At 37.1% G+C, this 72089-nt stretch overlaps 4 protein-coding genes across 4 annotated transcripts; all 4 read left to right on the forward strand.

The window, feature by feature from the left end:
- Nucleotides 1-10935: 10935 nt before the first annotated feature.
- PUM23 (pumilio 23) lies at nt 10936-14477 on the forward strand. Its single transcript, XM_079053417.1, has 8 exons — nt 10936-11199; nt 11586-12671; nt 12789-12932; nt 13040-13159; nt 13246-13431; nt 13508-13656; nt 13753-13935; nt 14016-14477. Exons 2-8 carry the CDS (start codon nt 11604-11606, stop codon nt 14356-14358), a joined length of 2193 nt encoding a protein of 730 aa, XP_078909543.1. The 5' UTR covers nt 10936-11199; nt 11586-11603; the 3' UTR covers nt 14359-14477.
- A 5282-nt stretch (nt 14478-19759) lies between these two features.
- LOC145117110 (muscle M-line assembly protein) lies at nt 19760-22327 on the forward strand. The gene is made up of 7 exons (XM_079053418.1): nt 19760-19978; nt 20085-20441; nt 20518-20570; nt 20727-20764; nt 20854-21202; nt 21286-21629; nt 21713-22327. Exons 1-7 carry the CDS (start codon nt 19966-19968, stop codon nt 22176-22178), a joined length of 1620 nt encoding a protein of 539 aa, XP_078909544.1. The 5' UTR covers nt 19760-19965; the 3' UTR covers nt 22179-22327.
- Nucleotides 22328-26758: 4431 nt separating this feature from the next.
- LOC145112676 (K+-H+ exchange-like protein) lies at nt 26759-29248 on the forward strand. Its single transcript, XM_079048811.1, has 8 exons — nt 26759-27291; nt 27373-27437; nt 27552-27650; nt 28283-28330; nt 28427-28496; nt 28583-28654; nt 28756-28854; nt 28949-29248. The coding sequence occupies exons 1-8, from the start codon at nt 27094-27096 to the stop codon at nt 29087-29089; spliced, it is 792 nt and encodes a 263-aa protein (XP_078904937.1). The 5' UTR covers nt 26759-27093; the 3' UTR covers nt 29090-29248.
- A 2469-nt stretch (nt 29249-31717) lies between these two features.
- Nucleotides 31718-34554, forward strand: LOC145117111 (26S proteasome regulatory subunit 7 homolog A-like). The gene is made up of 9 exons (XM_079053419.1): nt 31718-31903; nt 32568-32649; nt 32788-32879; nt 32982-33059; nt 33151-33212; nt 33293-33437; nt 33514-33914; nt 33990-34165; nt 34262-34554. The coding sequence occupies exons 1-9, from the start codon at nt 31817-31819 to the stop codon at nt 34417-34419; spliced, it is 1281 nt and encodes a 426-aa protein (XP_078909545.1). The 5' UTR covers nt 31718-31816; the 3' UTR covers nt 34420-34554.
- Nucleotides 34555-72089: the final 37535 nt, after the last annotated feature.

A 72089-nucleotide genomic window follows, 5' to 3' on the forward strand; every position in this document is an offset into this window, starting at 1 on the left:
GTTTAATCACAATTACAAATTACAAAATTAATATTTTTCTTTCAATATTTGTTTGCTCTAAAACTACAACCGTTAAGAGTAATTATTTGTCTTTGTTTTATTGTTTACCCTAAACAAACGTTAAAAATAAACAAAAAGTCAAAAGAAAATCTTAAAAATAGAAAGTTATTCTCCATATATATATATATATATATATATATATATATATATATATATATATATATATATATATATATATATATATATATATATAATTTAATTTGGTTGATTCTCATTGTCATTTTTCTTTTACTGGGTGATTCACTAATTTGGGTTCAAACACATAGCAAACATAAAATATTGACCAATTTATGATTTTTATATATAACTATTTCAGAATCGTTACATGTGAAAAAACAATTATTTATTCTCATCCTTCTAATATGAAAAAAAATATATTTTTATATATAGAATATAGGCCAATAAAGGGGTTGTAAAAGTTTAATGGTATATATATAAGGGTTGTGTGCCACTGTACTTGTAGTAAGTGGCAAAAATCGACCGGGAAGAAGTCGAACCAGGAACGTTTTGGTATGCAAAGGCACGCCCGCTACCTTCCAGCCAACTAGGACAAATACAACTTATGTTACATTTCGATGAATATCCAATACTTATATTTAAAAACTTTATATATATATATATATATATATATATATATATATATATATATATATATATATATATATTAATTATAACAATTTTGACTTAGAGGCCCCAAGGTTTCGTGAGGCCCAAGGCGGTCGCCCAACTTGCCCGGGCCTTAGGGCCGGCCCTGCGAGGTAGTTAGGAGGCGTTCTATTTATTTATTTATTTTTTGTCTTCTAATATTTCCAACTTTTAACCGGGAAATATTTTCAAAACAACACTTGATAAAAATGTTTTTGAAAAACACCATTTTTGTAAAAGAAAAAGGTAAATTACACCAATCATCTCTTGTGCATATGCTAAAACGCACGTTTAGTCCATATTTTCAAAAATTAACTCGAACTGTCCTTCGTTTGATTTAATCTTGCACGTTTCTACCCTAAAAGACAACTTTGTTGTGAAGTTAGTCTGTGTCATAACTGAAATGACCATAATACCCTTGTCTTTTTATTTTTCAGCTTTTTAATGTTTTTATTGTTTATTTCAATTAAAAAAGTAGAGGGTGGCTACCACCATTCCCCCTTCACTTTACCCAACCCATCTACCCCCTTTAACGTACTGGTCGGAGAGTACAAGATGCACAAAACATATAAACACAAATACACAAACTCGATGAAAGGGCAAAAGAAGACCAAGAACTCGGTGGTCATGTTGGATTATGTGTGTAATCTCATAACTATAATTGGTATATACTTGAATTGATAGTAGCACAGTCCTTTTGGATTGCCTCCACTCTAGCAACTTGACAGGATGACTTTTGGAGAGAAGTTGGATTTATTATTTGGAATAATAAATTGATATAGATGATTTATTAATATATTATGAAAACAATATATTAATTAGAAATCATGTTGTTTAATTAATATTTAATCAGAAATTAATTTGGAATTAATTTTGGGATTAAAGGAATTAATTTAAAAGTATAAGGGGTTGTTTTGCAATTTATTGATAATTGTGAAATTGGGCTAATGGACTCCATGGAAGGAGTAGATGAAAATTATAGGGAGACCCTATAAGTTTTCGTCCAAGGCCTTATGAATGGGAGTGCATGGGCTGCTTAGGCCTTAAGCTGGAAATTAGGGTTTCCTCCAGTAAACCCTAGCTTTGGCTCTAAGCAACCAACAACTATATAAAGACCTCAATCCCTTAGGATTTCGGCTACATGCTTCCTAACCCTAGTAGAGCTGAAATTCCGGTGCTATCTCTTCCTCTCCCCTCTCATCCTATTGCAAAGAGTGTTTGTAAGCCATTGGAGGTGTCACATGTGAGGCACTTGCTCTCAATAGTTCAAGATCATCAAGGTTTCATTGTTATTACCACATAACAATAAAAGTATGCATCTAAACCCTAGTATTGTATAGATTTCAAAACTTGTATTAGCTTCCTAGGGTTTCTCTTTTGTATTCAAGTTTGCATGTTCAGCTAGTGAAAACCTAGATCCAAAGCATTAGGGTTACATGAACACATAGGATTTGTTATTATGCTCAAAACCCATCAGGTCACCCCTACCACCACTTACCACAACAGCACCATCGAAAATCGTTTGTACACTAAAAACCATCACCCATCATTGCTCTATCTCTGCCTCACACCCACCACGGTTTGTCTCCCTTTTTTTCCATTTAAACTCGTCAGATAATCTACCCTATTTCTGAAGAGTATATCTGAGTGGTTAGGTAGAAGGTTGGAGATGAGAAGACAACTAGTGTGTAGATTCGCTACTTTCTCTCCGGAAAAATGTTAGAATTTTGGGGTCTTAGAATATCAATTAATTTGGATAATTTCTATGATCGTGATTGCAATCACTTTCCCAAAATTTGTGATTTCGACCCTTATGCCTGGGATATCACGCAATCTAATTTGGGATAATCCAAGAGATGCAATTTGGAAATCAGTCTACTTCCAAATTCGAAACACATGCAATATATATATATATATATATATATATATATATATATATATTGCTCTTTTGTGTTCTTTAGAGATAGAGAAACTATAATGTAATTTCGAGTGTATGAATGTTCCAACCCTTTTCTGAAACTAGAGAAGAGTTCTTATACCATGGGGAAAAGTAGTTGGTGGTAGTTACATGCAATTTTGGCGCCAAAACAAGTGGTTGGATATATGGTTATAAGACATAACTGATTCCGACATCATAATGATGTCACCACTTTATAACTGGCGGGAAATGCATGGTTAGATCTTAACTCGTTATAGAAATCCGTTTAGGTTTCGGGGCGTTGCCTCGAGCCCCGCCAGGGGCGCTGCCTCTTGGAACCCCGTTCGCTGACCAGTCAGCAAAACCACCGCCAGGGGCTCTGTAACACCCATAAAATTCAAGCCAATTTAATAACTTTTTAATACGTTTAAAAACCATTAAGTGATTACAGATTGTTTTCAAAATAGTTTAAACATCAGAGTATCCCCATAATCAAATCATAAAACCATGAAATATGAGGAGCTGTACGATCACGCCTTCGCCTTCCCGCGATCATCAGAAGTACCTGAAACAATATTTGATAAATGTAAGCTCGAAGGCTTAGTGAGTTACCCCCAAAATACCAACCCATCCTAACCAGAACAAATATCATATCAATACAAATACAGAACAGCATGCATAATGAGCCTTCATCCTGACTGGACCGCCTCGCAGGCCTTCAGTCTATCTGGACCGCTCTCCGAGCCTTCGGCACGTCTGGACCGCCTCGTTGGGCCTTCAGCCTATCCGGACCGCTCGTCGGGCCTTCGGTTTGACTATCATACCCTCCTGGGTCTGTAGTCTATCCGGACCGCCCTGGGTATGTTGGCCTTCAGCACAAAGCAGGACCGCCTCAACCCAAACCCCCAATCAAACAAACATGTGCACATACATATCATACGCTAGCATATATAACAGCCAACCGATCTAACAGATCAAATAACATAGCAACATCCTATAACCAGGATACCGACCTAACCGGTCACTAATATAGCATCATCCTATACCCAGGATACTGACTAACCAGGTCACTAACATATGTACAGATAATTATACGGATCTAACAGATCAAATAGCATAGCAACATCCTATAACCAAGATATCGACCTAACCAGGTCACTAACATATATACAGATAATCATACGGATCTAACAGATCACATAGCATAGCAACATCCTAAAACCAGGATGCAATCATAAAGGGTCGGCCTTGGTGCCGTAGACCCTGTTGATATAGTGATGAGAACTCACCTGACACTGCTGAAGTCCCGCAGAATAAACTCCAGTTGCTGGTTGACAGCTTCCCGAACTGTCAACATCAAACAATACCCAATTAATAATTAGGTCCCAAGCCCAAGGTCCAACTCACACTACAAAAGCCCAAAAGTCAAATGATGGCCAAAGCCTAACATATGGTCCAATCTTCCAAATTGGGCCCAGACCTCTACATGGTCTTTCCTTAAGGCCTATCCAATTATTCCAATCCAATTCTCATGGCCCATTATCACATAATCATAAAGGCCCAATTATGGCCCATCTATGGCCCAATTTTCCAAATTGGGCCCATGTCCTCACATGGGCCTTATCCTAAAGCCCATCTAATTACTTCGGTCAATTAACTTGTTCTTGGATGGCCTATCAATAGTCCAATCGCCAAAGCCCAATAGGAAGGCCCAATTTAAGGCCCGAGTGAGATTAGGGCTTTCACATGAAATGATGATTAGGGTTAAGTGTTTCTTACTTAACCCCTTAAGGACTTAATCCATTAAGGACTTAATCCATTAAGTCCATTATTGCCTTAAGTTAGTTTTCCAATGATTATTAATTATTATTTTAAGTTTAATAATTAATTAATATCTTAGGTTTACTAAGTAATTCCCGCGCGGTCTTGATAAATCCCAAAATTAGGGTTTCATGGCATTAGGGTTTTCCAAACCCAAATATTAGCCCAATTATCAAATGGTTGGGCTTTTAGGTCCATTAGGGCTTCATTGGGCTCATTAGTGTTTAGTAGTCCCTTGCCCAAACGTCCAAACGAGTCACAACCCAAACAAGGCACACCGCCACCCGACACGGCGGCCGGTGGCGGCAGCCACCACCTCACAGTGGTGGTGACGAATTTTTTCTACTATTCCAAATGGTTACAATTTACAATACGATCCAAATAACACACATGCTAATAAACACACACACCTAAAGTACACAAAATCACACACACACACAGAGCCACCTTTCCATGGTGGCTGGTGGCGACGGAACACGGCAGCAAGCGGTGGCCACCATGGCTGGCGGCCATGGTGGGTCTTTCTCCAATCTCCGGCAGCAGCAACTCGCACAACAGTAAACACACACAGACCCCAGGAACCATTACACCACCACCCATCTAGTGGCTCACGGTGGCGGCATAGGAAAACGGCAGCAACAGCGACTATCGGTGACACAGCTCCGATCTCGACTTCACACCTCCCGACAGGCGCGACTTCAGTCTTGGTGCTCACTTCACCGGCCGAGTAAAGTGTGGTGGTTCACGGCTAAAAGGAGCTATTCACGAGCGACCTCAGCAGCAACCCACGCGACAATGGGTTCTCCAAGATCCAACCGGCGCAACTTCATCCGACTGCTCTCGGTGGGTCTTCGTTCTTCGTCGGCGGAAGATATGCGTGAGACTGGCTTCGCCCATGGAGGATACAGCAGCGAACGTAGCGATGGTGATCGACAAGGCACCCAAAACAGCCGAGTGCAGCTGTGAACAATGACATAAAGGAGAAGAAGGAGAGGAGAACAACGGAGGGTGGCAACGGCGCAATCGAGCGGGCCCGTTCACAGCGTCATTGTCTACGGCAATGGTTCCGGCGACCTAGGTTGATCAGAACAGGAAGAAGGAGGTCGGCTGGGCAATGGAGGAAGAGAGGTGGCGGCTGAAGTGAGTGTCACCGATTTTGTTAGGGTTTCGGGAATGAAAGGGTTATCAACCTCGTCCATATTCAAACCCTTTTGCCATAAATACGCTTCCAGTCCCTCCTTCCATTCTTCTTTCAAATTAAACCCTTAATTTACAATCTAAACCCTCCCTTCTGAAAATCATTACATATCAAGTCCGAATACTTACCATATGGCCCCTCAATGACCAATTATTTTCAACTTAGGCACATAACTTACCCATTTAGCCCCAGCCATCCAAGATCCTTTCAAATTAAGCCCGATATTTATTCTTTAACCCCCGAAAGTAACATTTTGATATTTTTTAAATGGGATGTTATAGGCTCTGCCCCTTGGAACCCTGCACCCAGGGGCGTTGCCCTCAGACCCCCGTATTCCCGAGTTCATATTTATCATACCGAATGTGCACCCCACACCTCCAAGCTCGGTTAGTAAATGAAGCTCTGCCTATCTCACTATTAATAATAATTACACCAAGATATGTTGATAACACTAAAATCACCAACATTCCTCCCCTATTTTTGTGTAGTCCTTAATTAACTAAAAGCAAACACAAATCAAACTTATGCATAAATGAAAATATCTTGAAGATTGAATTTTCACATTAGTATAATATACATGTCAAATACTCAAGAATCAGGGTGTCCTAAGGATTGAACCCATCAACTCATTTGAGTAACTCACGATACTATACACATAAGTTAAACACAATATCTAATGTTTCATTCTTAACATTATTACAACCATGTGTCATATCGATTCATGAGTGCATAAAAGCCTAGCCCAAGCTTTCTGAAGCGGCATCACTTCACACTCACATAGGTAATCCTTCTTTATCATGCACTTGTTAATGCACTTTTTCAAAAGAACTACTAAGAACTTAATCAACCTACTTTATTTAAATTGTATATAAGTTTGGTTTAAAAAGATGAATCAATAGGAGGTTATCCTCCTGATATGTGTATCAAGCTACGACGACGAGGAGAAAAAAAAGATTTTCGATGGTCCCTATGGTTCTCGGCAATGCACAGTCAATTCACGAGAAGTGAAGTGGACTTACGAGGGAGAAGTAGCAGCATCACAGGTGGTGATTGATGTTAACGGCGCACAATGGTGGTGATGGTGATTGAAGTACGGCAGCCTCCTGCTGCCGGATCTTTCTTGTCTCTCCGACGATTATGAAGACAGAGGAGGGTGGAGGAGAGTTTCTTCAAGTTTACAGCAGGTGGTGGTGAGGTTTTGAAGGTGGAATAACGAGGTGGCAATGGGTGGCGGGTGGTGGCAGTGGGGTGATCGGGGGTGGTTCCGGGGGTCGTTTTGCCTCTGCTTCTTCCTCTTTTTGAGCTAACTGTCGACAGAGGGAATGCCTGGGGTGATGCATGTGTTTAATTTAGTTATAAGGGTGGTGTAAGGTGGTGGTTTTGTGGTGGTGTTAAGATGGTGTTGTGGTGGTGTTTCAATCCAAGGGAGGTATAGAGAGGTATAGAGGGGGAGAAGGATCAAGATTATAGAGATAGAGAAGAGAATGGTTGGTGTTGTGAGGATTGAGGTTCTAAGCCTCTCTATTTATATCAAGAAGGTAGTAGAGGGATTAGTGAGTGTGTCATGCCTTAATGAAGTGGTTGTACTCCTTTAGGTAATCTTGCACACAAAGGAAGGAAAGGATATGGGGGTACCCAGGTGGGCAAGTCCAAGGGAATGGATCAAAATCTGATTTTTTTTGTCTCTTGAGTCACATGTGGGCCCCATATGGAGACAGCTATAAAAACTTTTACGGTTTGTTTATGTAGTTTCAATGTCTTATAGGTGTTGTTTGTTTTTTGTCTGCAAATCTTCTTAGCCCCTTCTTTCTGCGCCGCGCAGACCACGTGCAGACATTAGCTTTCACAGACTATTTGTTTTTTTTTTGAATACTGCAGACATAAAAATGTCTGTGCGCCCTCTTCTTGGTGCAGATGTGGACCATAGTCTTCTAACATCTTCTAGCCTAAAAAAACACATATATCTTTATTTTTTTAGTTTTTTTTTAATTTATATTTATTCAAACTTTATTAATGATAAAAAATTTGAAAAAAAAAATTAAATTACTTTAAAAAAAAGGTTCGAAGACACAAACTTGACATTTTTGACAAATTTATAAATAAAGATTTATTATAATAATGGTCGTTGAACTTGTTTGTATAAATATGAAAAAAGTCATAATATATTCTTATATTTTTGGGTAAATTACACGGATGGTCCCTGTGGTTTAGGGTAATCTGCGTGGTTGGTCCCTAACAACTTTTTTTAACTCGGACTGTCCCTACTTTATATTTTTGTTGCACGCTTAGTCCCAATCCATTCTAAAAAGACTAATTTATCATTATCCATTTTTTTATTAATTAAATTTTTATTTATTTATTTATTTAATATCTTATTTAAATAAAAAATACATGTGGGCCCCTCCCTCCTTCCCCTTCAGCCTTCTTCTTCCCTCGACCATTCTCCCATCTCCGATTCCTTCGTCCCAACTCCGGCGATTTCATTAAATCTCCGGCATACACCAACCAATCAAACCCTCTCTTCACCAATCAAACCTTCTCTTCACCGGAGAAACGATGTTTACCTCAAAAAACAAATGGCAACGAAAATCAACAAGAATTTGGTCATCGGAGGAACGTACAATGTATAATACATCTCGTCATCGCCGTTGCTCTAGGTATTTCCGACGAACGGAAATCATAAACCAAAAACCCTATCCTCTCCCTCTCTCAACTCCGGTGAACTAACCCTAACCCTTGAAGTCGGAACATCGTCGATGCCGCTAACATCTCCGCCATCTTCACCAGCATCTTCAATTTGCTCTGCCAGAAAAAACCACACTATCTGCAACATCTTATACAGACTCTATCACATTTTTTCTTGTTTAATCCAGTTCGATTTTGATTTCTGGGTTCTGGTTTGATTTTTTTTTCTCAAGTTTGATTTTGCCTTCATTTGATGTTCGTCTGATTCTGCATCAGTTTGATTTGGTGTTTCTTCTGATTTTGGTTTGGGGATTCATTTATGGAGGGGGAGCCACCACCACCATCGATGGATTCCTCTGATTTCAGTTTTTCAAGATCGATTTTTCAAGATCGATTGTTTTAGGGAAGTTCATAACAACAAAAAAATGCATATATTTTTAGGTAAACATTGTTTCTTCGGTGAAGAGAGGGTATGATTGATTGGTGTTTGCCGGAGATTTAATGAAGTCGCCAGAGTTGGGATGAAGGAATCGGAGATGGGAGAATGGTCGAGGGAAGAAGAAGGCTGAAGGGGAAGGAGGGTGGGGCCCATATGTATTTTTTTATTTAAATACAATAATAAATAAATAATTAATTAAAAATTTAATTAATAAAGAAATGGATAAGGGTAAATTAGTCTTTTTAGAACGGACAGGGACTAAGCGTGCAACAAAAATATAAAGTAGGGACGGTCCGAGTTAAAAAAAGTTGTTAGGGACCAACCACGCAGATTACCCTAAACCACAGGGACCATCCGTGTAATTTACCCTATATTTTTTGTGCCAAATTTTATAAAACATTATTTAATATAATATCGTCAATTTCTTGAGAAAATATTTATGATACGTTTTTAATTGATAGTTTATTTCGTACCATTTTTTTATGGTACGCCAATTTCGTGAGAAAATTTTATAAAACATTATTTAATCAATATCGTCAGTTTATCAAATATATACGTTAATTCGTACCATTTTATTTTCACTTTTTATACAATAATACATAAAAGTTGATCTAGATTTGTTTATTATTTATAACAAAGTCATAAAAATATTAAAAAATCACTTCGAAGTTTTAAAAAATAAATTTATTTAGATTTTAGTTTATTTTAGTAGTTTTCAGATGTTAAAAAAACACACAGTCTTTTTTTTTCAGACAGCAGACGTTTGGTCCACCTCTTCTACTGCAGAGGTCTACAGATATGGTCCGCAGATTATAGACATTTTGTCTCAGAAAAAAACAAACGACACCATAGTGTCTTATGTGCTTAGTTCCTGGGTCATATATATATATATATATATATATATATATATATATATATATATATATATATATATATATATATATATCATGGTTGCAGAAATCGGGATTAATCGTCGATTAATCGATTGACGTTCTCCAACCGTCGAGGATTAGGGTATTAATCGGAAATTTAGGATTAATCGGGTTTGGCGGGATTAATCGGTCAACAAAAGTCAACAAAAGTAAAAAAAAAAAGTCAAAAAACGACAAAAAAATTTAAAAAAATAAAATAAAAAAATCAACTTTTTTTTTACTCCAAAATTTTCAAATTTTCAAAATTTCAAATATTATACCAAAATGTTCATATTTTCGTATTTTCAAATTTTCAAATTACAAATTTTCTTATTTTCTAATTTTGAAGTACTTGTTTTTCTTAAGATATATTAATATTTGATTAATTTTAATATTTTTATTAATAATTTATGGCCCGATTAATCTCCGCCAAGAGCGATTAATCCTTTAACACCAGTCGACCGTATAGCGATTTTTACAACCTTGATATATATATATATATATATATATATATATATATATATATATATATATATATAATTTTATTTTAGGTTTTTAATTTTTATATACAAATAATTAATTTTGTAATTAAAAAATCAACCGTTATGTTAATCTATGTACATAAACGGGTTAAATCTGTTGATTTTATTATATTTGTTAACTAGTTGTGAGACTCATGTATTACATGAGTTAATTTAAAATATATATATATATATATATATATATATATATATATATATATATATATATATATATATATATATATATATAAATGTCTAAATATTTAAGAACTTTGAATTTATAAGAAAATAAGAAAAATAATGAAATGTTATTTATCTTTTAAATTTAAACAAATAATTTAAATAAATAAACAAAAAAACTAATGAGCTTTAATTTTAAGAAATTTGAAATTAAAATGTAAGTTTATTAATGACATTGATATTCATTTATTAGTACATTTATTGCAACTATTATATTAAAATATTATGTGGAATTTAAAAAAATAGAAAAACTTATAAAATGATATGTGGAAAAAAAATAATTCAAAATGACCTGAAAATAACATTTTAAAAATTAATTGAGAGTATGAGAGTAGATTTGTATAATTTTAGAGTATGAGAGTAGATTTGTATAATTTTAGAAAATTAGTCTATCTTTCTTTCAAGATATCCGTAATCCGTTCTTATTAACGGGTCACAAGCCCAATTGTCTGCAAGTATGAGCATTGGGCCGCTTCAAAACACCTTCCGGCTTCCCCCTCACTCAGCCCTCAAGCCTACTCTTTCTGAGTTCTGACCTTCTCCTTCTTCTTCATCGTGCACTTCCTTCCTCTTGTAGGTTGTACGTAGCCGCACCAGAACAAGGCTGTGAAAAAAAGTCCGTCCAATTAACTTATAGAGAGTTGGGGCCTTTAACTTTTTTCAAATTCATACTCTTGTGTTTTACGCTTTCACCGTCATATCATCGGCGAAATCCTCAAATCGTTGCAAGTTTCATCTAAGTTCCTCTCTTACATTATTTTGTAAGAACGCCACTAATTTTTCATGTTTTACGCCTTTACCTGTTACTCCTTAAATCGTTGTAAGATGACTATACTGCATATGGTATCTGAAATGCTATGAACCAGCAAATCATCAACTTTTGGTAGAGATTGTGAATTGCAGATGATATGAAATTAATCTCATATTGAACCACCATCACCATCATATTTGTTGAGCAGCACCGCAACACTAATGTTTGTTAAATTAACAATTTTTTCTTGGAATTGATGCTTGTTGAACATTAAGCAGCCATTGTCGGTATCCGCATCTCTTTAGTTTTAAATCATGCAAGGGCGTGTAAACTTCATATGGTTCACACCCATCTTTTGCTTACATAATGTGGTTTCTTCCATTGTTGTCAATGCAGGTTGTCAAGGACTTGCTTATGGTTGCTATTGGTTCAAAAGCTCTGCCACTGAGAATAGCTGAAATTTGTGATTTGATAGCTGAGTGCAGTGTGGCTGGGGAAGATAATACTTACAACCAGGGTGGGAGAAGAAGAAACATGAGCAGGAAGTCAATGAAGAAAACCAAAGGTGTTGATGGGGACAATTCTGGTAAAAATACGTCTGGTGGTAATTACAACTCAAACCATCAAGATCAAGAAGCTTCTGTGCCACATACATCATTTTTAAGGCAACAGGTTGATCCAGAAACAGCAAAATACTTTACAGAGATTTCAAATGTCATTGAAGGAACTGAAATTGATCTTGAAGAACGTTCATCTATATGTGGAAATGCTTTGGAAGAAACAAGAGGAAAAGAAGTAGAACTTGCAACCGATTATATCATAAGTCACACTTTGCAAACACTTCTTCAAGGGTGTGATTTAAACCAACTTTGTACCTTTCTCCAAAACTGTTCAAAAGACTTCCCACGTATTGCCATGGATAGATCTGGATCTCATGTAGCAGAAACAGCTCTCAAGTCATTAGCTTCACATCTTCAAGAAAGTGACACCCAAGATCTTGTTGAAGTGACTTTAAATGATATATGTAGGTCAATTGTTGTCAATCCTGTTGAAGTGATGACCAATTGTCATGGGTCTCATGTTCTTAGAAGTCTGCTATGTCTCTGTAAAGGGGTTCCATTAGATTCATCAGACTTTCATTCCAAGAAATCATCTCAAGTTCTTGCACAACGGTTGAATTTCAAGGCTTCTCGGGTAGATGAAAGTGGGACCCACGGATTGCAGATGGGGTTTCCTGATATGCTAAAGTTTCTTGTATCAGAGATACTTAAAGCAGCTAGAAAAGATATTGAAATCTTGCAAGTTGATCAATATGGCAGCTTGGTTTTGCAAACTGCTTTGAAGTTATTGGCTGGATATGAGGAGGAGTTATTGCATGCCATTCCAATCATTCTTGGATGCAAAGGGAATTTCATAGATAAGAATGTTGTCAAAAGGCTTTTGAGTTTAATGAAAGAAACTGCTTTCAGCCATCTGATGGAGGTTTGATCAACTTCATGTTTTATGTTCTTTTCCCCTTTGCAACTTTTCACTGACATATAAATTTATATTCTTTTTTTATTAGTTTTGAATCTTTTATGTTTGTAAATTGTAATGCAGGCCATCTTGGAAGTTGCTCCTGAAACATTGTACAACGAATTAATAACAACTGTTTTCAAAAATTCATTATTTGAAATGTCCTCTCATCACTGTGGGAATTTTGTTGTTCAAGCATTAATTTCTCATGCTAGAAATGAAGATCATGTAAGTGAGGCAATAGCTTAGAGTATCAAATACATTTTCCTGGTTATAACATTTTATATATTTTTTTCTTATTCAATATTTAATGGCTATCTTTTCTCCTTTTCCAGGTGGAGCTGATGTGGAAAGAACTTGGTACAAGATTTAAAGATCTTTTTGGAATGGGGAAGTTTGGAGTTGTTGCTTCTTTTCTTGCTGCATGTCATAGGCTCAATAGCCATGAACAAAAGGTATAAATATATTATATATAACTCCAGGAAATATCAACATACTTTACATGCTTTATTTATTCATTTTTTTTAAAATGGTTTTGCAGTGTTGTCAAGCTCTGATTGGTTCTGTATGCATGGAAAATGAGCCACCTAGATGCATTGTTCCTCGAATACTATTTCTTGATAATTACTTTTACTGCAAGGATAAATCCAATTGGGATTGGCCAAGTGGTGCTAGAATGCATGTCATTGGGACATTGATTCTTCAATCAGTTTTTAGACTTCCAATTGTACGCCTCTTTTTCCATCTTCATTAAAACTTTCTCCTAATTCACATTTCAATAACATTTGCTAATTCACATATAGGAGTTTATTCATGCCTTTATCTCAAGTATGACATCTTTGGAAGAAGATCATCTTCTTGACACCACAAAGGACAATGGAGGGGCAAGGGTGATTGAAGCTTTTCTCACTTCAAATGCTTCCACAAAACAAAAGCGTAAATTAATCGTCAAGTATGCAACTTTTTATAAAATCCATTATGTAACACATTTGTTTTATTCATGTTTGACTCTATTAACATAAGTCTTTTACTTTGTGCTTTTATGTAGACTTAAAGGGCATTTTGGGGAGCTTGCTGTGCTTCAGTCAGGTGCCTTTACAGTTGACAAATGCTTTGATGTCAGCAATGTGTCTTTGAAAGAAATGATTGTATCAGAAATGGTAGCACTTCAGGGAGAGATCTCAAAGACAAGACAGGGTCCTCATCTTTTAAGGAAACTTGACATTGAGGGGTAATTTCTTTTTTCTTTTTTTCTTTTTTCTTTTTATAACTTTTTCATAGTTTATTTAAAAGTTGATGATGTTTTAATAGGTATGCAAAACGGCCTGATCAATGGAAGGCGAGACAGACTTCAAAAGAAACTGTGTACAATGATTTTATATCTACATTTGGTTCAAAGGAAACAAAATATAATGAATCGTTTACAGAAAATCGACCAAAAACACAGAAAGAGAAGATCAAGGACATGAGGAAAGAGATTGACACTCAGCTAACTCCATTCCTGGCTCATAACAAGAAAAAGTCGGGCCAAAAACGTCAATCAGATGGAACTGAAAGGGGCGATGTGAAATTTACCAAACATGCCACTGAAGATGATGTAGGAAAAAGCAAACGAAAAGCTCATAGAAAAAGAAAGCACACTGAGAAAATGTAGTAAGGTAATAGTAATAGATGACTCTTGTATTCACATTTCTAAACTGTTTGTTACATGTAAGTTTAATATAAAATTTTGCTTGAACTAAAATTACAAAACTCAAAATCATTACTTGTTCCCGATTGGATTTGATCTGCTTGGTGGCATCTTTCGAAAGCTTGATTTCATCTTCTTGAATGGCTCCTTTGTTGTTCTTGTCTGCAAATCTTTGAGAGTATGTGAAGTCGAAGTTTGTGATAGGAATCTTCCTTGAACTCCAGCAAGAATTAGTATGAACATGAATGCAAGAAAGATAAGAAACATTTTTTTGTAATTAGGATTCATGATTAGTTTTGATGTGTGTGTGTGTGTGTATTAATGATTAGAGGCAAAAGGCTCTTTATATGTGGGTGTGGTGTTGTGGATGGGATCTTTGACTGTAGATTTTCAAGATTAGTTGTTACTGTTTCAAAAGGTGTCACGTGATGAGGCATGTGATGGTATTATATATATATATATATATATATATATATATATATATATATATATATATATATATATATGGGCTGTTGATACAACTGGGAGGTGATTCAGACATTGGTAATGGGTGTTGTGGTGGCTTTGCGGCCTCTATTTGCTCCATTTGTCAAGATGTTTGTTCTCATGTGGTAAGTTAAGTAGGAGTGGGAATTTTATAATTTAAAAAATAGGAATGTGGAGTTGCATTGGTAAATGGGCCTGTTTGATCCCAATGTGTTTTTTTTTCCTAAGTTGTATATTGTTTATAATTTATATACAGTGTCGGCTACAAAAGCGTGAGATGTGATTGTTGAATAAACGGTGTATAAAATTCAAAGGTAAAAAGGTCATCCTCATTTGGTATCAAACACATATGGCATACCACTTAATAAACATACAAATTCAGTGACTTTTTTTTTTCTTTCTAAAAAGGTCCTTGCGTATGTCTTTTAAGATGTTAAATTCAGTGAACTAATACCTATCAACTCATATGGGAGAGTTATTTAATTTGGTTTTGACGTTATAGGGACGTGTTACTTGATACATGCTGTTATGATTAAGGAATTGAATTGAAATTGGTTTGGTTTAAGATTTAAAGAAAATGGTTCAGTTTGGTGTTGGGCGGTTTAAAACTAAAGTTGAAAACAGGGGTTTTCATATCACAATCTTGAAATTGCAATCTCTTTTGGGTTTATGTTTTACAAATTACACCAAAACCTTTTATGGATTCGGTTGATGGTTGGATATGGGATCAAACCAGTGTAGGTAGGTTATTTTTTGTTGCATTATTTTTTGTATATAGGTTTTAGGTTGTTTATCTTATTTTTTGTATTTAGGTTTTAGGTTGTTTAGCTTATTTTTTGTAATCAAGGTTCTAGATAACATTAGACGTAATTTGGCGGTAATGTCAATTCTCAAGTTTTCACATGACGTGGCGAGCCATATCGTTTGTAAGGTGTGACTTAAGGCAATAATTTTGTAAAAAAATGATAGTTTTGTATATATTTTCTACTATTGTTCATTTTTATATACATATATGACTAAAAATGACATTTTGTTAAAGTGTGATATCAAGTACAAGTCTTGAAATCATAACAAACTTTTTAAAACCTTGATTGTAATTTACTATTTTATGAGACTTAAAATAACTTATAAACTATTTGAGATAGCTTATTGACAAACAAACTTTTTGGTTAACAAACCTATGAGTGGGTATTATTTGGTTTGGAACTGAAAAAACATAAAACCATATCAAACCAAAAGAGAATTTGGGTCAAACCAAAACTCAAACTCGGTTCTTGATTTGGTTTCAGACCAAACCAAATTAATGAATTTATTATATGGTTTGTGTTATAATGAACCGATTTGGTTTCAGACCAAACCAAATTAATGAATTTATTATATGGTTTGTGTTATGATGAACCGATTTGGTTTCAAACCAAACCAAATTAATGAATTTATTATATGGTTTGTGTTATGATCTAGTGGAGTCGGACCAAACCAAACCGAATTAACGAATTTGATTATAATTTTTTTATTAGTTAAATATTATATAGAATAAATGAATATATATATATATATATATATATATATATATATATATATATATATATATATTCCTATTTTTTTTCCTATTTTACAGACACGACTTTTTAATTCCAAAATGTCAAAATTTTCATTCTTTAATTCATTCTTTAATTCATTCTTCCCTTGTGTTATGTATCATTTTGAACTTCGTATATATTTGAAACTTTGGATTTTATGTTTGGAAAATTAAAACTTATGAGTTTTAATTTTAACCTAAAATTTGCTCTCTTTGGTTTTCAAACCGAATTGTTCAGTTGTTTGGTTTGAATTGAGTTGTTTTGAATTTGGTTTGGTTCGGTGTTTGGTTTGGACAAAAAAAATTAAACCGAGGAAACCAAACCGAAAAAGAAACCACTAACCGAAGTGAGTTCCACATATATTGCCCCAAACACAACCTTAGTTCGACACCACCGGATGTTAGTACTACTTTTTTCTTATAATTATATTATTTCAAAAGTGAACAAGAGTGTGTATGTTGGAAAATAATAAGGAACTAGCAAGTTGGCTAGGTTTCTTTGTCTCACATAGGTGGAATGAAGAAAGATTTGTGAATTTATAAGGTTTTCCAAGCCTTAAACCTTCAAAGGCTATAACGAAGGTTAATGGATGGATCAAGCTTACAGGCGTGCCTATTTGGGCTGAGGATGCGAGGTTCGTGAAATGAGGTGGTATGTGCACTTATCATTTTGCACGTCGCTTATTTCTCATCTCTCTATCCGCGACACAACTTTCTTCATGTTTCTGAGTATTTGTTTTGTGTTTATCAGTTTTTCCATTGTTGTTCGAACGAACGATAACTACATTAAATATTGGGCTCTACACTACGACTTACAACCATTAGAGCATGTAAAAACCTTGAACGACATGACTAATTTTGTGTAGTTACTAGTCAAGATTTACAATCTTCAGGTTGATTTTAATTTTTTGTCTTGTCTTTTAATTCGGTCCGATAACAAGACAATCTTCTTCTGCCTTTATTAGGATTAGATCCGATTGCGAATGATCTATCTAATTTATAGACGAAACTTGGTAATTAAGTAATAATAATAAGACTTATTATTTGTGACATTTTGACATATAATTCTCAATATATTTGTCGGCTTGTTTCCGTTTGATTTTACTAACGATTCTATATTAGTTCACAATATTAATCACCAGATTGTATGTTTGTCAAGTCTGAAATACAACAATCTTAAAAGTTTTTACGTGATAAAAATTTCAGACAAATGGGAGACTGAGATCCATTCCCACTAATGATTAAAATTTTAGACAAATTTCAGACTGATGAATCATGAATTTGTCAAACTAAACTGCTTCGACGGTCAGAACTATACATGCTGGGCTGATAAGGTCCATGTTTTTGCTTGTTGTGCTAAGCTTGAACTTGTTTTGGACCATGAATTGCCTCATATTCCAAATGATTCCAAATGATCCAGTCCCCAAAGCGGGTAAGGAACCATATCTAAAAGCAGTTTCTAATATGGAAAAGTTGGGGGCTCTGTGCAAAGAGTATAAGGGCTTATGTCTATGATATGTACGATTCATTCACAGATCCTATAAAGCTCTAGAAATCCTTAGAGTTCAAGTACGTGACATATGAGTAAGGTACTAGTAAGTACCTTGTGTTAAAGTACTTAGAGTTTCAAATGATCGACGAAGGACCAATCTTAGAGTAGGTGCATGAGCTCCGACCTTTGTCAACAAGCTGATCGAGCTTTCCATCTCTCCACCGGAGCTCTTCCAGGTGGTGGAGTTATTGTAAAGCTCTCACACTCTTTGAATGACTTCTCTAATAGGATGATATATAAATATGATGCCTACTTGGATTATCTGTTGAATCACTCTAAATTGAGGAGTAAACTCGCAACATGGAAAAACAAGGTAAAGTCGCATGGAGTGTGCACCATTTGTGAGCTGGGGTTCTGGCTAAAAAGGAAAAATGGGTTCAAGAATAAGAAAGACTTCATACCCCAAAAAATGGGAGTTTAAGAAACTCAACTGTCAAACCAAAAAGCGGTATGTCTGCGGTGAGATAGGTCACTATGCTTGGGAGTTCCCCATACACAAAGCAAGTCTTATACACATATCTGCAAACATTGTTGAGGATCTCACATACTTGGTATTGGAAGAGTCAACATGATTTCCTCACTTACACAGATATTGGCGACCCGATGTTGGTTATTAGATTTTGGAGCTACTGTGCATGCATATGGAAGCAAGTCAGACTTCCTGGCTTATGTCCCTATACGGCAATGAAATATGGTGGTATGCGTTAATGGACATAGGGTTAGAATCTTAGACATTGGCACCGTGCAACTAAACTTTATGAATGGTCAGTGAGTTACCCTTTAAGATGTGTTGCATCTTCCTAGGATCTTGAAGGGGCTCGTGTCAGCATAAAAATTTGACAAGAATGAGTACAATATGGTAATCGAGAAGGGTCTTTTGGAGTTCATGAGAAATACCTTTTTTGTTGGCCAAACAATAAACACGCATAGAGTTTATCGGCTTGACCTGAATGGATCATGGATAATCTAGTCATGGTGTTTTCATGTTAAATGTTGATGTTAGTGATAGTAATAGTGACATTATTGGTAGTTATTATGTAACCAATTTTGAAATGAATGATTTTTTTTATTATATTGTTTGTTTAATTTCTTCATGGCACAAACATCTAGCACAAATATTAGAAGTATTAGGAAAATACAAACTAAAGACATGTTAAAACTAAACAATAAAGAATTTGATAAATGTGAAACATATGTAAAAAATATTTTCCAAGTGCTAAGCTCATTCGGATATCTCTAAACTAAATGAAATACTTATATCATCTCTAAACTAAATGAAATACTTATATCATTAATAGAACTAATCCATTCGGATATCTCTGAACTAAATGAAATACTTACACGAAAAAGATAAAAGATATTTGATGACTCTTACATGTTTATCTATTGCAATTATAAGAAGACGAAGACACATTTAAACATGTAAAAAATCAACATGAGAAAGACATAAAACAAAAAAAATAAATCATGTTTTAATCTATTAAAGATTCTAAAATTCATTTTGTATTTTTTTTTATTACTTTATGATTTTGGTTATCCATGTTATCATGGTACATGAAATTCGGCTTTTTACAAACGTATGTTTTGTTGGGCTCTCACCTCTCATCATTTTCCGAAAATGCATACATGAAAATAAAAAAAGAAAAAGAATAACAACAGAAAACGATAGAAAGATATTGAAATTTTAGGTCTTTGTATTTTTGAAAATTAAGAAAATATTTATATTTTATATAAATTGGTAAAAGAAAGAAAATTAGGAAATAGAAAGTAGCGGATTCATTAGCGTTATCTTCCTGCTTCACCGTGGTGTGTGGCTATCGGTGTGTTCGCTCCGCTCCCTTCTTCCGTCTTCCGTCTTAAACCTCAACCCTAGTCCTACTCCTGTATTTCACCTTTCATGGGGTTTACTTACCTTCTTCTAATCTGAGTCCGATTCCTGATTGATGACCTCCTCATGCCTTTATTAGGTACACAAATTCATCGTCTCCAATTTCACATCCTGACAACAATTATACGATTTTATCATTTTGAGATTGTTGTGAATAAGAATGATTTTCATCCTTTGTTTTGCAGATATTGCTACTCCACAATCTTCTTTCAGGAACAACCCCTATTCAATTGGGTTTCAAAGACTTCACCATGTTTCATTCATATCTGGCAATCAAACAACTGCCAGGTCGAGATTTTTCAAGCCAAACGGCATTATCAACCCCGCAAGTGGTCGACTTATGATTAAGGCCGTCGCTACCCTTGAACCTAGATGTTCTGATAATGCAAACCACCAGCTTCCCATTGATTCCACACCAACGCTACCAGGCACTGATGACCAACCTGTGGTTATCGACGACAGGGAGATTTTGAGGCGGAGCCGAATTTCCGATGCTAACAGAGGGAAACAACCTTGGAATAAAGGGCGGAAGCACAGTGCAGGCACTATTTAGCTTAGTTTTACACATTTTACATCTTTTTGCTCTATACCATGCTTCTAACATGCAGATATTCGCAGAAACCCGAGAGAAGATACGTGAGAGTACCAGGATTGCTATGCGTTCTGAGACGGTAATTGTCAAATAAGAGCCACAAAACAATGTTTTTTTGTGGATCTAAGTTCCAGTTATCTACTTGGTTTTCCACAATACAATTTCTACCTTCTGGTTATCTGTCATTAATTGGTACTCTATCTACACTGACAAGTTACAATTGGCGTCCATGCAGGTCAGGATGAAACTGCGTAAGGCAATACATAGTCAAACGTGGGTCTCTTTTCATTCCTATTCTTCATTTCAACTTCTTTTTCTATGCTTTTCTTGTTGATAATTGCTGTGTATCATGGTCCTTACAGTCTTGAAACAAGATCAAAGATTGCAGCTGCGGTCCGAGTTACATGGAATAAAAGGCGTTTTCAGCAGAGGATGATGTCCCATTGCCAACAAGAATGGCGCAACTTAGTTTCAGAAGCTTCTAGAAAGGGGTTTTGTGGTGAAGAAGAGCTCCAATGGGACTCCTATGAAATAATTCAGAAACAACTTACCAAGGAATATCGAGCAGGTGTTGAATCAAGAAAGGAGCATTTAAGAACCAACAGCTTAAAACCAGAAGGACAACGTGGCGTTAGCCACCTTAGAGCACCCAAAACCCCAGAACAAAGAAAGAAAATCTCAGAGGCCATTGCTGCCAAATGGGCTGACCCTGTAAGCTTTCTATTACTTACTTACACATGAATGGTTTATGGAGGAAAGTTTTGTTTTATTCTTTAATTTTTCATTTGGAGTAGACATATCGTGAGAGAGTTTATAGTGGCATATCTAAAAGGCGTGGCTTGGATCCTGAGAATAGAGATCCAGAGTGGGGGACAGGGAAGAGGAGGAAAGAAGCTACAAAGCTCAATCCATCACCAAGGAAGAAGAGGGAAAGCTTTGGTGGGGGTACAAAGGTCAAAAGTCCTCAACAGCCTAAGGTGAAGACAAGTGTCAGTAGGGTTAAAAAGGAACCACAGGCTAGATTTAAAGATCCACAAGCTAATTACAAGTTAGAGATGATAAAGAGTATAAGAGCACAGAGAGCAGGTTCAGATTCAGATTCAGACCCAAAGATTAATGAAGCTGTTTTAAGAGCAAAGTGAGTAATGAGTTCACCTTTTGAAACTTAGTAACCCTTTTGAGGTTTCTTGAAAAAGATTAAGTTTTTGTTTTGTTTTTCAGTGTTTTGATTGGTGAAGCTCAGAGAGCTGCTGAGGCGTTAGAGGAGGCGGCTGCAAAGAGTCCTGTGGCTGAAGCTTCTTTGATTGAAACAAGGAAGTTGATTGCAGAAGCAATTAGATACATCGAGTCTATAGAGATGGGGAATAATCAGTCTCTGGAGTCTGGGAATGATAAGGATGAGAAGATGGTGGTGGAAGATGTGAGGGGAATTGAGCAAAGAGGAGTGAATGGAATTGGAGGTATGGGGTTGAGTGATGGCGGAATTGGAATGTTAGCTGATGTGGCAAATGGGAGGGAGAATATTGATATATTATCATCAGCATCAACATGGGGTGATATGGGGTTGGAGATGAAGGAAGTGGAAGGTGATGGTGATGGTGGGAGGAAGATGATGTCTGAAAAACAAGAAAGAAAAGGTAGAAGATGGGTTTGTGGGAGGCTGGTTGAAGATGAAGAAGATGAGTAGTTAGTTAGTAGTAGTTGTTTGTTACAAGTATAAATGACACTAGAGAAAAAGCATTTCCATGTTTTATCTTTGTAATCTTTGCCTAATTGCCTCTAGTTGTAATGGAGAAAGAACTATTTAATAGAGAAATTCAAGATTTTTTGGTTAAATCTTATTTTTGTTATGGATATGTCTTTATTTATGTTGATAATACTAATGTGTTATTAACTAAGATGATTTAAATGGAAGGTGTCCTATATGGAATGATCTGTTTTTCTATAAGTATCACGAAACTATCTATTTCACAAAGTTTATTTGCAAAATCCATTTGGTGTTTTGTGCAAACTTATTCACAGGTTAATTGATGGGTTTTGAGCATTACAACATTTCTATGGTGCACATGCAACCCTAATTGCTTTGGATCTAAGTTTTTCTTTATTGAACATGCAAATACAAACTCCAAAGCAATAACCCTAAGACTAGCATATACAATTTGGAAATTGACATATAAATTAGGGTTTAGATGTTACCTCTCTTGTTATGTAGCAATAACAAGTTCACCTTGAATATCCTTGACCCTTGAAAGCTTAGTGCCTCAAGTGTTGCACATCTAATGGAGTCACAAACACCCAACACAACAAGGATGAAGAGGAGAGACAAGAAATCGGCCACCTTAGGGTTTCTCAAGCTTAGGTCGAAATTCCTTAGTCTTGGAGGGCTTATATAGGCTGTGTGGGTTGCTAGGGTTTCTGGAGGAAACCCTAATTCCTGCTTAAGGCTTAAGCAGCCCATGGATTTCTTCTTTAGAGCCCTTGGACGAAATTTATAGGGCCTCCCTATAGGATTTCGTCTACTCCACTCTATGGAGTCCATCAGCCCAGTTTTGCAACTATCAATGATTTGCAAAACTAGTCCCTCCATTATTAATCAGTTACTTTAATCCCAAAATTAATACTAGATTAATTTCTGATTAATTACTAATTAATAATATGATTTCCAAATAATATATTAATCTTATAATATTTTAATAAAATCATTCTGAGTACCAATTTATTATTCATATAATAAATCCTACTTTCTCTCCACTTGTCATCCTATCAAGTTGTATGAGTGAAGGCAACCCAAAAGGACCATGCTCATAATCAAATCAAGTACATACCAAATATAGTTATGGGCTTAGACATCTAATCCAACACTAATGACTTATAAAAATGTATATATTTAGTTGTTTATTTTATTATTTTTTTTTACAGTGGGGAACAACTTGGATGACAGTCCATGGCCCAATTGGATTTGGAGCCTCAAGTTATTGTCAATCGTTTACATCATTTATAGGGAGTTCATCATGTTGTGCCATTGAGGGATGGCTAGGGATGTCTTACTAAGCTCTTACCCTATTCTCACTTCCTAGAGAAAGGCTAGACATCCTTCGACTGGTCGGCTGACCCCACATAACTCATCCATGAAACTTTCACCAACTCTGCAACACTCGTGTATGCTAATCATACATAACACTGGATCCTATAGACAGTCGAATACTTGATTCTACCCTAATCCGAAAACCAAACCAGGAACGAGAATTAAGGCAATCAAACATTCTCGGGCTATAAAATCTTAGTTATGTACAATTTTGATGCATACACTAAGCAACTATAGATGTCAATTTCATATAAGGAAGAACCCTAGGCTATCATGCATCATATAATCAGGCAATTCTATCATGCAATTCCTGAAGATCCCTAACCTATTACTAGCATGTTGTTTAAACATATCACAATATCAAATAACAGTGTGGTAACTTGGGGTCCACTTACTGGCTCCGACTGATCGTACACATCACATCTTTTCTTGATTACTTTTGAAACAATTTTGGAAATCATTTTTAAAACCTTTGCAGTTCCTTAGTTTGAGACTGGATTCACACGGGTGTTCCTCCAATTCACTCAAACCAAGGCTCTGATACCAACTTGTAACAACTCAAAAATCACAACAAATTTAAACTTTTGAAAACAACCTATAGTCATAAAATGTTTACAAAATCATTGTTTCCAAATTGTTTATCCATATCAGAGTATCCCAAAATCATAAAGCCATAAACAAAAGATGTTTACGGTTACGCCTTCACCTTCCCGCGATCATCAGAAGTACTTTAAACAACAACTAAAAACCATAAGCCAAAGCTTATTGAGTTCCCCCAAAGTACCACCACATAACACACATATCATAAACAAACAAACATGTTGGGTCCAATCAATAATCGGACTGGGATACCCCCGGGTCCACAGCCGTCAGTATGGATTACCCCTGGCCTAATCAGTCATCAGACTGGAATGCCAATATACATCGGGTCCACTCAGTCATCGGACTGGAATACTCTCAGGCCCTTAATATGAGTCTGGCATGCCAACTGGCCCTTAGCTCGTATCTGGAATGCTCCCGAGACCTCAGTATGAGTCTGGCATGCCAACCGACCCTGAACTCATATCTGGAATGCTCCTGGGTTTGTTGGCTACAACACAAAGCAGTATAACCTCAACCCAACACAATATATCGACATATAACATATAACAAACATAAGCAACAGACAAATAATCATGCAGACAGAAATCATATGTAGTCCTACAGATCTACCGGTCTACGCATATCATCAACTAGCATATAATCATACATATCTTTCCCATACTCAACATATCAATGTATAACAGGATATCAATCCAATGGGTCAGCCTTGGTGCCTTCAACCCGTAAGTACATTGAGGAAAACTCACCTCACAGCCTGACGAAAAATTGATTAATACTCTGATCTTGAATACCGGCTCCACCCAAGTCCTAAATGTCCAAACATTTCCCATTAATAAAATAAAATCAATTTCCTAAATTACCCTTGGTCAAACTTGGTCAGAACTAACAAGTCAACTGAGTCAACCCAGCCGCGTCGACATAGAGCGCGTACGCAGGGCGTACTCCAGAGGTACGCGGGGCGTACTCTGGTTGACCGAGATCGGGGTTGTTGACCGAGTACGCTCGGCGTACGCATAGGTACGCACGGCGTACTCACATAACTCCTCTTTTCACATTAAGAGCTTAATCCTTCGATTTAATGCGTCCAAATGCAGATCCAACGCCAAAATATCACTAAGAGTCATAAAGTTTCCAACTTTATGACTTTGCATGTCCAATAAGTGCTCAACTCAACATCTTAATGCATTAAGACCTTCTAAAGAATGCATGGAGCAAAACCAACCATTAAGACCCCATTTTATGACTTAAGACCATTCCTAAGGTCTGAAAGGACGGCTAAATGGGTCAAAAACATGCCATGCTCAAGAATCACTATTTTGGGACAAAAAGTGACTTAAAAGAGTGAAATGTCTAGATCTACAAGATGGAGTGATCAAGATGCAAACTTTATACCTCTTGGAGGTTGCAAACAAGAAAGGAATCTCAGATCCAAAGTGCTTTCAAGCTCCAAGTTCTTCTCACCACCACCTTATTCTTCTTCAAGAATGCCTCCGAAACACTCTATGGGTTCAAAAACGGACTCTTCTCACTTAGGGTTGCTTGAAGACAATTTTCACAGAGGGAGGCTACTGAGGATATGAAGGATGAAGTTATAATGTTGTTTATATATGGCCAAAACCCTAAAAATTAGGGTTTGGACATCCTGTGCGTACGCCCTGCGTACGAGATGTATGCCTAGCGTACTAGGGTCTGCCCTAGTTTGCTTAGCGTACACATCGTAAGCCTATCGTACAAACCTCCTGTCCAAATTTACCACAATGCTACTATGGGCCAATATTGGAATTTTTTCAACTTTAGAGGGGTCAAAATGCAACATTATTCAAACATATGGTCAAAATTAGAAGTACCTCATCATTGAGATGTTACATCAATAATCTATAAACTATAAATAGCTTTGGTGTATGAATTTGTGGAGATGTATAAGGTTAATAAAAATTATGTTGGAAGATACAAGAAAAATAGGACAAGATTGCTTGGATTCTGAAAAAGATTGCTTGGATTTTGGTCCCAAGAGAGCAACAACCACCCAAGTAACCTAAAGTACCTTGTTTCCTTGAGAAACTTCCTCGCACTGCGTAACTTGTTACCTAGAATGACAATGGAAGAATTATTTTTCCAGTTAACATATAAAAGGAAGGAATTGAGTGTTTAGGGTGGTGTTTCATTTCGTTATATTAGCTTTGAATTGGGTTTGTGCAAGAAAGAAAAATTGGAATTAGGATAAGGTTGCCGAAATTTAATGACATGATGGTTGCCAGAAAAGGTGAAGGATGATGAGGGTGGTGGGAGACGGAGGTTGCCAAAATTACTCTAAATGGGCGATACATGGTGGTGGCGGTGAGAGACCGCATTCATTGGTTTGGAAAATGTGTAATCGAAACCAACAATAAGGACCAGTTTTATTAAAATTAAAAAACTAGGACTAAAACTGTAGAATCGTGCCAACCACAAGGACCATTAGTGTAATTCACTCAAAGTAATTTGGTGATACTTTATAAAAATATGATCATGTGTCATTCTCAAGTGATGATTGGGTGCTGACTGTCATCTTTCAATTGATGAAGGCGGCCAAATGTAAATCCAAAAGGGGGTGGTCGTTGAAATATTCCAGTCACCGCACCGCTATGCACAAAATACCACCAAAAGCGCCGCTCCTTCAACGCGCTGCCCATTTCTATTCATCCCTCGACGCTCCCTGATTTCAGACTCACTGAAACAACCACCACCATTTAACTGCTCATCTCCTTCTTCCTGGCACCCATTTACACCTTCTCCGAACCCATTTACTATAATCACCTCACCCTTAAATAGATACAGTTTCTTCGATTTCACCCTACCATTCTCATAAGTCATAACCCAATTTCTACATTCGGCGTTTAACTGTTTCATGGTCTAGAATACTGAAGGATCAAATATGAGAGCAAGATTATTAGTGTTTCCAATCAAAGGAAGGAATTGGTGCTTTATCAGATCGATTGACCGTTCAACCTCAGAATCCCAATCTTCACAATCTCCGACTACATTCAAACAACTATGGAAAAAAGTTTCTTCGTCATCTCCCAAAGCCACTGCCGCTAATGTTGAGCTCTGTGTTGATTTTGTAGCTAATAAGGTATTTCCATTCTCTTTTTTCCTTCATTCTTAATTTCTTATTTGATCTTCATAGTTTCTTCAACTTTTGTGCACTATGTAGATGAACAAAGCTTGGTCTGGTCTGGAAAAGGCGCCTTCCGGAAGTTTCAAGAACAAGATTCATGGGTATAACAACTGTGATCTTATGTCAATATGTCATGTTAACGTTATCATCTGATACCCGTTCCCTCTCAAAGATTGATTGCGCTTTTTTCTCTTTTTCTTGATTCTGATGTGTAGCGTGGGATTAAGCCTCTTGTCGCGTGTTAAACCGTCTGAGATATTTTTGAAATCCATTCCCAAGCAGTTAACTGGTGTGGAGGTTGTCTTCCCATCAAGGTTTGTTTTGGTGTCTTTATTTTGTCTGTCATTATCTTGTGAATCAAAACTATGAACTTAATATGGTAGATGTCGGATTTGTTTGATACGACCTAAGTATTAAGCCCAAATGCTGATATCAGTGATCTAGGCCCAAGTGTCAATCCAGTTCACGTATAGGACAAATATAATACCCATCTGCCTCTCATTTATTTTCTCTTCTTTTTCCTTTATGTTGAAGTTACCTGAAAACTACAAACAGAAGGCTGAGGCTAATATTAGTCAACATGCTACATTCATTTCTAAGATATGCTTATGGTGTTAAGTATGCAAATCACCAAAATAGTTGGTAATGGGAATGATACTGATAACAATAGTTTCTTTTGTGATGAGAAATTTGAAAGATGACATGTTTGTAAGGGAGAGAAACCATAATTTTATCACTTAGCACTTAGCAGAAGAGGATGTTGAAGTTAATATGGAATTAGATCTCAGGGTTAACAAGTAACATCATAATTCTCCTCTCATTCCACCCTTAGATTTCACTCCTCCTTTTTAATCATCAGAAAAAATAAACATTTATTACGCAAGTTTTTCAACCTTGTAATAGTGCTAATTACTGAATCTCTTTATTTTATATTTTAAAATTGAAGCTTAAATGCAAGGCTTGTTCGTCGAAGATTAAGGCATATTGCAATGAGGTACTCACTCCTGTCTAATTAACATTTTAATTTGTCAAGTTTTTATTTTTTAAAGACTATATTATGAATTATGATGTTGAACTTTCTGATATGCAGGGGGAGTATTGTTCACAAGAATTATTTTTATGGTTCAGTCACACTGCTACCAGTTACCTCTGCTTTTGCAGTATGTATCTGAAAATTTATAATTATTTATAAATGCTCTTTCTGAAACATTAATATCATATAAAATCTTTTTTTTAATTTGTTTAGGTTTTACCTTTGCCAAATGTACCCTTCTTTTGGATATTATTTCGTACCTATTCCCACTGGAGGGCCCTAAAGGTAAGTTAAGCTTCTGAAATTATGTCAATAGTTGATTTTTTTTTATATGTTTTTATGAATTTATATTTTGTGATGAGTTCACTCATATTGTTTGTTTTCAGGGAAGTGAGAAGCTTCTTCAGCTGGTATCAGATTCCTCAAAGATACACCATGAGAATGAATCAGAGGAAAAAACCTCAGATTCCTCTGATCCTCCATTGGTAAATTATATCTCTGAATTGTGTATATATGTTTTTTTAGTTTAATGTTTTATATATTTTTTGGTTTTGATATGAATGTTTATTGTGTATACAGGTAATGGAAGCATCTGAGGAGCTTGAAAGACTTGTTGGAGATGGGGATGATGTCAGCAAGTGCAGATTAAAAGACATCTGCAAGGTCTTTGATTTGGAGACATCGGATGTGCTTAAATACCATCAACAAAAAAACTATTAGGAAAAAAGGAAATTCATGCAAAATTTTGATTTGTTCAACAATGTATTGAAATAGACATGGATTTTAATCTGGTCTATATTGTTTTGTTTGTGACATTCCAAGGATTATAAACAGTTCTCATTATTTGAAAACTAACAAATTAAATTACGTTTTCATTAAGTTTTGTGTATTATTAGGTTATTTTACAGAAAATTTGATGGATAATGGTTACTTTTAATTTGTTGAAGTATGTTTTGTTGAAATATTTATTTTTGCATTGATTTTTGTAGGCATAAAATTATTTGAACAACGAAACTGCATCAAAGTTGACCCATTTGGTTTGGTTCAATAAACTATATATTTCGAATGTTCGTGAAACATTTTATTTAATCGTTAAAGGCTTCCAATAATAATTTACTTATTTTACATCACCATTACAAATAAATTGTTTGCAAGTCTACTTAGTAGAAGTTATCTCATCAACAAACTGCTTCCATGCCTCATAAAATTGCAAGTTTGATTTATAAGGCCAAATTCTATAAGACCAATGTTGTTGGATTTATTTATTTATTTTTTGGTTTAAACATCGATTTTTTTCTTTTTAAATTTATTTATTTAACTAAGATCCATGTTTTCTCTTTAATTTTAAACCACCGTAAGTGTTTTTTGGTAACCAATAGCAGAAACAATATGAAAAATGTTGGAGTTGCTTTTGAAATAAATTTTTTTAATTATAGTGATTAAACCATACATAAAAAAATCGACTTATTAAACCGAACAAATTTAAAGCTATAATATTTTTATAATATTCAAAGTGGGTTTTACAAAAATATCCAAATTCGAATGGTTAAGCCAGAATAATTTTTTTTGGTGGTTAAAAAAAAATCAAACTACCGTCTACAATAGTTTTTTTTAGACTAAACTGCACAAATGGTCCCTATGGTTTGTTCAAAATTGCCATTTTGGTTCAAAAAAATTTGGACTGGCAACAGAGGTCCAAACTTTTCATTTTGTTGTGTGTTTGGTCCATTTTGGTTTGAACTTTTTTTAAAGACGATTTTTCCCATTGTTATTTAATTTTTCATTTTTCTTTTATTACAACAATTAAAAAAAATAAAAAATAAAACAAAAATAAAATCTCTCTCTCTCTCTCTCTCTCTCTCTCTCTCCCTCTCCCCTAAAATCTTCAACCCCATCTTCTTCCATTTTCATATAAACGTCGACACACCGTCATTTGTCGGAAGATATGAACACTGATACACACACCGTCAGTCGCCGTCGTCACCACTGTTAGCCAGCCACTGTTGTGTCTATCACCACCACTTTCCCAGTCGATCTCTCTTTCTCTCTTATCTCCCGGATTTGTTTCATCTTTTACACACAATCATCAGTCAAAAATACAACCACCAACACTGGCCAACACAACAACCACCACCAGTCAATGGCACCACCAGTCAACACCTGCATTTGTAAAACAACGTCACCGTCATAGATCCGACAGTAACGCCATTTTTCTTCTTCTTCTTCTTCTTCTCTCTTTCTCTCTCTCATAGATCTGAGTTGGAGCACCATCTCTCTTACATATCTGATAATGGGGAGGTGGTAAGACGAATCAGAAGATCAAAGACAAAGCAGAAGATTGAAGGTTTGTCATCTGCACAAATCTAAGTTGGAGTGTCTTCTTCACCGCCGACGCCATTGCTAGGGTCTATACCTTCTTCCTTCATACAGTGGTAAGCTCCATCGTACAGTGGTAAGCCCCATTTCCTCTCACTGGCAGATCGATTTCGAATAACAATAGGTATGTGTGATTTAATCAACGACGCAAAAAAAAACCCTCATGTGCGTGGGTTTGTTCGACCGGCACACAAAAACCCCATCTCTTCATCTCCGATTCCCTGTAATCTTCTCATTAAGACCCGAAACCTAAAATTAAAGGGGAAAGGGGGTGATTTTTGGAAGTCTTTTAGTCTAAACCAACAGAAATCACGCATAGGGGTTGCAAAAAGTAAAGCATACATGTGGATGATGAACTCGTGATGAATCGATGCATGGAGGGGTGGAATTCAGAACATATTATGATGATTATTTTCTTCAAATGAGTGATTTTTTTTGTTAAGATGAAAGAAAAGAGGAATTGTGCTATTACGAGAGAGAGAGAGAGAGAGAGAGAGAGAGAGAGAGAGAGAGAGAGAGAGAGAGAGAGAGAGAGATTACATATTTTATTTATTTATTTTTATTTCTTTATAAAAAAAATTATAAAAATAAGAAAGGCAATTTTTTTTATTTTTCTTATAAATAGAAAAACATTTAAATAAATAAAAAATTAAAAAAGATAAAAATAAGGTCAAAATCGTCATTATGAAAAAGTTAAAAGCAAATTGGACTAAACTCGCAACAAAATGAAAACTTTGGACCTGTGGTGTTAGTCCAAACTTTTTTGAACCAAAGTGACAATTTTGAGCAAACCACATGGACTATCTGTGCAGTTTAGTTTTTTTTACTGGTTTTCAACTTTTCATGGAGTTTGGGCTTATATAATTTTAAAAAGTATATTTGACTTTTCTAAAATATAAAAAATATTCTCCTAAACAAACAAAAAAAGAAGTTTGTAAAAGAAAATTTATATTATATTTCAACGTTGTAAGATATGCCCTAGAACCCCCTCTATTTCTCTTTTATTTGCTTCTCAAGAAACCGCTTGGTCTCGGAGATTTCCTTCCTCTCCGGCGAGAAGAAAAAGAAAAGATGCCGACTGACATTGAAGACGAGATCAAGGACGAGAAGAATCCCCGCCCTCTCGATGAAGACGATATAGCTCTCCTCAAGACTTATGTAAGAAATATGTTTTTTTTTAGCAAAAGCCCTAATAATTCTTTCTTCGCCTAACGGGACATTTTCTTTTCTGCGTCCTTCAATTTTCTTGCTAAATAGTCATCATTTATCGTATGCAAAATTACATCCTTGACGAAATGCTGCGGCTATGAAATTAGAGCTTAGTAGTTTCTTCCTTGGTGTAGTGGTGAAGCAAATTGATTCTTCTGTTTTCAACTTTATTATAATGATATTCTATGTGGATCAATGGAAAGAGTTACCGAATTTAAGATTTAATCATTGTTACTCACATCTTGAAAATAAATTATGGATTGGTTCTTTGGTTAGCTGCTGCAATCTGATATTACTTCTGCAATTTTTAAGAAAAAAAGAACATGCATCTATTTTATAGTACCAAGGTGGACTTATTCATGTTAGCTACTTATTGTGGACATATCCTCTTTCCAGGCAGCACTTGCTCATAACGTTTAACAATTCCCTAAAGAAGGCTTTTGCAACTAGTTTTCTGCATCTATGCCTTTTTTTTGAAGCCATGAAGGCTGAGACAAATGTTGTTGTTCATTATAGATTTATAGCATAAATTTTGATAGATATTGTCTGTTTTTATTAAAATGTCGACAGAATTCCTTCTCCACAAAAAACTAACATCAGGAAATTCATGTAGGGATTGGGACCTTATTCCAACAGCATCAAGAAAGCTGAAAAGGATGTAAAGGAAATGGCCAAAAGGATCAATGATTTATGTGGTATGTCTTTTGTGATAACTTTCCTTAGATGTGCTCCATTTCATAATGTAGATGATACTTCACATATGTTAATGACTTTCTTCAAAGATGATGTCCATTTTGTTCCTAAACTGTAGTTTTCCCCATCAACTATGATAGGTATCAAGGAGTCTGACACTGGTTTAGCCACACCTAGCCAATGGGATCTTGTTTCTGATAAACAAATGATGCAAGAGGAGCAACCTCTTCAGGTTCAAATTCATGATAACTATCAAGAAAAGTTCCCTCCTTTATCTTTTTTTTTTTTCCTCTTTTATTCCTCATCAAGAACTCTGTCTCGTTGTTGCAAGCAGGTGGCTAGATGCACAAAGATAATCAATCCAAACACAGAAGATGCAAAATACGTTATAAATGTGAAGCAAATCGCCAAGGTACACATATCCCACATTCCTAATTTTTCAACTCTATCCATATCATGAATTCATCTGATTCATATATATGTTCCTTTCTATAAATTCTCAGTTTGTTGTCGGGTTAGGTGACAAAGTTTCACCCACTGATATTGAAGAAGGCATGCGTGTTGGGTAAGCTATATTATCTCTCCACCATTTTAAGAGTTTCCCAAATCCATAAATTCATTTTTATTTTTCTTTTTAAATTGCAGCGTTGATCGCAATAAATATCAGATTCAGATTCCATTACCTCCCAAGATTGATCCAAGTGTGACCATGATGACAGTGGAAGAAAAGCCAGATGTCACATATAACGATGTTGGTGGATGCAAAGAACAAATTGAAAAGATGAGAGAGGTTTGTTTTTATAATCAAAACAATACATAATTTGTTTTTATAATAATTATTGTTTTCCATGATGAATGTATTATAGGTGGTTGAGCTACCAATGCTCCACCCTGAGAAATTTGTCCAGCTTGGAATCGACCCTCCAAAAGGTGTCCTCTGTTATGGTCCACCTGGCACTGGTAAAACCCTTTTAGCAAGAGCAGTTGCCAATCGAACTGATGCGTGTTTCATACGTGTCATTGGAAGTGAACTTGTTCAAAAGTATGTTGGTGAAGGGGCCCGCATGGTTCGTGAGCTCTTTCAAATGGCACGTTCAAAAAAAGCATGCATTGTTTTCTTTGATGAAGTTGATGCAATTGGTGGGGCCCGGTTTGATGATGGTGCTGGTGGTGATAATGAGGTTCAAAGAACCATGCTTGAAATTGTCAACCAACTTGATGGATTTGATGCACGTGGTAACATCAAAGTTCTAATGGCCACAAATAGGTATGTTTTTGATACTTGAGTCACTTTTTATATGACATGGGACCCATTGTGATTTGAATTTGGTGATGATTGCAGACCAGATACATTGGATCCTGCATTGTTAAGACCTGGAAGATTGGATAGGAAAGTGGAATTTGGACTTCCGGATATGGAAAGTAGGACACAGATATTCAAGATTCATACACGGACAATGAACTGTGAAAGAGATGTTCGGTTTGAACTTTTGGCTCGCCTTTGTCCGAATTCTACTGGTATGGACTATGGAATCAATCATTCCATTCCTTTTTTCTGATTCCGTTGTTAGATTTTGGAAGGTGAGATGAATGAATGTGTGTATGAACGTGCAGGTGCGGATATCAGGAGTGTGTGTACAGAGGCTGGAATGTATGCGATTAGAGCAAGGAGGAAGACAGTGACAGAGAAGGATTTTCTTGATGCAGTGAATAAGGTGATTAAAGGGTATCAGAAGTTTAGTGCTACTCCTAAATACATGGTTTATAATTGATTTCGATTTCACTAGGCTTGTTTTATCCTTTAAGACCTTATTTTCAGGCTAAAACCTACTTCTTCTTTTTGTATTTCCTTTGAAACCCATTTAGTTCTTATTTGCAGTTTCAATTCATAACGCTTCTCTAATAAACATCGCATGTTTTTTTTTTTTTACTTTCTTTGTAAGTTTAGACAAAAGGGTAAAATGGTCATTTTATCATTTGGTGGAAAAAAACCAGTCTTTGTTTATACAACACATACTTCAGACAAGGTGCACTTCCAAAACACGAGTACATTTGTATCAACATGCATAAAACATACACTCAATAAATAACATGAGTATATACAATTTGTATCAACATGCATAAAACATACACACAAAATAAATAACATGAGTAGTAGTCGGGTATTTACAACAAAATATACTAATACAATATAATATCTTTTAAGAATTTTGTGCCTCTTGTAAAGTGTTTCCCTTCCTTTTATCAAACATATTATGCATCTATAGATAGTGTTAAGCGTGTAGCAACATGCCCCACTTCTCCTAACTATACATGACTGTTTATCTCCGCAACTTTCATCAACTATTTGATGGTAAATGACCTGTCGTTTTCGTCTTCTTTTGTTCCAATATCATTAAACATTAGGTATGGATTAAATCATTCAATTCAATATTGGTTTCTTTAAATTAAATATTGGTTTCTTGATATGTGAATATGAATAAGATTATGAGACTTAATTGAACATTATGTCAATATCATATGAGTGTGGCCACAATAGGGATGAACAAACCGGTTTTTTTTCCAAACCGAACCGGTTCAGTAAACCGGTTTGGTTCCGATTCGTGAATAGTAAAACCGGTTCAGGCATAAACTGGTTCGGTTCAAACCGGTTCCGTCTTAGAAAAACTCGAACCTATCTAAACCGGTTCAATCGGTTCTAAACCGGTTCGATCGGTTTGACTACCGGTTCTAAACCGGTTCACGGTTGTTAAACCGGTTCTAAACCGGTTTCAATGTCTAAAATCTCGAACGGGTGCAAACCGGCGGTTCGGTTCTTGAATCGGTTCGGTTCCTAGTGGACCGATTCATAGTGAACCGGTTTTCCGGTTCAGTGACCGGTTCGGATCCTGAACCGGTTTTTTTGTGCAAGCCTAGGCCACATGGCCACACTCAAATATACTCGATTCATCAAAGTGGCCGGTGAACTAATATCACACACCAATGATTAGGAAAAATCTCATCTTGACTATTTGCCTTCATCAACAAGTTTCACATCATATCTAATACTAACCTTAATAAGTGCCTTGTTCCCAATGACATTTAGTTATGTCAAATGTTATGCTTTCTCAAAATATGTTAATAAAACAATCACATGAATTTATGCTCCATATGCTGTAATGCAATATAACAATATCACAATATATCAGTGTTGTAAAAATACCGACTAGCTCCCAATTAATCTCCAGGCGCTACTCGACCGACTAGAGGGCGCCTAACGATTAATCCCTTCATACACAATGAGGGAAGCAGTAGAAAATGATGAAATTTTAACACTTTGAAGAAGTTATATCTCAATAGAAACTATATTTGAGGTATGATTAGTGTTCTATTAATCAAATTAACCTTTTTTGTTATGATATTAGTGGTATTCACGAACTTTGATATGATATTAGTCATATTTAATTTTTTAAAATTCAACAAATTAGTAATTAATGGTCTCCGATTAATCCTTCGATTAATTTCCGCCTAGCCGATTAATCCCTTAACCCCAGTCCACCGACTAGCTAACGTTGAACGGTTTTTACAAACTTGCAATATATAAATCACAAACAAAAATGAGCTCAAATTCGATAACATTTTCCATAATATTTTTAGATACATGTCGTTTTCATAAAAAAGTGAACTTGGCTTACAATAAAATTAGCCAAAACTGTTACATTCCTGCATCCTTAGCTTAGATACAATCCAAAAGCCCAAGGAATATATCAATCCATACTAACATCAACGTACGCTCCAAATAGTGTAATTTCCATATCTAAGTATAGTTTTGACTCGACCGCTAATCCTAATAATATATACTTAACTTTAATCAATTATATGTTTCTAAGCCTAAATATACAAAGTACACTGCATATGAGATATAAAAAGCAAGTATACACATAACTATCATGTCAAATAATTACTATCACCCAAAATATAGTTTCGGGTCATAAAATTTCTCTATAAGCAAGAATAAACATTGGTATCGATGTTTTTTTTCTTCATATCCATCAGAAGAATTAATTTACATCCAAATTTCCATGACAATTCATCATATTATCCCAAAAGTGCTTCAACAACCGTAAAACCAACCTTAATTTTTCGAGTTTCCAACTTTTTCTCATATATGCATTATACTTTTCATAAAGACCAACTCATATCCCAATCCATTAAATTCACAAATAAGTTTAGAGTATTGCATAACATAAATACATTAATGAATTAAACCCACTTCTATTCATGGATTCGACTAAGATTCATAAGGTCATAAAGTTAGGATTTTACCAAATAATTTCATATACTAAAATTTGAGTTTCTAATCACAAACTAACATATAATCCATGCCCAAACATGAAATTAACCAAATAATTTGAGATTTTGGCTCAAAGTTAACAAATTCAAAGGCAACACAATCTATACTTCTAAATACGATGATTTGAATCGAATGATATATTTGTAATTCTGAAAGCATGTATAATCATAATCCCAAATAATATATAGCATGCATTTAAAAATTTACACAATCCAAATTCATCCAAGCTTACTCAAATTTAAGGTTATGGAGTGACATGGAAGAGTATAATGATGTTTGGTGTTCTCTATCCATCTTAAAGATAATCTCACTCCATAGCATGTAGATGATAGCCATTATCTAGCCATCTCAAAGATAATATCACTCAAGAGTATTGAAATGGTTTTTATTTCTCTAGCTATTATGCTTACTCGAGAGCATTTAAATGTTTGGCATTTTTACACATTCCAACAATAATCTCACTCAACAACATCGAAATATCTGGTAATTCTTTGTCCATTTCAAAGTTAATCTCACCTAAAAGCATTACTCACTCATGAGCATTGGAATATTGATTTGTTGGATGGCCATACTGATAAGCACATTGATATGTTGAAGTACAATTTCATTACAACCAAATATAATTCTAAATCATTCTTCCGATCAATCTCTCTAAATCACTTATACAACCTTTCCAAATGTCACTTAAATTCTTATTTAAAATGAGCATCTTTATAACGTATTTGTTAATTTAGTCATGTATGCAATTAAGGTAACATACTTTATGAAACTATTGGGCATTTGTGATCATTATTTCATCTAAGGTTATCATCCTTACATGTATTACACACATGTATAAAAGTAAGAATCTCATTCCAAATCATCTCATGAAACATTAATCAACTTGATATGCATATTTTAATAGTTTCTCAACAATGAATTATACTCTCAACATCATTATAACACAATAAAATCCCTAATTTTCTTTTCTCAAACGACATAATAGTCTTATAGTTAACTTATAATATTTAAATGAATACGCTAATATCTTCATAAGAATTTAGATGTTACATTATTCCTCCTAATGCCTTTGGTTTTAATAGACTCATTCCTATCTAATTTTGACACTTTCGAGTTAGTAGTTCCAAGTCCTTTGTATCTCAGTCTAGAAGACCAAATTGAACCTCTTGTTTAGACTTCATAACCTATCTATAAGACAACTTTCCAATCCATATATCATGGTCATACAACATGTTATTTGAACGTATAAGCTTTGATTGAGTAAGATTAATGCACTCTCATCTTCATGATATCTATTACTAGATTTCATTATTATCTCATCATGAATTCAATTTTTATAAGGAAACCATTCTATGTCATTATGTATCAATGTTATGAAAGAATAACTACACTTGTTACATAATTCTAATTATTGGGATCTTATGCCACTTCTTGCAAGGAATTCCCTTATTGTTCCTCAATAGGTAAACAAGGTGAAAATTCACCCTAATAGTACATTTGACAGATAGAATATACATTTTTGTTTCAAATATGTATTTGATTACTTGCAATTGTTGTAACTTATAGTTGATATATGTATCAAAATATATGTAAGATAAATGCATTCTAATCTTCATGATTTCTGTTCTTACATCACATTATTATCTCATTATGAATTCACTTCCTATAAGGAAGCCTTTCTAAGTCATTATGTATCAATGTTATGAAAGAATAACTACACTTGTTACAGAATTCTCAAGCTTGGGATGTAACACTCGTTTTCTAGAAGTATCAGGTAAAGACTTATAGAGATCAAAAATAGGGTTCTGGAGAAAAACCCTTTGTCACGACGTGGTGCATGGATGCCGACGATGTGGCATAAGTTATATAAAACATGTGTCTCTGGTGAGATCCACGACGTGGCATGAGGGTGGCCACGACGTGACAATTGTTACAGCCCAAGCCCATGATTTTAGGATTTCCCCCATATTTAAAGGCTCCAACTCTTGGTTTAGGGCATTTATTGTTCTTGGATTTTGGTAAAACTTGAAGAGGAAGGAAGTTCATATTTGTGCAAGGAAGCAAAGGGCTAGCTTGGATCCATCATCTCCTTCATATTTCTGAGTTATTATAGGTATAAAGTTCATACCTTGACCTTTTTTCTTCTTATTTGAAGTTTGAGTCCATTTTGGATGATTTTGGTCCCTTCCATGGATGCTCTTGGAGTTTGAGGAACTCCAAAGCTTATTATGACTCTCTTTGGTCATTAGGTTCTGTTGAGTGAGAAAAAGGCCCTAGTTTGGATGTTCTTGGTCCCATTCTTAAGATTTAGCCTTGTAAGAGAGTATGTGGACATATGGTTGTAGATCTTGCCTTAGGGTGAAGTCGATAAAGTTGGAAACTTTATCCATTAAGTTAAAGAGAAGGAGTAGATTTGAACTTTTGAGCCATGATCTGTAAGGATTATGCTCTTAATGAAGGATTAAAGGATCTGCCAGTGACTACGACGTGGCCAAGGAATGACCACAACGTGGTGGAGTCCAGTTTCACGACTGTTTTGTCTTGTCATGCCCACGATGTGGCCAAGAGGTCTCCTGTAACAACCCAATTTTTCGAAAGAAAATTTTCATTTTTGATTAACCAAAACACATTTCCATCAACCAAAAAATTAAATTACAATTTGTTTTCAAAACCCACATCGATTACATTTTTATTTCAAAATGTCAAAGTGTCCTATAAAATGTCTAAGAGAGAGTGCACGTCGCACCATCAAGCCTTGCCCTTGCCCTTGGGCTCAGATGTACCTGAAACAAATCCACAAAGTGTAAGCTAATGCTTAGTGAGTCCCCCAGAGCATACCCCACACACAATCCACATAACACATAACATATTAGCTATAAAAGCTACACATATCACATAAGCCATGCATACAACATATAGGAAGCCATGGAAACCCTCCAGGGTCTTACACCTAGTGCCACAGGAACCCCCACGTGGTCTTACTGTCTACCATGGGAACCCCCACATGGTCTTCCTGCCTTGGGAACCCCCACAAGGTCTTCCTGCCTTGGGAACCCCCACAAGGTCTTCGTTCCTTGGGAACCCCCACAAGGTCTTTACTACCAAACAAGACATAATGTAACTATACATGAAGATATACTAGGATGCCATGGAAACCCTCCAAGGTCTTATACCAGATTTCACGGGAACCCCCACGTGGTCTTCCATGCAAGTGTCATACCAACATAACATATAATCAATCAAAAATCCACATAACACAAATTGGGCCGGCCTTGGTGCCTTAGACCCATTGGTATGGTGAGAAGACTCACCTCTCGTATGCTGAAGTGACAAGCTAGAATCAGATATGTCCCATGTGCTGCTCCAACTCAACTGCCTATAATCATAAAGTGATTAACTTGTCATAATCCCATAATTACCCTCAAAGTCAACCCTGGTCAAAGTCAAGGTCAACAGTCCATGTTGACCTCAACTCGTCGATTTCCTGCAGAGTCCAAAACACCTGAACAAACCCTGGCCAACTCGCCGAGTTGGTTCATCAACTCGACGAGTTCACTTGATATCTAATCGACGGGGAAACCCGATCCGACTCGTCGAGTTGCCAGGGCAACTCGTCGAGTCCCCCTCCCTGTTTGCTTATTATGATAATCCATCGAATGCAGGGACTCCACGGCTTAGATCTGAAACCCTAAGGTGTCTAGAAGGATAAAGTTTCCAACGTTACCTTCCAGAACCACTCCTAATGCTCTAAAGCCCTTATCAAAGGTTGGAAAGCTCCAAAGCTTAGCCATTTGGTCCAAGACTTTAGGGATCTGGAATCCCTCCTTTCCAGAAGAGTTTCTAGTCCTCAAAACGTTCCAAAGATGGAGGCTTTATTGACATACATGTCCAATGCATGTCCTTAAATCAAAATGGCCAAAAAGGGGAAAAATACACTTAAAAACCCTTGCATGGTATCGTTGCTTGACCAAAAACTAGATCTAGCCCACCTTGGGACTATTCTGCCTTGGAGATTCATAAAGTTGCAAACTCTATGAACCTCATGCATGAAATCAACAAGAATAATGGGAAATGAAGAGTAAACTCAAGATCTAGCCATTTTCTAAGATAAAAATCAAGTCTTGAAGACTTACAACAGTCTACAAGATGATCAAGCTCAAGAGTGAGGGCTTGGCTTGCTGGATCTCTTCCTTCTTCTCATTATCTCCTTCTTCTTAAGCTCCACAAATCACTCTTAGCTCACTAAATGGAAGAGAATGGGGATTAGGGTTTAACACAGACGTCTTAGGGTTTGGAGGCTGATGGAAGGTCAGCCTCAAGGTCCTTAAGGAGATTATATAGGGTACAAACCCTAAAAACTAGGGTTTCTCTTTACAGCTCCTACTCGTCGAGTCGGGCCTTCCGAATCGTCGAGTGGGACCCAACTTCCGCGTCCTCTTCATAGACTCCACTCGACGAGTCGGGGCTCCCAACTCGTCGAGTCCCAGCAACAAAACCCTAAAATTTTGAAAATTAAACTAAGACCTGGAACAGGTGTTACAAATCTCCCCCACTTGAACTAGACTTCGTCCTCGAAGTCTGCAGACCCAAATAATTCTTGGTAGTGGTCTCGCATCTCATAATCCGGCTCCCATGTCCATTCGGAGCCCCTTCGGTGCTATCATTGCACCTTTACCAACTTTACTTCCTTGTTCCGAAGAACCTTGGTCTTCCTATCTAGAATCGCAACAGGCCTCTCAATGTAGTTTAGGCTCTCATCCACCTGAATGTCGTCCAGAGAGACAACTACGGTCTCGTCCGTGACACAGTTCCGAAGCTGCGACACATGGAAGGTGTTGTGAATATGGCTAAGCTCATCCGACAGCTCCAAGCGATATGCCACCTTGCCCACCCGGGCCGTAATCCTGAAAGGGCCTATATATATCGTAGCCCTAACTTGCCCCTCTTTCGAAACCTGATGACCCCCTTCCAGGGTGACACTTTCAGTAGCACAAAATTCCCCACCTGGAACTCAAGATCCGATCGTCGTCGGTCGGCATAACTTTTCTGGCGGCTCTGCGCGACCCGCATCCGGTCGCGCACCTACTGAATCAACCCGTAGTTTTGAGCACTACCTCAGTGCTCCCCATGACTCGGTGTCCAACCTCGTCCCAACAAACTGGAGTCCTGCATCTCCTACCATACAACATCTCAAATGGAGGTCGGTCGATACTGGCATGGTAACTGTTATTTTATGAAAACTCTGCCAGTGGAAGGTATGTATCCTAAATCCCTCTAAAATCCAACACACATGCTCGAAGCATATCCTCCAGTGTCTGGATCGTCCTCTCACTTTGGTCATCTGTCTGGGAGTGGTATGCTGTACTAAAATGCAACTGAGTGCCCAGTTCCTCGTGGAACTTCTTCCAGAACCTAGATGTAAACCGAACATCCCTGTCAGAGACTACCGATACTAGCACCCCGTGTTTAGCCACCACCTCTCGCACATAAATATCCGCCAACTTCTCAGCGGATATACTCTCAGAGATCGGAATAAAGTGGGCACTCTTCGATAATGTGTTTACGATCACCCATATGGTGTCCACACCCCTCGCCGTCCCCGGTAACTTCGTAATGAAGTTCATAGTGATCTCTTCCCACTTCCACATGGGAATGGGTAGTGGTTGAACCTTGCCATGAGGCCGCTGATGCTCGGCCTTGACCTTCCTGCAGGTCAAGCACCGCTCCACAAACCAGACGATCTCCCGCTTCATGCAGGGCCACCAGTAACTCAATCTCAAATCTCTATACATTTTTGTAGCCCCTGGATGTATAGAGAACTTGGACTTGTGCGCCTCCTCCAATATATTCTGCCTCACTCCCCCAGTCACCGGTACCCATACCCGACCACACTGTGTCAAAAGGCCACAACTATCCTTAACAAACAACGGATACTGCCCCGAATCCGGTCTATATTCCAATTCTCATTCTTCACCCCCTCGACCTGAGCCACCTTGATCATATCCAACGATGGAGAGATCACAGTCATCCTCAAAAAAACGTTCCCAATTGGGGAACCTGCCGCCTTGCGGCTCAAAGCATCGGCCACCACGTTGGCCTTCCCGGGATGGTATAAGATCTCACAATTATAGTCCTTCAGCACGTCCAACCACCTCCTCTGTCGCATGTTGAGGTTCTGTTGATCCATCAAATACTTCAAACTCTTGTGATTAGTATAGATGGTGCACCTCACTCCATACAAGTAGTTGTTGGATTAGTGTCTAAGTCCATAACTATTTTGGTATGTACTTGACCCGATTATAAGCATGGTCCTTTTGGGTTGCCTTCACCATAGCAATATGTAGGATGAATTAAGGAGAGAAAGGTTTAATTATGATTTATTAATATATTATAAGAATAATATATTAAAGGAGAAATCATATAGTTTAATTAATATTAGTCAAGAATTAATTAAGAATTAATTTTGTGGCTAAAAGAGATTAATTAAACTTAAGGGACTGGATTTGTAATTATAAGATAATTACGATTGGGCTATGGATCACCTAATAATATATAGGTTGGACGAATTCTATGGGAAGCCCATTAGAAATCGTCCAAGGGATATGTTAAAGGAGTCCATGGGCTGCTTAGGGTCTAAGCAGCCAGATTAGGGTTTCCTAGTTGTAAACCCTAATAGCATACATGTATATAAAGGACCCTTAAGCCCCAAAAACATGGACAAGTAATCCTTTAGGGTTTCCAGCCGTTTTTGGTGCCTCCTCTCTCCTCCCTCTTCATCCAAGTTGCTTAGTGGTGTTTGTGACTCCATTAGAGGTGCAATACTTGAGGCACTAAGCTTTCTGAAGCCAATCAAAGCAAGGATTGATTGTTATTGCTATATAACAATCAAAGGTAATTACTAAACCCTTATTTCAGTTCTTATTTGATAGATCTAGGGTTTGTAAGTCTTGGATTCATTGCATGTACAATAGAGAAACCTAGATCCAAGCATTAGGGTTTGTATGAGCACATAAGATTGTTCTTATGCTTAAAACCCATCAGTGGTATCAGAGCCTTGATTGGTTTCTGTTGTATGTGATGCAATTGTCGAATTCTTGCTGAAAAACGATTTTCTTGCCTCTGCCCGAACCAACTCGGCGAGTCAGTATCTGGACTCGGCGAGTTGGCCCTACTCGGCGAGTTCAGATTACTACTCGGCGAGTTTGGGACTCAGACAGAGGATATCTCGGGATTTCTTGTTGTTTTGGTGAAGAATAATTGCCTTATATGTTTTTAACTGATAAAATTCGAATTTTATTGTTATTGAAAGATTATCCTTGCCAAAACACAAGATAATTACCAATTGATTAGATAATAAATTCCTTATATGATTAAAATTGATTATTTGTATTAATTGGGTAACTTATCCTGCAAGAAATTGAATTAGGTCAAATATAGATAATCACTAAATTAATTGTTTGATATTATTTGTTATTTGATCCCTAGTAAGTTTGAATAGTTTCAAATTACTCCCTTTAGGTTTTTTAGTTTAAATTTGAACTTAAAAGTTTTGTTTTTGAAATTTAAATAGTTAAACCCAAATGTTTTGAAAAGTTTCAAAAACTTGCCCTCAAGTTTTGGAATTTAAATTTTTTGATTAAAAGTTTAATGTTGAAATATTTAATTTCTAAACCCTAATGTTTTGAAATGTTTCAAAACTTGCCCTCAAGTTTTGGAATTTAAAATTTTGATTAATAGTTTAATTATGTAATATTTAAATTCTAAAACTCTAGTATTTTGAAAAGTTCAAATTACACCCTCATGGTTTTGTTAAGTTAATTAAAGTTTAATTAAAAGAGAAAGTTAATAAAACCACCTAGTATTTTAAAAGTGTAAAATACACCCTATACTATATATATGTAACATTAAAAGTCTAATATTATATATATGAGTAAAGAGTCAGTCTTACCGTTAGTAGGCCTCATTCACGAAGCTGGTCTATAAGGGGTGTTTAAGGAAATTGCCTATAAAATGGCGATTGAATGGGTATCCACTCTTACCCACCACACTCTTGACTAGTGGAGGGTCGTTAGCCGAACGGGTAGGATAGGACGAAACCTTCCATTATAAGTATAATGAAGTACAAAGTAACTAAATGCTTTTACAAATTCCCAATCTTAGTTACTTTAGGGCAAAAATGTGAATTTGTATGCTAATCCATGGAATTACACTTCGTACCCTTGTCAAACGTTAGTGGAGCGTGTGTGGCTAACCGGCACACTAATTTGGGATTGACATTGGTGGCGAAGGGTGGCTCGATGTTTATCATAGATCAATGGAGCGTGTGTGGCTAACCGGCACATTGATTAGGTGATAGTAGCAATTGGGTGCACCACGTGATTCGTATGGTTATTCACACCTTGTTTGTGATCCTCGACATCCCAGTCACAAATAGAAGGGAATAATCGAGATTAAACATGCCATTGAAAAGATCAATGAATCTCAAAAGATCTAGGAGTTTCAATTCATTTAAAACTTAAATTTCTTTTTTGTTTTTCATGGTGGGAATTGGTAAATCGTCATTTACCTACCTTCAAATATTCTGCAACTAGATTACGGCATCCCTCTTCTAGGTTGTAGAATGTTGTGTTGGATCCTTGCCTTGATGTTTCATTTGGGTGTTACATCAAGGATTCTTATCAACTAACTTGAATTTTCTCCCGTTTTGTAGATGTCTAAATCTTACAATGGTCTTCCCAAGTCCGTTGGAACAAGCTTTCCAAATGAAGATGACGTTCCACGATACGATCAAGGAAATGAGAGTCATGCTTCACTTCCTCCACCTCCTCCAATTATTCTCCCTAACCCACAAGTTCAAAGGCTTGAAAAGTTCAAGCTCACTCAAGCCCTTTGGCAAGTAAACACGAAGATGGGAAACCTGTGTGTGCACACATCTTAGAGATGAAGTCACATATTGATAGGTTAAGGATGATGGGTGTCGATATCTCAGAAATGTTGGCTGTTGACTGGGTTCTTTAGTCACTTCCTGAATCATATAGTGAGTTCGTTAGAGAGTACTATATGATGGACCATGACGTGACCCTCATTGATTTGACCTATTTGCTTATAGCTGCTGAATCAGAAATGATTTGGCGTGCTGATCAAGCAAATTTGTCTGGCAAATCAAACTCCCAAACTTCAATGGATATTGAAAATGGTGACGTTGGAAATCCAGAAAAGGTAAATTCTGAGATAGTTCCTTGTGCCATTCCAAAAGAGTCCATCTGCTTCTACTGCCAAGAGAAAGGGCATTGGAGACGAAGCTGCCCTGTTTACCTGAGAGATCTAAGAGATGGGAGAGTCAAGACGTATGGCTCTACTTCAGGTAAAATCTATTAACTAACTCTATAAGTTCCTATTCTTTGATTTTTAATACATGATGTGATAAGATTACATTTTGATGTTTATGCAGGATCGAAGAAAAGAGAGGAAGCTTAAGGCAGAAGCGTGCTAAATCTGATCATGAAGAAATGGATTTCGATCGCATGGACTCGAGGATCAGATTTTTGAGCTGCTTCTCTAGAGTTAGGATAGATTGATAAGAAATATGTAATAGCATAGTTTTTCAGTTGAATTACATTGTAAGGACAAGTTTTTCCGCAATAAAATAAATTTTGATTTTGTCTTATTTATTTATCCTTGCAATGGTGTGTATGAAAAAAAATTGATGTTTAATTGTTTCTATAATGGATTTGATTCTTAATTATGTTATTTGTGGAAATGTCGAGAATTTGCCATATAAGGGAAGATTCTCATCGCCCAAGTTTCAGTTGGACAGAAACTTGGAGTCATGGAACTTGGTTGCATGATGAATGAGAAACTTCATATTTGGAAATTAAACTAATTCTTTGACAAAGTGTCAAGAGAAGGACTAGGAGATCGAGCACACTAGGTTGTGCGTTGATCAAGTCCACCACAAGAGTGATAAAGATATTCGTCATGATTTACTAAAGTTTAGTAAATATGGTTATACTTATAAGATTAAGTATAATTCTGAGTTGATCAAAAGAGTTTCAATCAATAGCAGAACGAATAAGAAGAATCAAGTAGGCAGAAAGATAAAAGTTTCTCCATTCCAAGAAGAAGGGAGAGTACCTTTTATTGTGTTTTATGATGAGTCTTAATGATTAATAACCATATCTCAATTGATCCTCTAAGTTAGTCTTAGTGCATTTGTATGTCTAAGAAGAGGAATCGAGAATTGTGGAAATGGTTAAATCAAGAAGTCAATCATACTTCGTTCCAATATCAAGTCTTAGAGTCAAGACTGTGACTTGAGTGACAAGTCTTAAGTAGGTTTATAACACTCGTCAGATGTGGAATTTGGAAAAGTTTTCTTATTCTTGCACATTTGAAATTGGTAAGTTGTGATGTCTTGGATAAGACAAAGACCAACTAGAACCAAGTGATAGTCTTGATAAAAACTACACTAACTCTTGAATATTTGTTTTGTCAAGGAATGTACCTTGATAAGAGAATCTTATATGTCAAGGAGTCAGTGGGAGTCTTAATGGTCTTGAAAAGTTTCAAGAACAAATCAAGAGTTAAACCTAGTTGATCATCACTAGCACACGACTTGAGGTCTAAAGCCTATCATGGATGACATACTCTTTTTCTGTGCCATTCCAATTGAGTTAATTATGCATGTGAGTTCTATGAGTTCTCATTTGAATGCATAAAGACAAAGCACCTTGATCGATGGAAAGTACATTGATACGAAAGGGTGAGTTGCTTGGAAGACATGGTGGGCATTCATGTTACCATGAGGCAAGAAATCGAGATTGAGCATGTTCGGTCCATATGAGTTTGGATTTGTCGCAAACTTTGGTTTTGACAAATTCACATGGATAGGAACACATACATCATAAAATCTAAGTATCATAAGGTTTTCCTCCTTCATGAAAATGATTGTGAGGAAATGCTTTCACTAAGAGAGATTTTAAGAAGATAGCAATTGTGAAAATTGTATTCTCAAATTCGATTATGATTACGGCATCCCTTTTCATAGTTCGAATTGTGAGATTTGGCAATTGATATGAACATTTGGGACTTAGTAACTAAATTCTGAATTGTTTAGACACACATGTGAGCTATCTAAGGCAAAGGTGTATGAGCTTAAAAAACTTAGATAAAGGCTTATCAAAGCATTAGGTATTAGAAATATGAACTTAAGGAATTCAATAAGCATTGTTTTCTAGAAGTTCAATTGTTTTCTGAATACATGTCAAAGCTAGTGGGAGCATAAGTGTTATGCTGGTAAGAAAATAATCATCATGTTAGTGGGAGCATGATTATTATGGTAAGTATTGCAAGTTAGCAATATTAATTATAGAAAACAAAGATTCATTTTGCAAAGTTGCAAGGGTTGAAAAGTTGTTTTGCTATAATTAAGGGAGAGAATATTATACTTCGTTTCAAAATTCTAAAGCTTAGATAGAGAAATGTTAATAAATTTAGTCAAGGATACATAGTGCATTCTCAAAATTCGATTATGATTACGGTATCCCTCTTCATAGTTCGAATTGTGGGAACAGGGCACATAAAATATTATGGTAGAAGGATGATGAAGTATCATGTCTTTATGTGAGACATTATGCATCGTGTCCAATACGCTTCGGGTATAGGATCGATTGCATATGCTATAATATTTGACCATTCTAAAATTTTCCAAATGCCTAGGGCATTAAGAGGGAAAATGGACTAGAACTGGTTTTGACTAAAATAATTAAACAACTATCAAAGGACGATCTGAGGTTCACTGAGGATTTGTCGCTTGTGAGTAGTTGGAAGTATAGTACTGGATGTACTATATTGACATTATTATGAATAGATAAGATTCTATTAAGAATGAGTTGACATATGACAAATATGGAAATGTTTCCATAAATGGGAGTTGGAAATTAAGAATCTATGTAGATTAGAAACTTTTATGCAAAAGGATGTTCAAAGGAATGTACTTTGAGTGAGAGACATCACATCTATAAAATTGTTCTGTAACAATTTATGATAGAGAACTTAGTAATTTCATTAGCCAAGTCCTGGTGACTTTAGTGCTATATGACTTTATGAAAGGGTCGTTGCATAAAATGTTAGAATCTAACATATTCTAATAGTGGCAAGAACCTTGTATTCTTACACTAATGATAAGGATTAGGGATTGTGAAATGAGTTTCATTGGAAAAGTTTTTTCAATTGATATATTTCACAAAATTTGGACCATAGGAAACCAAAGTGTGCATGCTTGGAGCATGGGACAATTGTGGTTATAATTCGAGTAATAAGTTGATTTTCTGAAACAGTAAGCAATGAATAATGAGTAATCAATATGGTGTTTAAATAAAAGTGTTTTTTTATTTACGCTCAAAAAGTTTTGGGACCATATAGGATTAATATTATTATTGCGTTTCACTTTGCATGTTTTGACTTCCAGAATAACTAGGTTATTCGAAACTCCACAGTCGGTCATACGTTGGAAGTAGGTATGAAGGAAGACTGTCATGAATTTGTCTGTAGATTGTCTAAAGTGTTTAGACATAGCACAAGTTTGCCGCAGAGTTCATGAGTGCTTTGATAAGATTAAAGTATTGGATTAAACCCACACTCACTTGAATCACTTCATGGTTTTATCACGAGTGATTGGTGAGACGATAATATTGTATATTCTTGAAACCAAGACGTGTGAGTTGTTACTTGCTGATCAGTTTTACATTGATGATAAGTAAACGCGCCAGTAACTTGGTGTTATAAAACTTATTGTTGTGTGTGATTCGATTAGTAGGTGTAAGCAAACATTTGAGTCAAAGTTTATCCATTCCTTTTACCCAAGGTAGGATAAAAGCGATATCTGTGGGCCCCTCGATGATTTAGTGATGACAAAGGAAAGTGCTCGGCCGGGCCAGGACTGATTTGATTTGTTCAATTAGTCAGTCGTCATAAATCGGAAATCGGGAAACGACACATAGACTGAGAGAATGATTTTAATCCATGTCTCATGTCTATACGATATCTTGAAGAATGGAGGAATATATAATCCCTTATCTAAAGGACACGCGTATCTGATAAGATCAGAGTTGACAGCGGCTTTTGGAAGCTACGATTGCTGATCAGGTTTTGAAGTCATACGCAGAATAATTATTAGACTTATCCAAGTGGGAGACTGTTGGATTAGTGTCTAAGTCCATAACTATTTTGGTATGTACTTGACCCGATTATGAGCATGGTCCTTTTGGGTTGCCTTCACCATAGCAATATGTAGGATGAATTAAGGAGAGAAAGGTTTAATTATGATTTATTAATATATTATAAGAATAATATATTAAAGGAGAAATCATATAGTTTAATTAATATTAGTCAAGAATTAATTAAGAATTAATTTTGTGGCTAAAAGAGATTAATTAAACTTAGGGGACTGGATTTGTAATTATAAGATAATTACGATTGGGCTATGGATCACCTAATAATATATAGGTTGGACGAATTCAATGGGAAGCCCATTAGAAATCGTCCAAGGGATATGCTAAAGGAGTCCATGGGCTGCTTAGGGTCTAAGCAGCCAAATTAGGGTTTCCTAGTTGTAAACCCTAATAGCCTACATGTATATAAAGGACCCTTAAGCCCCAAAAACGTGGACAAGTAATCCTTTAGGGTTTCCAGCCATTTTTGGTGCCTCCTCTCTCCTCCCTCTTCATCCAAGTTGCTTAGTGGTGTTTGTGACTCCATTAGAGGTGCAACACTTGAGGCACTAAGCTTTCTGAAGCCAATCAAAGCAATGATTGATTGTTATTGCTATATAACAATCAAAGGTAATTACTAAACCCTTATTTCAGTTCTTATTTGATAGATCTAGGGTTTGTAAGTCTTGGATTCATTGCATGTACAATAGAGAAACCTAGATCCAAGCATTAAGGTTTGTATGAGCACATAGGATTGTTCTTATGCTTAAAACCCATCAGTAGTGTCTTCAAATCTTGAGGGCAAACACCACTGCCCTCAATTCCAGGTCGTGAGTGGGGTAATTCGCCTCATGAGGCTTCAACTGCCTCGAGGCGTAAGCTATTACATGCCCCTTATGCATCAGTACCGCACCTAACCCTGGAATCGATGCGTCACAGTACACCACCAAATCATCTAACCCCTCGGGTAATACTAGGACCGGAGCCTTGCATAACCTCCGTCTCAGGGTCTCAAAAGCCATCTGTTGATCCGTACCCCATCGAAATGTCACATTCTTCTTAGTCAAGCGGGTCAAGGGCACATCAATCTTGGAGAAATCCTAGATGAATCTCTGATAATAGCCTGCTAGACCCAAGAAGCTACGGATATCGGAAGCATTCTTCGGTACTTCCCACCGCATCACTGCCTCAACCTTAGCTGGATCAACCGAAATACCCTCCTGGTTGATAATGTGTCCCAAAAACTGTACCTCCCGCAGCCAAAAATCACACTTGGAGAACTTGGCATACATCCTCTCCGCCCTCAAGGTCTCCAATACCTCCCTCAGATGCTGCTCATGCTGCTCCTTGGTCTTAGAATAGACCAGGATATCATCAATAAAAACGATCACCGACCGGTCCAACATCGGTCTACACACCCTGTTCATGAGATCCATGAACGCTGCTGGGGCATTGGTGAGCCTAAATGGCAGCACCACAAACTCATAATGCCCATACCGAGTCCTAAAAGTTGTCTTCGGTATGTCCTCATCTCGAATCCTCATCTGATGATATCCCGACCGAAGATCAATCTTGGAAAACCAAGACGCACCCTGCAGCTGATCGAACAAATCATCGATCCTTGGTAATGGATAACGGTTCTTCACCGTTAGTTTGTTCAGCTCTCGATAATCAATGCACATCCTGTGTGATCCGTCCTTCTTTTTCACAAACAGGATCGATGCTCCCCACGGGGAACTGCTCGGGCGGATGAACCCTCGGTCTAGCAGCTCTTGAAGCTGCGTAGATAACTCCTGTAATCTCAGGCGGTGCTAACCGGTATGGTGCCTTCGCTGTCAGAGCGGCACCCGTCACTAAATCAATATGAAACTCCACCTGCCTCTCCGGAGGCACTCCTGGTAACTATTCGGGAAAAACATCCCGAAATTCCTGTACAACCGGCACACTACTCACATCCGTCGTGCTCTCAACCCTTGTATCCGAGATATAAGCCAGAAATCCCATACATCCCTGCTGCAGAAATCTCCGTGCCCTTGCAGCCGAACAGAGGGTCGACCCCTGCGAGGCCCTCTCACCATGTATAACCAGTTCTCCCCCACTTGGGGTTCGAACCCTCACTAATTGGCGCTCGCAATCGATCATGGCCCCATTGGCCCCCAACCAATCCATCCCGACAATCACCTTCAGCCCTCGCAACGGTATCAGGACTAAATCAACACGAAACCTCTCCCCCAGCACATTCAGGACACAACCCTGATACACCCTCGCAACACTCACCGTGCGGTCGTCTGCAATATCTACCTTGAGCGGGGAATCCAAAGTTCCCGGCGCATCCCGAAACTTCTTGCTAAGTGCAAGAGACACGAACGATCGGGTAGCACCCGAATCAAACAAAACATGAGCCGACATACCATTGACCAAAAAGGTCCCTATACATAAGCACAATGCACATATAAGCAATACAAATAAATAGAGGGTAGAGAAGAATAAACACGTACCAACCACAACGTCTGGCGCTGCCCGAACCTCCTCGGTAGTCAGCTGAAATGCGCAGCTCTTCACCGCTGGAGCATCCGCCTTAACAGGGCGGCCATCAGTGATCCTCATCGTGGTGGGCACAGGCGCCGCCACTGCTCCTCCCCTTCCCTGCAAACACGAACAATCGACCTTTTTATGGCCAGTCTGGTTGCAGTGGAAACATATCAAGCCCTTCTTGGGGCAATCCCTGCTCATGTGGCCCGGCTGACCACACGTATAACACACCGGGTTCGTCCCCCAACAAGCTCCCCCATGAGATCTCCCACACTTGGCACACCGACCACGACCCTGCTGGACCCTACTGGACGAATCCGAGGTCTTAGGCTTTTTATCCTGACCTACTGCTGCCTGTGCCTGCTCAGGCTTCCGCTTGGTGCGGAAGTCCAACTCCATCTCCCACTCACGGGCCTTCTGTACCATCTCATTCAGGGTTTTGCACCATGTAAAGCTCACAAACTCCCATATATCATCCCTCAACATGAAATGATACCTCGTCCTCCGCATGTCCTCGTCGGTAGCATACTGTGGGATCAACAATGCTCGCTCCCAAAACTTGGCGGTGATCTCCGCCACAGTCTCGGTGGTCTGCTGGAGCTCCTGGAGCTCCCTCACCATCCTTTACACCTCAATAGCTGGTGCAAACTCCAATTCAAATCGTCGAACAAACTCGGCCCATGTCATCTCAGCCACACCGGCTGCTCCCACCTGACTAGTCACCTCGCCCCACTAGTCTCGGGCTCTATCTCTCAGCATATGAAGCAAATCCCACCTTTGCCGCGTCCGGGCAAGAACTCGTGTGCTGGGCATTCTCGATGTCCGCCACCCAGCGTCGGCTCACAATAGGGTCCCTGACCCTGAAAAACTCTGGCGCTCCACACGCCTTGAACTCCTGAAACGAGGGAGTTCGGGCCCCTATCTGGCCCGCAACAATCTCGGCTCTGAATGACCTGAGCCTCTCCTCCATAATCACCATCATCCCCTCCTTGACCGTCCCAAAGATCACTGGGGCAGCGCCAAGGATGCCCTTCGTAACCTCAACTGCAATGATCTCGCGCAACCTCTCATCAATGGGCTCTGCACCGCTGCCCGATCCGGATCTAGATCCTGATCCTGATCCCCATGTCCCAAATCGTGTCACCACTATGCTGAACTGAAATGTCATAAACCATAATAATCAGGACATCTATATAGGGGATCTTCCCACGCCGGTCCTCCTTAGAGCTGTCAGATCTAGCATTGATTCGGGTACAGGTCCTGTGTTTTCAGTAGTACGGGCCCAATACTACCTTCCACACCTACCTGTACCTTTCCCCAAGGGTCTACCTAATAACTCCAATTCGTCCCAAAATAAACCATATCCCACAGACTACCGCATATCTCAAATCCCAGGTTGTCCTAAGATTTGCTCTACTCACATCAATCAGACCAATCATAACAGGTTGCCTTTATGCATGCAAATTATACACAGAAAAGGATCAAATAGACTTTCGAATAAAAGATTCTACCCTAGTACCACAAACAAACGAGGAATAGGAAATCAGGCCAAATAAATCATTCTAAGGCTATAAGCTCCTAACCATATACAATTTTAAAATCATACACATAGCAAAATTCATACGATTATCAAAGCTCAATATCAGTATAACATGGCTAACATATTGGGGAACTACTTACTTGGCTCGGCTGATCACGCGCGTTGCACCCTCTTCTTTTCCAGTCTCAAAAGTTTTTAACTTTTATTTTTAAAATGATTTTACCATTTCCTTAGTTTGAGTCCTGACACACCTGAGAGTGTGCCCGAATCCCTCAAACCAAGGCTCTGATACCAACTTGTAACAACCTAATTTTTCGAAAGAATATTTTCATTTTTGATTAACCAAAACACATTTCCATCAACCACAAAATTCAATTACAATTTGTTTTCATCATCCACATCGATTACAATTTTATTTCAAAATGTCATAGTGTCCCATAAAATGCCTGAGAAAAGAGTGCACGTCGCGCCATCAAGCCTTTCCCTTGCCCTTGGGCTCAGATGTACCTGAAACAAATCCAGAAACTGTAAGCTAATGCTTAGTGAGTCCCCCAGAGCATACCCCACACACAATCCACATAACACATAACATATTAGCTATAAAAGCTACACATATCACATAAGCCATGCATACAACATATAGGAAGCCATGGAAACCATCCAGGGTCTTACACCTAGTGCCACGAGAACCCCCACGTGGTCTTACTGTCTACCATGGGAACCCCCACATGGTCTTCCTGCCTTGGGAACCCCCACAAGGTCTTCGTGCCTTGGGAACCCCCACAAGGTCTTTACTACCAAACAAGACATAATGTAACTATACATGCAGATATACTAGGATGTCATGGAAACCCTCCAAGGTCTTATACCAGATGCCACGGGAACGCCCATGTGGTCTTCCATGCAAGTGTCATACCAACATAACACATAATCAATCAACAATCCACATAACATAAAATGGACCGGCCTTGGTGCCTTAGACCCATTAGTATGGTGAGAAGACTCACCTCTCGTATGCTGAAGTGATAAGCTAGAATCAGATATGTCCCACGTGCTGCTCCAACTCAACTGCCTATAATCATCAAGTGATTAACTTGTCATAATCCCATAATTACCCTCAAAGTCAACCCTGGTCAAAGTCAAGGTCAACAGTCAAGGTCAACAGTCCATGTTGACCTCAACTCATCAAGTGCATCTAGCAACTCATCGAGTTCCTGCAGAGTCCAAAACACCTGAACAAACCCTGGCCAACTCGCCGAGTTGGTTCATCAACTCGACGAGTTCACTTGATATCCAATCGACGGGGAAACCTGATCCGACTCGTCGAGTCCCCCTCCCTGTTTGCTTATTATGAAAATCCATCGAACACAGGGAGTCCAGGGCTTAGATCTGAAACCCTAAGGTGTCTAGAAGGATAAAGTTTCCAACTTTACCTTCCAGAACCACTCCTAATGTTCTAAAGCCCTTATCAAAGGTTGGAAAGCTCCAAAGCTTAGCCATTTGGTCCAAGACTTTAGGGATTTGGAATCCCTCCTTTCCAGAAGAGTTTCTAGTCCTCAAAACGTTCCAAAGATGGAGGCTTTATTGACATACATGTCCAATGCATGTCTTTAAATCAAAATGGCCAAAAAAGGGAAAAATACACTTAAAAACCCTTGCATGGTATCCTTGCTTGACCAAAAACTAGATCTAGCCCACCTTGGGACTATTTTGCCCTGGAGATTCATAAAGTTGCAAACTTTATGAACGCCATGCATGCAATCAACAAGAATAATGGGAAATGAAGAGTAAACTCAAGATCTAGCCATTTTCTAAGATAAAAATCAAGACTTGAAAACTTACAACAGTCCACAAGATGATCAAGCTCAAGAGTGAGGGCTTGGCTTGATGGATATCCTCCTTCTTCTCACTATCTCCTTCTTCTTAAGCTCCACAAATCGCTCTTAGCTCACTAAATGGAAGAGAATGGGGATTAGGGTTTAACACAGACGTCTTAGGGTTTGGAGGCTGATGGAAGGTCAGCCTCAAGGTCCTTAAGGAGATTATATAGGGTGAAAACCCTAAAAATTAGGGTTTCTCTTTACAACTCCTACTCATCGAGTCGGGCCTTCCGACTCGTCGAGTAGGACCCGACTTCCGTGTCCTCTTGATAGCCTCCACTCGACGAGTCGGGGCTACCAACTCGTTGAGTCCCAACACCAAAACCCTATAATTTTGAAAATTAAACTAATACCTAGAACAGGTGTTACATCTCCACATCGTGGTGGCTGTTGATTTGGTAGACCGTTTACTTTTTTTGACCGTTAACTTTTGACCAATTTGACTTGGGGTCAAACTTGGAGGTTTTGTTTGTTGATTGTGGGGTTATCTCTTTTGGTGTTAGTCGGTTCGTGGGATTGAGCAGTGCAAGGCGTGAGAGTGTTGTTGTGCTTCTCTAGTTCTTCAGTTCAGGTAAGTTTCTCACTATGCTATGTATCGATTGTATACCCTTTGCATGGTAGGATATGGGTAGTTTTAGAGTACAAGTATGCTAGTTGACTAAGATAACTACTTGTTATGTATATGCAATGTATAACACTCGGTGTCATGGTATGTTAGACCGGTAGGGTTTTGCCTTTTGATCGTGTGATACTACTGTTAGGAGTTATTTTGCTTAGGGTAACTGGGGAAGGATATTTATTAGGATTGTGTATGTTTGACCAGCAAAAGAATTAATTGAGAAGTGGTTAACGGTAGGGTAACTAGGGAAGGACAGTTGCCAAGGGAATGTAATATGCTAGTTTATGATATGTGTTAATGTTATATGACTATGTGGTAATGATAGATTTGGTTCTATGTAGTTTAGGTTAGGTAGCCTGAGAACTCTTGGTCTAATGCCTGATTGCGATGTTCTTGTCTGATTGTTCACCCTCGGGTGGATCATCTGTTCGCCTGTCTATCTGATTCATGACTACATATGACTCTATGTATATTATGAAAGACCATGGATGATACCATGGAAATGGTATGAAAGACCATGACTGGAACCATGGCAACAACATGGAAGACCAAGGTGTGGCCCCTAGCATTGGATTCGGGGTTGGGCCCGTATACTCCATAGGGCTGGGCCCGTTATGTATGATATATGTATATAGATACGAGATCTGATTGTTTGGCTATAGAGTTGAGGCTGGCTTAGATGCATTGTATGTATGTTAGAATATGTGGTATATTGGGGAACTCACTAAGCTTTATGCTTATAGTTGTGGATTAAATGTTTTTCCGGTTGTTAGTAAGTAGAGCTTTGCGGCACTGTACACACGCATCGAAGATATCCATTTTTTTTGGTTTTGTAAAGTTAATTATGATAATATATGGTTTAAATCAAACAAATGTTACTCAATGGTTTTGAAGCAAAGTTTTTAATTGGTAAATTTATTTTAAAAAATATTTATGTAATTTTTGAGACATTACAAGTTGGTATCTAAGCCTTTGTTTGAGGGATTCGGGTGCACCTTACGGTGTGTCTGAACTCAAACTGAGGACTCAGAGATTTTCTAAGTAAATTTTGAAAGAAAATGTTTTTTATTATTATTTTATTTGATAAAAGAAATTTCTGAAAATGTTTTATAATAAACGGAGGATGCGATGCATATATTCGGCCAGAGCTCAAGAAGTAAGTGATTTCTAATATGCCCATATGTTTATGTATTGTGCTATAATTTGTCGTGCATGCTATATTGCAGACTTAGAGTCTGTTCAGGAAATAGCATGCTAGAACTACCTGATTTGTTTGAGATGCATTGTATGATTAGTATGTGTTTATTACAGTATGTGTTCTGGAACCTTTGATTGTTATTTTTGTATTGTTTAACAAATGCTTTAGGGGTTGTACGTAAGTAGAATCTTATAGCCTCAGAATTTCTGTTTTGGCCTTATTACCTGTTCCTCATCTGGTTGTGGTTTCCGGGTAGAGATAGTTATTTGAATGTCTATTATATTCTGGGTTATGTACGACTACGCATTAGTGAGGCATTTCTTGTGTGTTAGTTGAGGCTTGTTTTGCTTGAGGGTTTTCGGGATGTGAGAAACCTAGAGAGAGATAGAGAGATAGATAGATAGATATATATAGAGAGAGAGAGTCTAGGAAGTGTAGTATTATGTGTATGGCTAGCAGTATGCATGTGTGTGAGGAGTATAATGGAGTGATGAGAAGTGACTTAGGAGTCTTGGGATGGACTTCAGAACAAGTATGGATAGGTGTTGAAGGTAGTATTGGGCCCATATTACTGAAAACACAAGATCCATACTTGGGACAACAGGTGTTTCAGGATTACCAGGGAGCTTGTAGGTGGGTATGCACGGTGTGGGTTTGCACTATGCATTGTTCTTGATGTGTTTTCGTTATCTTTTAGATTCAGGATGGCGACCTTCCATATTAGAGATTCAGATTTGAGTGAGAAGGATGTCCGCAACATTATTGCCATAGAGATTTCGAGGTTCATGAGGGAGGTTTGGCCTAGTATGATAAGCACTGTCATAGATGAGTTCATTTTAGTTCTGGATGAGTGTATTAGGATTCTACGGGCCAAGTTGGAGGTCGGCCGGCCATAGGGTCATGTGGTTACGTTCAGGGAGTTTGATGCTGGTGGGGTTCCTCGTTTCTTTGGGAGTAGGGAGCCAATTACCAGTATGCATTGGATTGTAGATGTGGAGAGTGACTTTCGTGTCAACTTTTGTCCAGTGGAGGTCATGGTCAGATTTGTGGAGTGTCTCTTGCACGATGGAGATAAGGATTAGTGGTGCAAGGTTGTCCAAGGCCTCGAACCAGGTGCGTTTGATTCTATGACCTAGAAGGATTTTGTTACCAGATTCAAAAGGGATTTTGTGCTAGCGATTGAGGTTCAACAGTTGGCCAAAGACTATTTGGCACTTAAACATACTACAAAGTCGGTGGTTGGGATCATCGCCAAGTTCATGGAGAGAGCGTTGTTTTGCTCACAATATGCAGCTTCGAAGGAGACGAGGATGAATCGCTACCACGATATGTTGAGGACGGAGATCCAGGAGGTCGTGAGAATTTCTGAGCATAGGAGTCTTTCCAGTTTAGTAGAGGTAGCCAGGGAGAGAGAGTTAGAGTTGGAGACCCAGTAACGAAAAAAGGAATCAGGATCAGGTCTATGCATCATCAACAATAGGCAAGAAGGCCAAGGCAACTGATTGTTAGTCAGGAGACCGAGATACTTGTAGATTTTGTGACAGGTGTGGTTGGTCTTATTAGGATAACTATCGTGCGCTAGTTTCTAGATGTTTCAGATGCAATCAAGAGGATCACTATAGTCAGGACTATAGTCAGAGGGAGTCGAGATTATGTTTCCTCTATAGTAAGACATGCCATGTTAAGGTTAATTTTCCCCTGAGAGCGGATGAGATGGTTCTGGATCCAACACCTTTAACATGGCAGTTACCGGATGTACAACATTGGACAACTAGAGTTTAAGTGTGAGGGTTTAAGTTATCAGTTCTTTATCTCAATCGGACGCTGCATTATTGATGTCATCAGTATCGTTTTGTTTACATTTTAGTTATTTGTAATCAGGGATGATATGTTAAATGGTATCATTTTAATTGAATTTCGTTCTATTCTGAGTATTCATTTATGGTTGGATTGTTGTTGTTGTTGAGGGCATAGATGCATGATTGGAGCTCTTTGGTTTTGTTGGAAGGATTCAAGATCTCTTTGCTTTTATCTTGGTATAGCTATAGGGATCAGGTGGTGAAGTCATTGGTTTGTTCGAGGATTTTTTATATTGTTTTGAAATCATTGGAGTCTAGACAATCCCAAGTGGGGGAGAATCTCCTAATCATATGAAAGGATTTCATGTTACATGACATCTCAAAGTTCGTATTTAAGGATGGTGGGTGGAAGGTTCAAACGGTTGTTAGGTATGGAGCTCGTGCAAAATTATTGCTCGAAAGTAATTTGTGACCAAAGAAGAAGATGTTGAGAATTTAGGGTTATCTCGTCTAAATACTTGAAACATCGGTGGAGACGCAAGATCGAGTTAGCGGCTAGGCTCAGGTTGAAGGTTATGTGAGGGCCTCTCTGCTTGTTCTTGTCTGATGAAGGCTTTAGGGTTCAAAAAACGACCCAAACACCTGATGGGGTCTAGTAGCCTAAGGGTCAGTCTCATGTCAGCTTTGCTTGTTATCTTCATAGTTTTGTTTAAAAGACCATGGGGGAGCCCATGATAATTGCAAGAGTGTTGTAAGACTATGATTTGGCCCGTAACATACACTTAGCTGAAATAGGCTGGAAGTGATTGAAAGACTATGGTTGGATCATAACATTCACATATGGAAGAACATGATTGGATCATGGAAGGAATGACTGCAACAGGGCTATAACAATGGAGGTGATTGTAAGACTATGGTTAGATCACAACATTCACATATAAAAGACCATGGTTGGATCATGACAGGAAAGACTGCAGCTGGGCTGTTGCAACGGAAGTGATTGTAAGACTATGGTTGGATCATAACATTCATAGATGGAAGACCATGGTTGGATCATGGCAGGAAAGACTACAGTTGGGCTGTAGTAACGGAAGTGGTTGTAAGACCGTGGGATGACCATAACATTCACATGGTTTAAGGAAAACCCTTCATTGCTTGTTTTTTTTGTTGATTTTTTAGTTGTTTCCCTATATAGGGGTAAGGGTTTTTAGACCCGTGTTGTTTTATAGGCTAGTTTAGATGTTGTTTGTTGGGTTTAGTTTAAGGTATCGACGTGATGGCACAACATCCTCCCCTCATGATTTTCGCATTTTGAATAATTATACTCTGATCTTTTGGAAATTATATTTGGTGATGGTTTTTGAAACAATTAATGAATGAAATTGATAGTCTTTCAACGAAATTTTTTTCCACTGTTTTTGGGTTGTTACATGAGTGCGAAAAAGGCTATAGTTTGGATGGTCTTGGTTCCATGCTCAATATTTGGCCTTGGAAGAGAGTATTTGGACATAGGGTTGTAGATATTGCCTTACAGTGAAGTCCTGATGGATAAATTTGGAAACTTTATCCATTAAGTCAAAGAGAAGGAGTGAATCCGAATTTTGAGCATTGATATGTAAGGATTAAGCTCTTAATGAAGGATTGAAGGATCTGCCATTGACCATGACGTGGAAAAGGAATGACCACGACGTGCTGTAGTCCATTTTAGCTATTGTTTTGTCTTGTCATACCCACAACATGGCCAAGAGGTCTCCATGTCGTGGTGGCTATTGATTTGGTTAACCGTTGACTTTTATTGACCATTTATTGTTGAATTTTGACCAGTTTGACTTGGGGTCAAACTTGGAGGATTTTGGTTGTTGATTGTGGGTTTATCTCTTTTGGTGTTAGTCGGTTCGTGGGATTGTGCAGTGCAATGAGTGAGAGTGTTGTTGTGCTTCTCTGGTTCTTTAGTTCAGGTGAGTTTCTCACTATGCTATGTATCCATTGTATATCCTTTGCATGGTAGGATATGGGTAATGTTAGAGTACAAGTATGCTAGTTGACTAGGATAAGTACTTGTTATGCATATGAAATGTATGACACTTAGTGTCATGGTATGTTAGACCGGTAGGGTCTTGCCTGTTGATCGTATGATACTATTAGGAGTTATTTTGTTTAGGGTAACTATAGAAGGCAATTTATCATGATTATGTATGTTTGACCAACGAAGGACTTAATTGAGAAGTGGTTAACGGTAGGGTAACTAGGGAAGGATAGTGCCAAGGGAATGTAATATGCTATTTTATGATATGTGTTAATGTTATATGATTATGTGGTATTGATAGCTCTGGTTCTATGTATTAGGTTGGGTAGCATGATAACTTTTGGTCTAATGCCTGATTGTGATGTTCTTGTCTGATTATTTCCCCTCAGGTGGATCATCTGTTTGACTGTCTATCTGATTCCTGACTACAAATGAATCTATGTATTATATGAAATACCATGGTTGATATCATGGCAACGGTATGAAATACTGTGGATAGAACCATGTCAACTGTATGAAAGACCATGGATGGAACCATGGAAACAACACGGAAGACCAGGGTGTGACCCTTGGCAATGGATTCAGGGTTGGGCCCGTATACTCCATAGGGATGGGCCCGTTATGTATGATATATGTATATAAATAGGAGACCTGATCGTTCGGCTATGGATTTGAGGCTGGCTTGGATGCATTATATGTATGGTGGAATATGTGGTATACTAGGGAACTCACTATGCTTTATGCTTACAGTTGTGGATTAAATGTTTTACATGTTATTCGTGAGTAGAGCTCGACGGTACTGTGCACACACATCGAATATATCAATTTTAATAGTTTTGGAAAATTAATTATGATAATGTCTGGTTTCAATCAAACAAATGTTAGTCAGTGGTTTTGAAGCAAATTTTTTTATTGGTAAATCTATATTAAAAATGAAAAAATCTCTCTGTAATTTTTGGGATGTTAAATGGGATCTCATTTCACTTATTATAGGGAAGTACCTTATTGCTCCTCACTAGGTAAACAAGGTGAAAAAAACACATCCTAATTGTACATTTGTTAGATAGAATGGTTGGATTAAGTTGTCTAAGTCTATAACTAAATTTGTATATTCTTCAATTATAACCAAAGTCCTTTTTGGGTTGCCCTCACAACCGATAACTGAATAGAATGAGTTTTAGAGAGAGAGGCAGATTTGTTAATTTATTATATGATTAATAAATTCTAACAAATGATTTATTAATATATTATATGATTAATATATTTAATAGAAATAGTAATAGTTAATTAAGAATTAATCAGAAATTAATTGGGATTAATTTCAGGTTAATTAGAATTAATTGGAAGTACATGGACTATTGAGCAAAATAGGGTTTCTAGAACCTTCTATGCATGGCCGGTTTTGGCTAGGCATTTTAGGGTTTCTAGATTAATGCTATTAGATAATTATGGAGTTGGATAATTACCTAAATCAATATATTATTATTATACTCAAATTAGGGTTATCCAATGCTTCCTTATCAGATATAAATAGGACCCATAGGGTCTCATATTTTTGTCCACTTCTACACACTCTCAAGAGCCGAAATTTTGCTCTAGCCTCCCCTCTCCTCAAGTCTTCTAGTTAATAGGGTTTTGGGTACAAGCCATTAGATGCACTCAAGCTTTTCGTGCTTGCTTTCCAAGGAAATTTAAGAGAATTTGATTTGATTATTTTCTATAATAATCAAAAGGTATGTAAACCCTAACCTTATGTTAATTTCAATTTTTATAGCCTACCTATAGGGTTTCTTGATATTCATAGTTTATTTCCACCAATATAGAAAACATATATCTTTTCTAGGTTGCTTGTGAACTTAAGAGTTTAAGTGTTTTTCCGCTTATATGTAATTTTTTATAACCTAAAAAACCCATCAGTGGTATCAAAGCCTTAGTTTCTATTTGATTGTGCATAATAATGAGTGTATCAAAATTAGGGTTTATGGAAATTAAACCCTAATGACTTGAATTTCGTAAAAGGCTAGGGTTCTTAAAACCCTAACCTCCACCCCTTAATTTCGAAAATGCTAGAGTTTTTGGTTTCCTTAAATTATTATTTTAAATGCCTTAAAATTTGAATAATTATAACCTGGTAACCTTTATCCATATTTTTTGAAAATTAAAGGGTTAAGGATTATGATTAAATTTGAATTATTTTATTAGTTGTTTAATTGAAGATAATTGTTTAATTCCTAATGATTAAATTTGAATTATTTTATTAATTGTTTAATTGAAGATAATTATTTAATCCCTAATGATTTAAAGTTGAATTATTTTATTAATTGGTTAATTGTAGATAATTATTTAATTCCAAATGATTTAAATTTGAATTATTTTATTAATTGTTTAATTGAGGATAATTATATAAACCCCTAATGATTTAAATTAATTTAGTTGGGTAATTAAAGGATAATTGGGAAATCATTAATTTTTTAATTTCGAAAATTAATTTTAAACCTAGTATCTTGAAAAGTTTTAAAATACACCTTATACTATGTACTATTAATTGTTTAATACTATATGTATAAGAAAAAGTCAGTCAAATCAATAGTAGACCTCATTCACGAAGCCATACTATAAGGGGGTATAAGGAAACAACCTATAATATGACCGTTGAATGGGTGTCCACTCTCACCCACCGCTCCCTTGTGTGGTGGAGGGTCGTTAGCTGAACGGGTTTGATAGAACATAACCTCATTAAAAATATAATACTGTAACATCCATAAAATTCCAGCCAATTTAAAACTTTTTAAATCATTTAAAACCATTCAGTTATTACAATTTGCTTTCAAAATAGTTTAAACATCAGAGTTCCCAGAAATCATAATCATTAATCGAGGAAGTGTACGGTCACACCTTCGCATTCCCGCAGTCATCCGCTAAACCTGAAACAATAAACTAAAACTGTAAGCTCGAAGGCTTAGTGAGTTACCCCCAAATATACCAATACATACAACAATACACATACAATAATAAACAACATATTATGGGTCCAATCATCCGTCGGGATGGAATACCCCAGACCCTCAACCATCGGGTTGGAATGCCAACATACCGATACACTTCACGTATCACATGTACAAATAACCACATATACTGGGTCCACAACTTTACAGACTGGATTACCCCTGGGCCCACAGTGTGAGTCTGGATTGCCTTTCGGGCCCACAACTCACATCTGGATTGCCACCGAGCCCACAGTACGAGTCTCCCTCAGCCCGTATCTGGAATTCTCCCGGGTTTGTTGGTTACCGCACAGAGCAGTATCACCTCAACCCACCCCACATAATATGTCAACATATAACATAACTAATGCGCATACATATAATCACATAACAACACAGGTAGTCCTACAAATCTACCTAACTGGCATAGCAACTAACATGCAGACAGTCAGACCAACTATAGGTCACTAAGCATAACCACATCCGATCTACCAGGATACCGATCTAACAGATCATACTAGCATATAACCATCCTATCTACCAGGATACCGAGCTAACAGATCATACTAGCATATAACCATCCTATCTACCAGGATACCGAGCTAACATATCACAACAGTAATAATTCCAATAACAAATCAAAGGGCCGGCCTTGGTGCCTTAGACCCTTGAGTACAGTGAGGATAACTCACCTCGCAACTGACACGCTGAAATGATAAGCTCCACTCTCGGATCACTGTCACAAACTCCACCACCTATATTCACCATAGGACCATACTCTTAATTTCCAAATTCCCAAAATGCTCCCAGAAGTCAAATAGTCTACCCTTGGTCAAAGTCCAAGTCAAAGGTCAAGGTCAACAGTCCATGTTGACTTCAACTCGTCGAGTACAACCAGCCACTCGTCGAGTTCCTTGCATAACTCCTCAACTCGCCGAGTCACATGGGTGACTCGTCAAGTTCCTAATGTTTGCGGCCATAAACTCCTTGGCCAACCTGTCGAGTTTCCCTGCAACTCGCCAAGTTCATGCGTGCCAAAAGGTCGGAAAAACCCTAGCTGACTCACCGAGTCACTCTACTGACTCGCCAAGCCCACGACAATCTTCATCGGACTCGCCGAGTCGACCATGCAACTCGCCGAGTCCCTTCAGTCCATATCCATACACATGCTTATTAAGCCGTCTTAAGGTTCCATATTGCAGATCCAGCTTCCCAAGGCATGTTTATCACGTAAAGTTGCAAACTTTACGTGCATGCAAGGCTCTAAGGTCTTATAATGACAAAACCAAGCTTGAAATGGAGTTTTACACTTGAGGAAAGGTTCACACTTGCTAAAGCTGAAAGCTCTATGGACCTAGAGGCCAAAGAGAGTTCAGATCTGAAGTTACAACCTCAGATCTTAGCTCATAACCAAGAATAGCTTCTTATTATGCTAGAAAAGTCCTAATCTTTAATCAAATGAGATCTAGAAGGAAAAGAGATCAAGGCAACGACTTGATACCTTCCAAGAGATGCCAACTGAGGTAGATATCAGGTCCCCACACGTTCTTTGCTCCTATCCACTTGCTCTCCAAGTTCTTCTTACAAAGATCCACCTCCCAAAGCTTGAAACACACAAGGATGAAGCACACACACGGATTAGGGTTTGCTGAACTCTCAAGAGGCTGTAAGGGGGCTGAAGGAGGCTTATGATCCTTTAAATAGGGTGCAAAACCCCGGAAATTAGGGTTTTATCCTCCAGCTCCTACTCGTCGAGTCCCTTCTTGGACTTGGCGAGCAGGTCACTTAAACACGTGGACCAACCCGCTGCTACTCGACGAGTCAGGGCAACCACTTGTCGAGTAGACCTTAAAATCATGAAAATTAAAACCAAAAATTAATACTTTGAGAATCGGGGCGTTACAAATACTATAAAGTACTAGAACCCACTTTAAAAAATCTCACTCTAGTTACTTTAGGAAACATGTGAAGTGTAGGCTAATCCATGAAAACGCACATCACTCCTTATTTGTCATTAGTGGAGTGTATATGGTTAACTGACACACTAATTTGGTACTATAAAGTTTGGTGATGGACAAATCAAAAATTATCATTGTTGATGGAGTGTGTGTGGTTTACCGGCACATCAATTTGAGATGATAAATGACCTCAAGGTTGTCAAGCGGGTTTGCATGGCTATTCACATCTCGTTTGTGATCCTCTGCATCCTAGTCACAATAAGTGAGAGCATATTCCAAGATTAAACACGCCATTGATAAGATTCAATGAATCTTAAAAGATCTAGGAGTTTCATAAGATTGAAAATGGTAAGAGCCTTACCTACTAAAATAGATTCACAATTTGATTACGACATCCCTCTTTAAAGTTTGAATCGAAAATATGGATCCTAGCCTTAATTTAAATTTTGGATTAATAATTAAGGATTAAAATCAACTAAACTGAATTATTTATTTTCCCACTTTTAGATGCCTTATGAAGATAGAAACGATCTTCCTCTTTCTTCTAGAGATGGTCTTCCACTTTCAAGTCAAGGTGAAAATGTCTTTCCTTCCTTAGGAAATGGTGGAACTGAACATTGTCTCTCTTCAACTCTTCCACCTCCTCCTTTGTGACTCTCCCAACGTCACGTTTTCCTCAGGTTGAAAGATATGAAACTACTGAAGACCTATTGGCATGTAAACATGAAGATGGAAATTTTATGTGTGCGCACGTTCTGAAAATGAAGTTGTACATTGACAAATTGGACATGATGGGTGTCGTATTCCCAAGGGATCAAGCCATTGATTTGGTTCTTCTTTTGCTTCCAAAGTCATAAGATCAGTTCATTAAGAGATTTTATATGAGGAACCTCGACGAGACCCTAATTGATCTGACCCAAATGTTGGTGGTTGCTAAAGTGAAAATGCTTAAGAACACATCTGAAGCAGAGATGCTTATAGGGTCTGATTCCAAGGTTTCCATAGACATTGACAATGGTGACATTGGTGGTCCATAAAAGGTTTCTCTTCCTAATGTAAAGGGGTCGTCTAAGTTCAAACCGTTTGATCATATGGAAGAAAGAAAGGCTTGTTTTGGGATCGTCCCACGTGTTAACCCCAAAGAGTGCATTTGTTTCTATTGCCAATTGAAGGGATATTGGTTGTGAAGCTGCCCAAAGTACCTGAAGGATCTTAGAGATGGTAAAGTCAATTCGTATGAATCCACTTTAGGTACATCCATTATCCAACTCCATTATTTTATAAGTTCCTATTCATAGGCTCTTAATACATAATGTGATGATCTCATTTTTATGATATTACTGGATCTAAGAGAAAGAAGGAATCTTAAGCAGAGTGAGCTAAATCTGATCGTGAGAGATGGACTTTTGTCACATGGTTTGATGCTCAAACTTTGGAACTACTGTTAAGGAGTTAGGATAATTTAATAAGATTTCTATTACCTTTCCAAGATGTCTAGAAACATAATTTTCACTTTATACATTGTAAGGACATGTTCCAATATTCTTTTTCAATAAAATGAAGTTTTAATTCATCTGGTTGCCTTAGTTTATATTTCCTTTCGATGGCGTAAACGAATATGTTGATCATGTTTCTAATAATGGAAATGTTAATTGCGGATTTGATTCTTATGATATTGCTTGTGGTACTATCATAATTGACCAAGTGAAAGGAAATCTCATCAACAACTAGATAAATACTTGGAGTCGTACAATTTGAATTGTATTATATATGAGAATCTTGTTCATTGGAAAATTATGAATTAAATCATTTTTAACATGTTTATGTGAGGCAAGTGAAGGACTAAAGGATCTAGTACATGTTGATATGGACTCTTCAGATCCACCACAAGGGACGATAACTCTATTCGTCATGACTTATTGATGTTTCAGTAAATATGGTTTTGTTTATAAGATTAGAAGTAATTCTAATACTTTTGAAAAGTTCATGAGTAGTAGAACGAATGGAAGAATCTATTAGACAGGGAGACAAGAGATTCTCCAATCTGAAAAGGAAAGGACGATGCTTTAGTATCGTGTTTCACGATCATCTTATTAATTGTGGAATTGTATCATAATTAATCCTCAAAGAACATCTTAGTATAATTCTATGACTAAGAAGAGCAATCGAACATTGTCAGATATGGTTTGATCATAGGACGAGTCATACTTTGTTCCCAATCAAGTTTTAGAGCCATGCTCTAGTAACTATGAATCGTATCTTGAAACTCATTTCAAAACTAAAAAGGATAATAACACCTCGTAATATGTGGAGTAATAATGTTTTCTTACTCTAGCACATTTAGATTGGAGTTATGATGTTTTCGTTGATCGAGAAACAAAAGATAAACTGAGACTTATTCTATAAAGTGTTTTTATTGTCGAAAATCCATGCGAACTTTTGAATATTTGTTTTAGCTCGTCAAGGAATGTTCCTTGAGAGAAAATTCATATGTCAAGAAGTCAGTGGGAGTCATGTTGATCTTGATCTTGCAAAAGTCAACCATCAATGATCCTTTTAGTTATCACTAGCACGCGACCTGAGGATGAAAACCTGTTGTGTTTAGTTGACATGTTCTTACTTATGTGCACTTCCAGTTGAGTTGGCAATGCTTATGAATTATGTGTTCTTCATTTAACAACAAAAGCAAAGATCGTTGGTCAGTGAAGGTACACTGATCAGTACGGGTGAAATGCTAATAGGAATGGAAGCACTAATATGCTTTGAGCTTCTAGAAAGCAAGAAATGAAGAATAACAAAGTTCAGTCCATGAAGGAGACATAAATGTGATTTTGGTTTGTCCTAAACCTTTTCTTATGACTGTAGGTTGAAAATGAAAGTTCTACATGGATGGGAACGTATGCACCTTTGAATCTAAGTGGCAAATGTTTCACTCTAATTCATGAAAATGATTTTGAGGAAATACTTTCGTTGATAGATTTTAAGGATCTGATAAAGATCAATACATATATTGGTTATATTAATTGCATTATGAAATTCACAATATAATTATGGAATCCCTCATTATATTTTGAATTGTGAGGAACGACAAGGTATTGTTTAAACTTTCAGGAGATATGTTTATCACGTATTGAAAGGGTTTGAGCACATACACTATCCAAATATAGTGCATAAGCTTAAGAAGCCTAATTAGAGGCTTGCCGAACCATCGCAAAATAGGAATCTGCACTTCCATGAGAAAGTCAAAAGGTACTGATTTCTAGAAGTCTAGTTGATTTTTGGGTACATGTCAGAGCTAGTGGGAACATAATTGTTATGCTAGTATTGCATGATGACAATACTGTTTGTAGGGAATAATGTCTCTAATTTGCAAATTGTAAAGTTTGAGAATTGTCTCGCTATAGTGGACTTAAGGGAGAGGGCACTCATACTTCGTTACGAATCTAATGGTTTAGATCGTATAATTTAATAGAACTAAATCAAAGACATATATGAATTACATGTTGAAATGTTTCAACATTGGATATTCTATATATGGAAATATTATAGTAAGAGATTGAACATATATTAAATCCTTATATAAGAGATAATGAGTCGAGTCCCATATACTTCGTATATAGGATCGATTACTTATGCTATAATATTCTCTTATTATAATTATTCAAATGCCATGAACATTGTGAGGAAGAGGACTCGGATGTTAATTGACTAGAGTTATTAAACAAACTGTCAAGAACATTCTGAGGTTTACCGAAGATTGGTTGCTTATGGACAGTTGGAAGTATGGTATTGTTTTTGAAGGACCATAGTGACACGTTCTGGATTGAGATGATTCTTGTTTAGAGTTGATGGTCATATGGAAATATACAAATGTTTCCATAATGGGAGATGGGTATTTGAAAACGTTCCCATAATAAGAATTGGTTATAAGATCTACATGTAAGTTGGAAACTTTAATGCAAGAGAAGTGTTCAAGGAGTGTACCTTGAATTTGAGATTTCATAACCATGGAATTGTTTCTAGTAATAAGTTCCAGTAGAACATTCTGTAATATCGGAGGCTCAGTCTCCAATCCATCTGTTCACAAAGGAAGGACCATCGAGAGTCATAGTATGTATGTTCATAACATGTCATGACTAATGTTATCTAATTCAAGTGGTTAGTTGATCACTTGAAACAATATACAATGAATAAATTTGTAATGGTTATGGTGATTAAATAATCTGGATTTATTTATGATCAACGGGTATGATACCATAGTTAATTAATTTATTATTGCGTTTCACTTTGCATGTTTTACTTCCCTGAGTAATTTTTAATATTATTCAAAATTCCACAGTCGTTCATACTTTTGGAAGTAAGTAGTGAATTAAGAATGTCATGAATTGATTGTAGATTGTCAATTGAGATTAAGCCATTGCAATTGGAATTGCTACAATATTCATGAGTATTTTGAAAATAGAGATTGTAAGTATTAGATAAACCCATGCTTAGAGATTACTTCAAGGATTCAATCACAAGTAATTCTAAGATGATAATATCTTCTATTCTTATAGCAGATATATATAGTTCATAGTTTACATATTAGTTGTGCATTGGTTTGCTAAAATGCATCTCGTAATTTGATATTATAAAGGTTCATTCCATATGTGATTTGATATGTAAATTGTATAACTATATAGTCAAAGTAATTCGTTCCGTTTTCCTTATCAGGAAAAGCGATATCTGTGGGCCCCTCGATGATTTGAGTTGATCTATGAAAACCAGGCACCTGGTCCGGACTATATTGATGGGTTGGATTTTGTAGTCTAAATTGATCACAAATCGGGAAATCGGGAAAAATAATAAATGAAAATGAGGTTTATCATTTAATCCATGACTATGTTCATACGATATCTTGAAGAACGAAGGAATAGTTGATCACTTATCTTAGGGTCAGTGGCTGATTTGAATCAGAGTTGGCCTGTGGCTTTGGAAATCATACTTTGTTGTTTAGTTCAAGGTCTATACTTGAAATTGTAGTTATAGACTTATCCAAGTGGAAGACTGTTGGATTAAGGTGTCTATGCCAATAACTAAATTGGTATATTCTTGAATTAGAAGCAAACTCCTTTTTAGGTTGCCCTCATAATCGATAACTGAATAGAATGACTTTTGGAGAGAGAGAGGATGATTTGTTAATTTATTATATGATTAATAAATTGTAACAAATGATTTATTAATATATTATATGATTAATATATTAATTATAAATAGTAATAATTACTTAAAAATTAATTAGAAATTAATTGAGATTAATTTCAAGTTAATTAGAGTTAATTGGAAGTGCATGGACTAAGTTGTAATTATTCAATAATTGAGA

Source organism: Lactuca virosa, chromosome 5 (assembly GCF_052849685.1).
Source record: "Lactuca virosa cultivar CGN04683 chromosome 5, Lactuca_virosa_CGN04683_v6, whole genome shotgun sequence".
Taxonomy (NCBI): Eukaryota; Viridiplantae; Streptophyta; class Magnoliopsida; order Asterales; family Asteraceae; genus Lactuca; species Lactuca virosa.

Coding starts and splice junctions, on each gene's coding strand:
- PUM23 (XM_079053417.1), top strand. CDS start 11,604: ATGGTTGCTATTGGTTCAAAAGCTCTGCCACTGAGAATAGCTGAAATT. Junction 12,933..13,039: donor ATGCTAGAAATGAAGATCAT/GTAAGTGAGGCA, acceptor CTCCTTTTCCAG/GTGGAGCTGATGTGGAAAGA. Junction 13,160..13,245: donor TCAATAGCCATGAACAAAAG/GTATAAATATAT, acceptor ATGGTTTTGCAG/TGTTGTCAAGCTCTGATTGG.
- LOC145117110 (XM_079053418.1), top strand. Junction 20,571..20,726: donor TTGCTATGCGTTCTGAGACG/GTAATTGTCAAA, acceptor GCGTCCATGCAG/GTCAGGATGAAACTGCGTAA. Junction 21,630..21,712: donor GAAGCTGTTTTAAGAGCAAA/GTGAGTAATGAG, acceptor TTTGTTTTTCAG/TGTTTTGATTGGTGAAGCTC.
- LOC145112676 (XM_079048811.1), top strand. CDS start 27,094: ATGAGAGCAAGATTATTAGTGTTTCCAATCAAAGGAAGGAATTGGTGC. Junction 27,438..27,551: donor TTCAAGAACAAGATTCATGG/GTATAACAACTG, acceptor TCTGATGTGTAG/CGTGGGATTAAGCCTCTTGT. Junction 28,855..28,948: donor ATTCCTCTGATCCTCCATTG/GTAAATTATATC, acceptor TTGTGTATACAG/GTAATGGAAGCATCTGAGGA.
- LOC145117111 (XM_079053419.1), top strand. CDS start 31,817: ATGCCGACTGACATTGAAGACGAGATCAAGGACGAGAAGAATCCCCGC. Junction 33,915..33,989: donor GTTCTAATGGCCACAAATAG/GTATGTTTTTGA, acceptor TGATGATTGCAG/ACCAGATACATTGGATCCTG. Junction 34,166..34,261: donor CCTTTGTCCGAATTCTACTG/GTATGGACTATG, acceptor ATGAACGTGCAG/GTGCGGATATCAGGAGTGTG.